This window comes from Stegostoma tigrinum, chromosome 7 (assembly GCF_030684315.1).
Source record: "Stegostoma tigrinum isolate sSteTig4 chromosome 7, sSteTig4.hap1, whole genome shotgun sequence".
Taxonomy (NCBI): domain Eukaryota; kingdom Metazoa; phylum Chordata; class Chondrichthyes; order Orectolobiformes; family Stegostomatidae; genus Stegostoma; species Stegostoma tigrinum.
Window position 1 is genome coordinate 39371008 of NC_081360.1, and position 72089 is coordinate 39443096.

The following is a 72089-nucleotide window of genomic DNA, read 5'->3' on the forward strand; positions in this document are numbered from 1 at the left end:
AAGTTAAACAACGCACTTCATTGGTAAAATCGTAAATATGGCATGTGCAAGATTTGCACAATTTGAACATGTATTAGGCTACCAAGCAGGCAGAGTGTTCCTCAAAAACCATTTTTTAAAATCTAAAAAAGTCTGTTTAACATCAAAAAAGACGTTTACATGACAGCCAGTAATGTAAATGAGACCACTAGAGAATGATTCAAATGTGCTGGTATGCAGAGTTGGAGAATTCTTCAATTAGTTTAAAAGGACATATGGTCACATCATAACATTTTCAGACCTAGACTGAGTTGCTACAGAAGTGCCTTTAAGCAAAGAATCCATTAACTGAAGTAATGCACACCACTCCTGGAAAAACTGACAAGCAAAGGCTTAAAACCGCATCATAAACTCATAAGCCTTATAATAAAAACAAGACTTGGAATATTCCTGTGACACACAAAATTGTCCCTGATCTCCTTCTTGAGTTCCATTGAAAATTTTTGTACCTCAATGCCTGCAGAAGCTCCAACTCAAATGTCCTTGTGATTTTAGAGAAAGTTATTTAAGCAGCAAACATGAAAATTGTGCAAATCAAAAATATGGGATTCCAGGGATGAACGAAAAAGGAAGACTTCTAATTGAAAAGTTCAGAAGGGGATAATAAACTCCAAAAAGCAACTGTTGTGTGAGTTATAACCAATTACCTGATTTCTTCACATAAGCCACAACTTTTAAAACATCCTTTAGGACCATATTAATTGTAAAGTATATCCATCAGATTCTGTGCATGCTGTTAGTTGGGAATGTTAGTCATGAGAAAAAGTAATGACATCATTGCAACTGAACAAGAAATGTAATACTTGGTCAATGCACCATGACAAATGATTGCTATTTTAAAGTATTTGATTTCATAACATCATCTAAACCCGTCAATTCTGTTACAGTCTTATACTGCATTAAGTGGTTGTTGTCTTATAGTAAGATGAAGGTTTTGATTTACAGAGTCATAGAGTCGTAGTGCTGCACAGCATGGAAACAGACCGTGTGGTCCAACTCATCCATGCCAGAAAATCCTAAATAAATCGAGTCCCGCTTGCCAACATTTGGCACATATCCCTCTAAGCCCGTCCTATTCATAAACTCATCCAAATGCCTTTCAAATGTTGTAATTTTACCAGCTTCCACCACTTCCTCTGGCAACTCATTCCACAAATGCATCATCCTCTGCTTGAAAAAGTTACCGCTTCGGTCCCTTTTGAATCTTACCCCTCTCACCTTAAACATGTGCTCTCTAGTTTTGACTCCCCCAGCCCAGGAAAAGATTTTGGCTGTTCAGCGTATCCATGCTCCTCATGATTTTATAAACCTTCATCAGGTCGCTCCCCATGCTGCAGGGAAAATAGATCCCACCTATTCAACCCCTCTCTACAATTCAAATCCACCAACCCTGCTAACATCCTTGTAAACCTTTTCTGAACCCTTTCAAGTTTCACAACATCCTTCCTGTAGCAGAAAGACCAGAATTGAATGCAGTATTCAAAAGGTGGCCTAACCAATGTCCTGTACAACCGTAACATGGCCTCCCAACTCCTAAACTCAATGCACCGACCTGGATCTTAAGATTTTTACAGGCCAAGGAAAAATTACCTGAGTTCCAACCTGAATATAACTTTTTACGATTTGTAAGAACTCTGCATCTCTTCTGACATAATTTATTGGATGTATAGATGTGGGATATTTTCAAGGCTGAATATTAATTCTGGAATATACTTTCAATTAAAAGCATGCTCAAGTAAACCTCTCTTCTAAAGTATGATCAATTTGTTGCTGTTCCCTTTTATATTAATATTCTTGCAAATACCCTCATCAATGTAAGACAAAAAGTTTTGACAATAAGGGTCCTTGTCAGCAAGAATCAGTTTTCCTCAAGTCCTTGGGTATTCTGCTCATAAATAAGAATGTAAGCGTTCTATTCCAAATCCATAGATTTGTCTTTTTGTTAGAGGATGTTGTGGGTTAAAAAAAATGAAACTGTTTCCTGACATCTATCTTCATGTAGGGAGTACTTAATTCTCAGAACACTGATGAACAAATCTCTTCATGATGGTTCTAATCAATGAAAGGAAACCACACCCTTTCAGCTTTTTGTGGCTACCTCTTAAAATCTGATTCAATGTGAATTTTTCCATTTTGTCCAGAATGATTGCATGAGAAAGCTCCAGTTAGTAGTTGTTTCAGGTTCTGATCATATGACGTGTTGGCTGGAAATGAACATTCAAAGTACAAGGAAATTAACTGTCAGAATCCGACAATTATAATAATTTTACAACATTAGCAGTTTCAAACAATAAACCTTTTAAAATATTGATGTACTCAATTGCAGTTTTGCAAAATTCAAACGGCAATTGGAATTTAAAACAAGCCTACATTAAAGTACAGGATAATAAAGTGTGAAGCTGGATGAACACAGCAGGCCCAGCAGCATCTCAGGAGCACAAAAGCTGACATTTCGGGCCTAGACACTTCATCAGAAAGGGGGATGGGGTGAGGGTTCTGGAATAAATAGGGAGAGAGGGGGAGACGGACCGAAGATGGAGAGAAAAGAAGATAGGTGGAGAGGAGAGTATAGGTGGGGAGGTGGGGAGATGGGGAGGGGATAGGTCAGTCCAGGGAAGACGGACAGGTCAAGGAGTTGGGATGAGGTTAGTAGGTAGGAGATGGAGGTGTGGCTTGGGGTGGGAGGAAGGGATGGGTGAGAGGAAGAACAGGTTAAGGAGGCAGAGACAGGCTGGACTGGTTTTGGGATGCATTGGGTGGAGGGGAAGAGCTGCGCTGGTTGTGTGGTGCAGTGGGGGGAGGGGACGATCTGGGCTGGTTCTGGGATGCGGTGGGGGAAGGGGAGATTTTCAAGCTGGTGAAGTCCACATTGATACCATTGGGCTGCAGGGTTCCCAAGCGGAATATGAGTTGCTGTTCCTGCAACCTTTGGGTGGCATCATTGTGGCACTGCAGGAGGCCCATGATGGACATGTCATCTAAAGAATGGGAGGGGGAGTGGAAATGGTTTGCGACTGGGAGGTGCAGTTGTTTATTGCGAACCGAGCGGAGGTGTTCTGCAAAGCGGTCCCCAAGCCTCCGCTTGGTTTCCCCAATGTAGAGGGAGCCACACCGGGTACAATGGATGCAGTATACCACATTGGCAAATGTGCAGGTGAACCTCTGCTTAATATGGAAAGTCATCTTGGGGCCTGGGATAGGGGTGAGGGAGGAGGTGTGGGGGCAAGTGTAGCATTTCCTGCGGTTGCAGGAGAAGGTGCCGGGTGTGGTGGGGTTGGAGGGCAGTGTGGAGCGAACAAGGGAGTCATGGAGAGAGTGGTCTCTCCGGAAAGCAGACAAGGGTGGGGATGGAAAAATGTCTTAGGTGGTGGGGTCGGATTGTAGATGGCGGAAGTGTCGGAGGATGATGCGTTGTATCCGGAGGTTGGTGGGGTGGTGTGTGAGAACGAGGGGGATCCTCTTTGGGCGGTTGTGGCAGGGGCGGGGTGTGAGGGATGTGTTGCGGGAAATGCGGGAGACGCGGTCAAGGGCATTCTCAACCACTGTGGGGGGAATGTTGCGGTCCTTGAAGAACTTGGACATCTGGGATGTGCGGGAGTGGAATGCCTCATCGTGGGAGCAGGTGTGGCGGAGGCGGAGGAATTGGGAATAGGGGATGGAATTTTTGCAGGAGGGTGGGTGGGAGGAGGAGGTGTATTCTAGGTAGCTGTGGGAGTCGGTGGGCTTGAAATGGACATCAGTTACAAGCTGGTTGCCTGAGAGTACAGATTGTGTTGTACATTATTGTAGAGCTACCTTACAGGGCATCAGAACAAAAGTCATAAGGACAGGTTAAACTGAATAGCTTTGTTTGGACACCACAGACCTGCAGGCATATAAGATTATGCTGTAAACGTTCTGCCTCTAAACTGGAGATCAACACTGTTCAATGGAATAGCACTCCTAGAGCAGCATCAAGCGTATGTAAAAGTGAAATGCCAATCCATCACAGCCGCCTATTGAAATGTCTGCTATCATAGATTTCAATTTTCAGCTAATTCAGTCACTTTACATGATATTCACATATAGCTAAGCACACTGGAAACAATGTGCCTTGTCAATATCCCAATGTAGTGCTGAAGACATGATCTCCAGAATTTGCAGGTTCTGTATTTTAAGAGAAAGTCCTACTTGCAGTACAAACACATTCAAGCACTTTTAAGCCAAAAAAGGTCTACATCCATAGAAACAAACACAGATGCTGCCAGACCCACTGAACTTTTCCAGCAATTTCTGTTTTTGATTATGTTGATATAGCCTAGTTTCATCACAACAGTTACCAAAGAGATGTTTTGCCAAATCATAATGACTTCATAACATTTAAACAAGTTATTTCCACCTATAGCATAGCAGATATAATGATGTGGGTATCTAGAGACGTGGCTGTAAGGGGATCGTGGCTGGGAAATAAATATCCAAGGATACACGTCCTATTGACAGGACGGATAGGTAATCACTGGCTGTGGGGTTGCTTTGTTAGTAAGAAATGAAATTAAATTGATAGCATGAAGTGATGTAGAGTCAGAAGGTAGGAATCTATATGGGTAGAGATGAGGAACTGCAAAGCAAAAAAGACTCTGATGGGAGTTGCATTCAAGTCTCCAAGCAGTAGTGAGGATTGGGGGAAGAAAATAAATCAGAAGATAGAAAAGGCATGTAAGAAAAGCCTATTATAATAATCATGAGGGACGTCAATGTATAGGTGGACTGGAAAAATCAGATTATTAGCGGATATCAAAAAATAGAATTCATGGAATGACTATGAGACTTTTCTTGGAGTAATATGTGGAAGAACTAAAGGACGGGTAATTCCAGATTTGGCAATAAGGCAGACTTGGTTAGGTAGCTTAAGGTAAAGGAACCCCTAAGGGGCAGTGACCATAATGTCATAGAACTCACCCTGAAGTTTGAGAGAGAGAAGCTGGAATCAGATGGAACAGTATTACTATTGAGTAGAAATAACTACAAAGACCAAGTGTGGGAGCAGCTAGCCACAGTTGATTCGAAGGGAAGCCTAGCAGGGAAGACGGCAGAGAAAACCCAGGAGGCAGAGCAGAAATTCATCCCAGGGAAGAAGTGCCTTAAGGGGAGGATGTGGCAAACATGGCTGACAAGGTAAGTCAGAAACAGCATAAGGCCAAAAGAAAATGCCTGCAAAGTGGTGAAGATCAGTCGGAAGCCAGAGGACATGGAAGTTTTAAAAACCAACAGAGGATAACTAAACAAGCAATAAGGGGAGATGAAATATGAAAGTAAGCTGACTAGTAATATAAAAGAAGATTGTAAGAGTTTTTTTTAGATATCTGAAAGGTAAGAGAGAGGCAAGAGTGGACTTTGGACCACTGGAAAATGAGGGCTGCAGAGTAGTAATGTGAAAAATGAAATGACAGTGGAACTAAACAGGTACATTGCAACAGTTTTCATAGTGGAAGTCACCAGCAGCACACCAGAACTTTAAGAAAGTCAGGAGCAGCGGTGTGTGTAGTGGCCATCACTAAGGAGAAGGTGCTGGGGAAGGTGAATGATCTGGAGGTGGATAAATCACCCAGACGAGATGACCTAGAGCCCAGCATTCTGAAGGAGATAGCTGAAGAGATTGTGGAGACACTGATGATGATGATGATTGAAAAACAGCCTTGAGAATGACTTTGTGGTGTGTATTCTGGCCAATTTCTTAAAACAATGCATTCCGAAAGCAACCAGTGAATAAGTTACTATAGAATTGCAATGAAAGTAAAATAATAAAAATAATGTATAATAAAACAGGCTTTATTAATGATCCCATAATAAAATATCCTTTAGGCAAGAGTGATCATAACACAATGAAATTCCACATTCAGTTTGAATTTGAGAAACTTGAGTCTGAAACTCGCAAATGAAACCCAAACAAAAGTAAGAAGGCAAGGGTTAACCAAAGTAGATTGACAAAGTAGGTAAAAAGATGACAGGTAGACAATTAAGGAGATATTTCTGATTCTCAACAAAAATAAGTTCCATTGTCTAGCAAGACCTCCACAAAAAAAAATTCCATTTGTGGTTGATGAGAGATCGCAATATTGTTACAGCACGTTAGGCGACCATTCAACTCATTATTTCTTCAGGTTCTACAATTGAAAGTGCCATTAGTATCTTCCTGCCTTCTCCCCTTAGCTCTGCATTTTGTTCCTTTGTACTTCTTTAGTTTTTGTTCCTTTTTAATTCTTTGAATACCTCAATTGAATCAGCCTGCATCACAACCTTACGCAGAAGATCATCATGGATAATTTCAAATTGCAAAGAACATACAATGCTATGAAAATTAATGGAGGACAAGATTGCTCATTTCTAAAGATTTCTCAGACCATGCCTTTAAAAAGGCATTAGAATGAAATTAATAAGAAATATAAAAACAGATAACAAGTGGTTCTCCAAACATATACAAAGATAATATCTTATGTCAACATTGGTTTCTGAAAGGATGAGACTGCAGAATTAAGGGGAAGTAAGAAATTGGTGGAGGCTTGGATTAAATATTTTGCCATCATGGTGGAATAGACCTCAAAAGAATAACAGTGGTAAGTGCAGGGAGATGAAAAGCTGATTACAAATATGTGTACACTTATGTGAAACTATGCAATTTTCTTTTGCTATTTTATGAGAAAATTCTGGAATGCATTCAATTAATTTTTAGTGATTTATTTTGACTGGAAACTCCTATTGTTCATCCACTAAATTTGAATCATTCCACATCAGGTTCTTCAATGATTGCATTTTGAAAACAGGATGAGATTTATCACAGATGTCTTAATATAGGTCTTGATATATATATATACACAAATATACAAATGTAGAATCCTTGAACTTCGTGTATCAAGTACCTAACTTGATCTTGAATGTATTCAATGTCCAACCAACACAGCATTCTGTGGTTAATAACTCCAAGGATTATTGACCCTAAGAAGAAATTCCTTTCCATCTCCATCTTAAAATGCAGAATCCTTATCCTGAAACGGTGTCTCAGTTTTAGACACTGCTACAAAGATGAGTACCCCCTCCTTCCAACCTAATATTTCAATGAAATTAAGTCTAACTCTTCTAAACGAATACAAGTTCAACCTTTCCTCAATTTAGGGAAGGGGTGGGAGTCAGTGCATCTTGTAGATAGTGCTGTTACTGAGTATGTGTGGTGGAGGTGCTGAATATTTGTAGATGTGGTGTCAATCTAATGGATTGCTTAATTCTGCATGGTATCAGGCTTCTTGAATGTTGATGGAGCTACACTCATCCAGGGAAACGGGGAGTATTCCATCACACTCCTGACTTATACCTTATAGATGATACGCAGGCTTTGGTGAATCAAGGATATTTTCTATTTGGACATGGATTGCTTTAACATCTTGTGTGTCACGAATTACTATTAACATCGTGCAGTTGTTGGCAACATCCCCACTTTTGACTTTGCAATTGAGGGGAAGTCATTAATAAAGCAGCCAAAGGTGGGCCTAGAACATTTTCCTGAGGAGCTCCTGCATCTGAGGTGACTGACCTCCAATAAATTTACTAACTTTCCTTTGTGCAAAGTATGACTCCAATCAGTGGAGCTCTTTTCTATCGATGAGTTTTGCTAGAGCTCCTTCATGCCACACTTTGTCAAATGCAGCCTTGATGTCACAGGCAACCATTTGCACCTCACCTCTGGAATTCAGCTGTTTCGTGCATGTCTAAACCAAGGCTGTTAAGAGGTCAGGAGCTAAGTGGTCCAGGCAGACAGCAGTTTATTGCTAAACAACTGCTGCTTCACAAGCATCACTGATGACATCTTTCATCTCTTTACCCACAATTGAGATGCATGATGGATGATAACTGGCTGGAATGCATTAGTCCTTTGTGCATAAAAGACATAGTTGGGTAATTTTCAACAGGTAGATGCCAATTTGCAACTGTACTGGAGTAGTTTTGCTTGGGATGTAGCAAGTTCTAGAGAATATCTTTAGTACTGTTGCAGGGTCCACAGCCTTTCCATTATCCAACACCCCCAATTATTTTTTGATAGCATGTACTGCAAACTAAATTGATTAAAGACTGGCAATGATGCTGGGGGCCTCAGGGGAAAGCAGTGATGGATCCAACAGTTGGTTATTCTGGCTGAAGACTATGGCAAATGCTTCAGCCTTATCTTCTGCACTAATGGAAAGGCTTGCAGAGACTCCACCTTCACAGAGTTACTGACTCACCACTATTCGTGACTATACGTGACAGACTGCAGAACTTCGATGGCTTGTAAGCAGTCCTGTTTTGTAGCTTCAGAGTGACAGCTCACTGTCAGATATGCCAGGTACTGCTCACGGCCAGCCTTCCTGCACTGCTCAGTGAACCAGGGTTGATCCTATTCCAGGTGATGGAATAATATGGTGGGCCACAAAGGTTGCAGACTGCAACAATTTGGTCGTGCTGACGGCCACAATGCCCTTATGGACATCTAGTGTTGAGTTCCTTGATTTGTTTCCAGTCTAATTTAGCACTTTGATAATGTCTCAAGATACAATGAAACACATTTACAATATGAAAATGGGACTTTATCTCCATGCGGTCTGTGCAGTGGCCAATTATTGGTAGGGTTATTGATAGACACTTTCACCAGTCTACCTGCTCCAGATGAGGTAAAAATTCCACCCACCACCCCCCACGCCCCAAATGTAGGCTCCTTCACCACTGTCACTGACTTTTATACCCGAGCTCTCTTGCAATGAGGTTCATTAGCTGGAGTGAAGTGCAAAGAATAAACCATAAAACCAATGAAACAGATGCTAACATTATTTTTTTAAAAATGCTGGAAATACAATAGGGGTCCTTCAACTGGGAAAAATCAAAGTTAACAGTTTGGATTTACTTAAAATGCTACAACAGAAATGACAGGATTAGTACACTGGAAGTGAAATCAATTGAGCTTAAAAACCTTCCTTGTTCACTGCTTCCATGAAAATGTTAATGTTTTGCATTTAATGCAACAAGTGCAAAAATCACACTGATCTAAACTTAAAATACTAAACTATTTTTTTTCGTACAAAGTAAACAATTATTTGCTGTCCTTTCAAAGAATTGAAGGAAACACTGAACTAAATTTTATTGCTGCGTTTGGAGAAAGGCACGTCATTTATATTCATAGGCCAGAAACCCCATACTTGACAAATTGCTACGTTTAAACCATGATAACATATTCAATGTTGTGGATCATATGCTTTTTCGGTGTACTATTATTTACAGTTTGTTTTTCTACTATTTTCTAAAATAAAATGCACTATAAAGCAAAGGTGCATGAAAACAACTGATTTATAGAAAAACTAGTTTTTTCAAATACACTTTATTTACAACTTGCACAGACATAAATGCTCATGAAAATTTCAAAAATTGGACAATTGCATCATTCATTTCAAGCAGTTCAATATGTAACAGTGCCAATTTATACTCTTCATTATGAACTCAAACCAGGGCTCAGCAGTGGTGCTTGATGCACTACTTAATGTGGCATTAGGCATTTCAAAACCTGGATCAACCCACTCTAAACATTCCACATAGAAATGATCTTCAGAATGATTGAGTTGAAATGATTAACTGTGTCGCTTTAAGTAAGCAATTCCATATCCTATGTTTTGGTGGTTCAAAACAGCTTTCTTGTCCAAAATTGAGTCCAAAGCATTATTTTTAAAAGAAATAGTTATTGTTCTTCAAAATAAAAATTTACATTTGAGCCATTTAAAATATTTGCTTCCCAAAAGAATAAATAACATTTTAATATTGAATTTCAAAGTTACAGTTGGCAATCCTTTTAAATACTTGCTTACTCACATTTTGGACAATTTTCTAAAGGCAGATCTCAACTATTGGTGGATTACAAGGCAAATGTGTGACCATGGCAAGGGTCAACATACCTTATTTCTGTATTATTTTTTAAAATAGCACAGGAAAGGTCTATGGGGTCAAACATTAAAGAAATCAGAGGGGTGTTTATTTAATGTGAAGTCTTTTGAACTTGAATCTCCAAGTTTGCACTAAACAAGGTTTGCTTCCAAGATTCCTTAATCTTCTAAATCCAAGTCATCTAACTCTTCTTCTAACTCATCAAGATCTTCTCCGGTGAAGAGATTCTCATCTACAGGGACACCATCGATATGACCATCTTCTAGTTCTCCGTCCAGTTTACCATCTTCACTTCCATTAGCAACTCCTCCTGAGGCCTCAGCTAATTTGTTTTCTATTACAGAAGAAACAAATCACAACGTACAAGTGTATCGATGGAGAAAAGCAGCAAATCTTTCGATAGGTGGTAAAGGCAAGAAATTAGTATTGCAACTGGTCATCTTCAAAGACAAATTTAATTATCTAAGTATTCAGAAAATTGGAGGGTTAAACCAACCATAAGGTCTTTTGGGGAAAAAAATACTATGTACATTGATGCATGACATTCTAAAATGCAGTTAAACAAATTTTGTGGTGAAAATTCAATTTCTTGCATAGTTTCTATTAAATCTAATTAAATTTAATAAATATCTTTGCTAATGGAATAAATGCACTCAGCCTAATTTGATTTCAACATTTCACGTTTTTTTTTAAAAGTTTACTTTCCAATAAAACAAAATTGATTTTACTAAAACCAAGAAAATGATTAAGTTATGTCAATTCAATTTAACCCAGCTGTTTCAAAGAATGAGGAATGTAGTACTCTATTTTTTTTCCTGCTCTTCAATTTAAAAGCAATCAAAGGCAGCAATTGCATTAAGAATTTCAAGTAGTTATGATAAGTGTTAAGGTATCTACTGCTTCAGTTGACAAACTGTGGTGAGGAAAAACAGTTCATTCAGTAGTGGGTTAATTTTACGATCCCCCTCTACTGGAACACAAGTTACATGCCCAATAAACATGGAATTCTGTGCCCGAAGCTGACTTGGACTCAAGTAACCTTTGGCAGACTAACAGATTTCTAGCTTATACAGCCAATGATCCTAACTCAGCCAATAATTCGGCACTTCAACAACTACCACCATCTGCCTACCCCAAAACCCCCACCCCTGCCCCCCACCACCACAATCAGTAAACCACAATTTATTCAGTAGGTTACCACGAACATTTTAAATCAAGCCATTAAACCGTAAAACCACAAAAACTTTAAATCGCAAGTTTATAAAATATTAAAGGTGATGTGGCAAAAGGATATTTAGCCCAGATGACTGCAGGACCAGTATAGGCCCAGTATTTGGCCCTTTGAGCTTGCTGCATTAAGATCTGATTCATCTGGTTGCCACCTCAGCTCCACCTTCCTGTCTGCACTCCAAAACACTCAAATCCTTTGACTCAAAAAGTCTAACTCAAGCTTGGATAAACTTAAGATCCAGCCTCCATTACCTTCTGGGGAACAGAATTCCAATTTTTAAACAAGCGTCATCTGCTGCATAAGAGATGCATCTCATTTTTAAGTGTGTCCTTTCGTTTCAGTCTCTTTCACAAGATGAAATATCAACCCGGTATCCACCCTATCCAATCTCCATAAGATCTTCAATATAATAAAAAAAAGAACTGAGAACACTGGAGATCTGAAAACAAAAACAAATGCTGCTGGACCTGCTTCAGCAATTTCTCTTTTCATTTGATTGACTTATTGCTGTCACATGCACCAAGATAGTGACCTTGTCTTGCATGCTATACAGGCAGATCATACTGTACAAAGTGCATCAGGGCAGCAGAACAGAGTGCAGAATATAGTGTTACAGCTACAGACAAGGTGCAGACACAGCAGTAGCAATGGGGCTTAACATTTGAAAGGTCTGTTCAAATGTCTGATAACAGCAAGGAGGAAGCTGTTCAAATCTGTTCATGTGTATTCAGATTTTGATATCCTCTACCTGACAGAAGAGGGCGGAAGAGTACAACCGAGATGGGATCTTTGCTAACGTTGGCTGCTTTCCCGAGGCAGCCGGAAGTATATACCGAAACTTCAATACACTTCAACGAGATCACCTTCTGTTTCCCAAACTCCAATAAATAAGCTTAGCCTGTTCAACCTTTCATCATAAAATTATTCCTTCTTCCCATGAATGAAGAGTGTAAATCCTCTGAACTGCTACTATTGAAACTGTATATTTTTCAAAAATAAAACCATAATTGTATAGAGTATTCTAGAAGTGGTCTCACCAAAACTCAAGCTGCAGTAAAACTTTTATATTTACATCTCCCTTTCAATAAATATTTTATTTACCAAATTATTTGATATAGCTACATAGTAACTTTGTGTTTGATGTATCAGTTCACTCAGATCCCTCTGTACCATAGCAAACTTACCTTCCAACCGATCTTGGTACCATTAGCAAATCTAGTTATCATATACATTTGGACCATTATCTAAACCATGGATAGATTGTAAATATCTGAAGGCCAAGCACTGATCCCTGTGGTACTTCACTGGTGTCAACTTACCAATTTGAATCAGATCTACTTATCCCTTCTGTCACCTGTTAGTTAAGCAGCCCTTTATCCACATTATATTACCAGCTATACCATCAATTCTTTGTGCAACATCTCAATGTGGCAACTTACTAATTGCCTTTTGGGAGTTCAAGTACACCATATCCACTATTACTCCTCTATTCATGTCAATGTTACTTTGTCAAAAATGTTCTGATTGTTTAAATTGTGATATTCTAAGCATTTTGCTCTAATCTCCTAAAAATGGATTCTGGAACATTCTCCACTACAGATGTTAGGCTCTCTCATTAATGTTGTCTTTCAAGTCAAAAGAAAATAAGCAAAGGCAATACTCTAGCAACTTTTATATTGATATCTTAGCACAATTCTATTAAACTGTAGTGGTGACAAATAACTGACTACACTACTAAATTATCTCCTGTATTTAGTAGATTGACCATGATTGCTCCTCTTCGTTTATTTCATATCAAACTTCATCACATCCGATTGCAATTCATACATCAAAACAGTGACTGCTCTTGCTACATTACACATGTGCATACACATACCTGCCTCGAGTTCAACAAATAATCCTGGGTTTGTACCTTTCTCATCTATATGGCAATCTATTGTGCACCCTTCATTAAAGTCAATCAAATTCAAAGCTCTGCTGCCTTGTTCTACCCAACTTTCCTACAACTCCCATCCTTACTGAACTCCACTATCAAACCATATCACATGAATCCTCTCCGAAATTTTTAAATGTGCCCATCATCTTACCCTATTTAATGAATGAAAATTACTTCACTTCTGGGTGTGTGTTAACTTGTGCAACATTGTGTTTTCACTGGTGCTTTTTTTGGCCACACAAACTCAGTTCATACTCTTAGAATTAAACATATCAACTTATTTTTCATTTAATACTTCTAACTCTACAACTTTAATCAATTATTTAATCTTTTCTTTTTCCACATTCCACCATATCCCTTAACTCCTGAATCTCAAGAATTAAAATTTGTGTTTTCTGTGCCAAAAGCCTGACAGTCAAACTACTGATTTGGGTTTGAGAAAATGCAATTTTCTGACAGTATGAGATAGCTAGTGACCTTTGACAGCTAAGATAAACAGGATTGTGCTATTCTAACATTTCTTCATCTGCTTTTAACCTTGTTTAAGTGTACAATGAACACTCAGTAATGTAGAGAAGTAATGCATCATTTAGTCGAAAAATCAATCATACAGAGAACCTCCTGGTTAATACCTGGGAACTTCCCACTGATCTACCTTGTGTATAATTTACATAGGATTGCTTTTAATGCAAAACAAACAATGTTGCTACTTCCAAGTATATTTTACCTTAATCTACTTACTTTTGAAGCACAATCATTAAAACACTCCTTCACGGTTATGGGGCAGAATGAGTTCTAAATCCCGAAATTGCGGGCTGAATAGCCTACATCTGTGCCTATCCATTCTATGATTAGAATTGTATTATGTATGTTTCTTTAAAATCTACCCCTACAAGCTATCCAGCCAAAAGCAAGATGGTATATTAATTATCAGTGTCTTATGAAATAGTTTCATAACAATACAATTATTCATAGTTTCAGATCAATATTCTTAAGAAGAAAAGTTGGCATTGGTACTATATCACCCCTGGCTCAGTTGATAGAATTCAAGAGTTACAAGGTTCCAGATTCAAAACCACTTCAGATCTTGTGCACAAATCCAAAAGCACAAAACCTGTCACGCTGGTGCAGTACTGCATTGACAGAGGTGCTTTTTTGTTGGATAAGATGTTAAAGTCCCCATCTACCCATTTAAGTAAATGTCAAAGGTTCTTAGAACACCAACGGAGTTACTGGTGTTACACTGGCCAATATTTATCCTTCAATCAATATCTCAAAAGTTTAATTGATCATAATCACCCTGCTGCCTGTGAGCATACTGACTGTTTGTCTTCACTGAGCACATATCATTGGCTCCAAAACACTAAGTGGTCAAATGCTCATGCAAAATGTTATAAATGTAAGTCTTTTACAGGAAGTCAATTATATGGAACAAAAAGATATACCCAATTCAATATAAATGATGAAGAAACTAAAGGTTAAACTACTTCATATGAATTATCATAACATATAATTCAAATTACCATGAAATTCCAGAATTTCAGCTAGGAAAAGTTATGATAAGCTAACTCTGCTCATTTTCACTTGTTTTTCCAGGTGCTCTCCAAATAAGTCATTTAAAACACAAAAATACTCTGGACTCCACTTACCATCAGTATCATTGGAAATTTCTTTAGGTAAATTTGCAGAGTGTGTTGCACCCATCCGTTCATTTCCAGTTGACACTGTAATACCAGTATTATTTATCTCTATTGGCACAAATCGGGAAACGTCAATGTCATTGACTTGTACTGTTTCTTCAACCTGAAATTGAGAGAGTCAGTCAAAAAATTTATAATGACAGTAAAACAGAAATAGCTATTTTGTGCATTTGGAATTACCTCTTCGCCTTGTTCTTGTAGGTACTGTGTTTCATCTGCTTCTTCGTCATCAGCACTAATCAAATCAGGTCTGAATTCAAAGACTTCTCGACCACTCACCTACAAAAGGACAGTAGGTTGATAACTAAGCACCTTTTGTATTTACCATTTCACTAAATGATAAAGAACAAAAAGATTACATACACCAAAGGCTTTGCCAGCATTAAAATCTGCTTTTCTCTTTTCTAGTTCTTGCAGCTTTTTTTCAGACTTTTCCTGTCTCTTCCTTTTCTTCCACTCCAAGAAGGTTTCTAGGGTAATTCTGGTTACATCCGGTCCCAAGGCAGCTCGCTTAAAATTTAAAGACAACAATCATTTACTCTTTTGTTAGTGAGTAAGAGGTGTAGTTTGGCCTTGTTACGAAGCCAAGAATTCAAAACTCAATATAACAGAACCTACTGCAATTCAATGAACATACCCAGTAGATTTTTAAACATCCAGCGTCACCATGTGGTCACAACATGTAGTGCAATTGTGCTTTGAACGGGAATAATAAAAGCTCAAGGTACGTACAGATCATTGTATTTTTAATTTATCTTGATATTTAGGTTTTCTGAGCATAAAGTAAAAACAAAATATACCTCGTAACAAATTGAAACTTTAAGTACTGAAAAATGTTTGTGCATGTGTCACTGGCAATTTAGGCAAGGACATATCTATTGTGACATCCTAGTTAGTTTAGGCATTTTGGGCTCCCAAGCTTCTTGTGCTTCTAGGATGCTCTTTGAGGGATTCTCTCTTGTTGGGGAAAAAGCACGAGTGGCAATATATGTGCAATTCAGTATGCTCTGTGGCTAGGAGGAAACTTGGAGCTGATGGCGTTCCATGATGTCACTTCTAATGGTATTTCAGGTTGGTAAGGGAGGCACTGGCAAAGTAATCTTTGAAAGTCACTGTAGTGCATTGTGCAATATCCATACACAACTACATACTTCTCTTGCCAATGCAGAGTCTGCTGCCAGCAGTATCAAAAAATCATTGTCCCGGAAGGTGGCTGGCTTGCCGAGTGTTATTCTGGCAGCATTAATACCATCGTACTCCTTTCTTAGGCTTTCTAAATGGTGGGAGATTCCAAAGAGCACTGGCTCAAAACCTTTATGGAATATTAACGATAAGAAATATCACAGATACTGAAGAGAGAGGATACGCCACAGATAAATATACATCCAAATATACATAAATAAGTGAAGTCTTCATGAGTGTCAAAAAGGTAATGACAAGTATAAGTAATAGACAAAGCTCTTCCATTACCTCTTTTTCTATTAAATCTTCGAGTGAAATTTCTTCCTTTACTTCTTTTTTCTGGTCTTTTTTCAATACAAAGCCTGGTGGTAAGGCATGGCGGTACATACACGTGTCTCCTCCTCCAGGACAGACCCAGAACCAGCCGTATTTGTTATTCTCTATGGCTTCAAGGAAATGTTTACATACCTAGCAATCGAAAAGACAAAGATCTAATCAAATCTTATGATACAAGCCAACTTGCTGAAGACTAACTCTATTCCTTTCCAAAATATGATAAAGTACATAATCTTTCCCAACTTGAGTTGCATATAAAAATTTCTACTCCAAGACAATTAAAATGTGTTTGCTGTATTAAGCATTGATAAATTCTCCCTCCTTTGGAATGGAACCAGTACTGAAGTGGAAGAGAAGAGAGACTGGGGACAAATAGAAGCAACTTACTCACGATGGTGGCACTCAACACTAAGCTTTACTGAAATGTTAAGTCGTCAGTTTTCTTATTTTCCTTCCCAAGGAAGGGATTACCACCAGATCCTTCTACAGTATCTGCAAAAATAGTAATTATTTTAATTCTTCAAAGTTTATGCAGCTTTGAAGTTATACAACCAATCCAAGCCTGAAACTGTTAAGACTAACCATATATGTACAGACACTCATTTCCAGGAGGGTTGATGTTCTTCAAAGTAGGAACATGTGGGCAAACGTAACAAGTAGCTCTGCATAGCTAAGACGAGCTAACTTTGGTCACAACAAGCATGAGACACCTCCTGGTTTGATACCAATACTACTCACTGAATGTTCACCAAATCACTCGCTTTTCTGTCGGGAGCTTCCAATCATCACTAGTGTGATAGGGATAAGAGTCTGTATCATGACATGTCAGGGGTGCTCTGCCCACAGGCAAATCCTTGACGCACTGTTCTCTGAAGCTTCATACTGAGCAATTTTCATCAGCAATAGTTCGCCACACTGCTTCCCACACTCAGGTAAGTGAGGGATCACATCTCAAGTCTAACTCAACCAAACTGGAATGGAAACCCTGCTGTTACTATAATCTGAAACACTTGCCAGCCATTTAGCCAAATGAGCCAACTGAGCCTGAAAGTCCTCAGATGGTTCAAAAGAAGTGGACGTTGGTACCTAAAAACAGGATGCCTGTTTGTCATTGAACTCCAGTGATCAAGACAGGTAACATCAAACCTGATGCATTGACCTCATCTACGTGATTGTTTAGCAGAGTTGGTCCACTTTGGCTGCTATCCACTCCAAACATCACTGCAACCAGCTAGGACAGTCAGCACTGTTCACAGGCCAGGCAAACGCCGCTAGTCTGCTCTTTCAAAAGACACAGTAAACAAGATCTCCATGCAGTTAAATCATAGCAAATTGAACACTAAAGCAGAGAGGATTCCGAGGTGACAAGATGTGGCATTTTTATTTGGCTGTGTGGGGGAGAAAAGGGAGGAGGGGGATAAGAGAAAAAAAGAAAGAGGTGAAGAAAAAGAAAGGAAGAGGAGTTCATTTATGGATTTGAACAAGTGACCAAGACAGTAAACACCTTGTTCCTGGATCTAAGGATCTGCCAGCACGGTCACATGAAGACCAACAATTCTTGTTGGTGTTCAACAACAGTTACTGCAACTTAACATGGTATTTTCTCACCAGACCACCGTCGTCACCTACTTTGCAGTGCGCCTCAGACCCAATCAGCATCCTCCTACCTGCACCATTAGCATTCTTTCTCACTCTCCCTATCAAGCGCTCTTCCATTAGCACTCAGAACTTGCAGTGACAGTCAATCTAACCTGTCTACTAACAATCCACCTGGCACTGCTCCCATATACTTCTAGCTACCCAGCTTTGCTGGCACATTAACCGAATAAAATGTAAAAACCACTGACCATCATACAACACTAACTATCACCCTTCCTTCTAGTGACATAAGTTCATCGCTACCTCAAGGGAAATAAATGACAGCTCAGCAAATGAACCTCACATCATATAGATGAAAAACAAATAGAAAAGCAGAACTGGCAGCAGACACAAAGTCATATGTATTTCCTGAGGGGCGAGGAGATATGCTTCCAAACCATAGAACTGTAATAATTGGGACACCACATCCTGCATGTTCAAAGCAATCTTGAATGCTCACAGTATGATCTGCTTTATGTCCCTTCTCCACAGCCAGGGCCTCATCCTACTATTTGATATGATGAGAAAATTGCTGATTGTATGACCTGGAGTTCCAGTTTCATGGCAATGAAGAACTGCTGACAACCCAAGCACAGTCCAGGCAGCAGAATGAGGGGGAACAGCACAGTACTAATGAAAATGCCTTGAAATGGATCTGATCCCTCGCTACCAGTTGGATATTGGCACCATGCATATCTTGGTTGAGTGTGCAGCTCTGTCACCATTAAGTATTGTTCTTTAGCCAGCCCATTGGTGAAAACAATTGTAGGTGAATATTGCTGCACAGAACTGATTTAAAGATTTCAACGGGGCAGTGCACACTAAGATGTTGGTGTATGAGTTGGCCTGCAGACTACAGAACGGATTCCAATTTGACAAAGGCTACAGCAGACAGCGTGTTCTCTTCAAAACGCCTGCTCCATCTGCCTACATCCTTCAGATTTAAAGACATATCCACCACTGTCCCCATATTTGTTGCAGCCTGGGCACTGACTGGTTACTTAACCTTTTAACCACCTGATTGTTACAATATCCTTTTCATCCTCAAAACAGAATTCAGTAACACTGGTAAAACTAGAAAATCTTCATATCTTCAAAACAGCTCAAAGTACTTCAGCATTGCAATAAAATTTCTAACAAATCTTCTGCAGTTTGGATGCATTATCCTTTAATTAAAATGGCAATGTTGCAGTAGAACAAATACTGTCTATGCTGGCTGCACTTGTACAAAAATTTAAATTGTGTCACAACAGTAAATTAGACTGTGCAGCATTACAATGATTCAAAATCTGCCAGCACACAGGGATACAATATTGAGTGCCTCTGAAATCAGTAATAGGCCTCTACATCAGTGCACAAAAGGCTTCCTTATAATGTACTTACTATGACAGTTTTCTTCTGTTCTGAATCACCATGCTTTTTTTGTACAACTTCTTCCAGCTTTCTCACATCCCAATTTTCCATTGTGTCTGAGAAAGAATATCAATATTCTATTTCAATTAGATAAACTGTTAATTGCACAGTGCACTTCAAATAGTGATGGAGCACTGTTCAAAACTTGATTTCAGTGAAATGTAGAAAATGGAAAATCAAGTACCTTCTTTGGAATTTGATGCAGCAAGACTCTAACTACACAACAGAAAGTCATTTTGGGTTTTAAAAAACCCCTGCATGCTTGGGAATGTGATTGTCACTGGCTAGGCCAGAGATTATTGCCCATCACTAACTGCTCTGGAAACTGGGTGATATATTTCATTAGCAATGGGGGGGGGTGGGGGAGGTAGATAGAAGATGGATAAAGGAGAAGATAGACAGGTCAAAGAGGCAGGGATGGAGCCAGTAAAAGGAGAGTGTAGGTGGGGAGTTAGGGAGGGGATATGTCAGTCCAGAGAGGACAGACAGGTCAAGGAGGTGGGATGAGATTGGTGGGTAGGAGATGGGGATGGGGCTTGAAGTGGGAGGAATGGTGAGGGAGGTGGGGACTGGCTGGGCTGGTTTTGGGGATGTGGTTATGGGAGGGGAAGTTTGAAGCTTGTGAAGTCCACATTGATACCCTTGGGCTGCAGGGTCCCCATGCAAAATATGAGATGCTGTTCCTGCAGCTTTCAGGTGGCATTACTGTGGCAATGCAAGAGGCCCAGGATGGACATGCTCTGAGAAGTGGGAGGGGGAGTTGAAATGGTTCGCGACTGGGAGGTGCAGTTGTTTGTTGTGAACTGAGTGTAGGTGTTCCGCAAATCGGTCCCCAAATCTCTGCTTGGTTTCCCCGATGTTGAGGAGGCCACATTAGCAGATATGCAGGTGAACATCTGTTTGATGTGGAAGGTCTTAGTGCCTGGGATTGGGGGTGGGGGCGGGTGGGGAGAGGAGATGTAGGGACAGCTGTAGCACTTGCTTTGGTTGCAGGGAAAAGTGCCGGGGGTGGATGGCTGAGTGGTCAAGAGTGTCACGGAGAGTGTGGTCCCTCCGGAAAGCAGATAAAGATGGGGAAGAAAAAAAAATGCCCGTGGTAGTGGGGTCAGATTGCAGATGGCGGAAACGTCAGAAGATGATGAGTTGGATCTGGAGGTTGGTGGGGTGGTACTTGATGACGAGGGGGATTCGGTTTTCGGGGAGGGGATGTGAGGGATGAGTTGTGGGAAATGTGGGAGACAGCGTCGAAGGCATTTTCGACCACTGTGAGGGGAAGATGCAGTCCTTGACAAAAAAAAAGGACTTCGGGGATGTCCGGGAGTGGGATGCCTCATCTCGGGACCAGATGCAGCGGAGGCGAAGGAATTGGGAATAGGAGATGGCCTTTTTGCAGGAGGGTGGGTGAAAGGTGATGTATTCTAGGTAATTGTGGGAATCGGTAGGTTTGAAATGGATAATCGGTTTCCAGGTGGATGCCAGAGATGGAAGACAGAGAGGTATCAGATGGTCCAGGTGAACTTAAGGTTGGGGTGGAAGGTGTTAGAGAAGTGGATGAACTGTTCGGGCTCCTCATGAGAGCACGTGAACATCTGTTTGATGTGGAAGGTCTTCTTAGGGCCTGGGATGGAGGGGAGGTGTAGGGATATGCACATCTGCTAATGCAGTATACTGTATCCGCTGTTCCCGTTGTGGCCTCCTCTACATTGGGGAAACCAAGCAGAGGCTTGGGGACCGCTTTGCGGAACACCTATGCTCGGTTCGCAGCAAACAACTGCACCTCCCAGTCGCGAACCATTTCAACACCCCCTCCCACTCCTTGGATGATATGTCCATCCTGGGCCTCCTGCACTGCCACAATGATGCTGGATCTCAAGTCAAACGTCAGTTAGACTGGAGAAGCAAGGCAGACTTTGTTTCTTGAGAACATTTGGGGTTCAGACTGCATTTTATAAAAATGAATATAGTTTTTAAAAAAATTCAGACCAACTGCTTCAAGTTATATTACCCTTGTCCCGTAACATTACTACTCTGCTATTGTTTTTAGTCATTGAGTTAAAATCAAGTATTCCATTACTGCAGGCCATAAACAATTTGAAATCAAGTACTTCACTAAATATTCATGCTACAAACAAGGAGTACTGCAATAACTTAACTATAAGAAACTGAAAGAAAGCACTGCTCTTGCTGTTATTAGAAATATAAAATTTAAAAAGTGTGGAGTCTTATTTAGGGTAAGAATCAAATAATAGTGGTCAACATGAACTGATCCTAAATCAGGTTCGATAAACCAGAGGAAGCTTGCCCACCATGAGATCAGTAAGGCCCAGGCTGATGTATTAGGAAGAACCTGTAAGACATTCAAACTAGTAAACAATGGCCAGAGCAGTTGTACGAAGCAGGATTGATTGTGTGTGTTCAGGTGATTTTAGGAATGAAAAACTTAATGAACAGTTGTAACTGTCTGGTTAATTCTAAGGTGCAACAGAAGGGGGACTCAGCAGACAGTTAATAAACATTCCTGTCCGAGTACAAGGCAAGTTGCTGTGAGTGGCTCTGAAGGGAAACTGGCCAGATAAAGCCATTATGGTGATACAATGTGAGGCTGGATGAACACAGCAGTCCAAGCAGCATCTCAGGAGCACAAAAACTGACGTTTCGGGCCTAGACCCTTCATCAGAGAGGGGGATGGGGAGGGGATTCTGGAATAAATAGGGAGAGAGGGGGAGGTGGACCGAAGATGGAGAGGCAAGAGGATAGGTGGAGAGAGCATAGGTGGGGAGGTAGGGAGGGGATAGGTCAGTCCAGGGAAGACGGACAGGTCAAGGAGGTGGGATGAGGTTAGTAGGTGGATGGGGGTGCGGCTTGGGGTGGGAGGAAGGGATGGGTGAAAGGAAGAACAGGTTAGGGAGGCAGAGACAGGTTGGACTGGTTTTGGGATGCAGTGGGTGGAGGGGAAGAGCTGGGCTGGTTGTGTGGTGAAGTGGGGGGAGGGGACGAACTGGGCTGGTTTAGGGATGCGGTGGGGGAAGGGGAGATTTTGAAACTGGTGAAGTCCACATTGATACCATTGGGCTGCAGGGTTCCCAGGTGGAATATGAGTTGCTGTTCCTGCAACCTTCAGGTGGCATCAGTGTGGCACTGCAGGAGGCCCATGATGGACATGTCATCTAAAGAATGGGAGGGGGAGTGGAAATGGTTTGCGACTGGGAGGTGCAGTTGTTTGTTGCGAACTGAGCGGAGGTGTTCTGCAAAGCGGTCCCCAAGCCTCCGCTTGGTTTCCCCAATGTAGAGGAAGCCACACCGGGTACAATGGATGCAGTATACCACATTGGCAGATGTTCAGGTGAACCTCTGCTTAATGTGGAATGTCATCTTGGGGCCTGGGATAGGGGTGAGGGAGGTGGTGTGGGGGCAAGTGTAGCATTTCCTGCGGGTGCAGGGGAGGGTGCCGGGTGTGGTGGGGTTGGAGGGCAGTGTGGAGCGAACAAGGGAGTCACGGAGAGAGTGGTCTCTCCGGAAGGCAGACAGGGGTGGGGATGGAAAAATGTGTTGGGTGGTGGGGTCGGATTGTAGATGGCTGAAGTGTCGGAGGATGATGCATTGTATCCGGAGGTTGGTGGGATGGTGTGTGAGAACGAGGGGGATCCTCTTGGGGCGGATGTGGCGGGGGCGGGGTGTGAGGGATGTGTTGCGGGAAATACGGGAGACGCGGTCAAGGGCGTTCTCGATCACTGTGGGGGGAAAGTTGCGGTCCTTGAAGAACTTGGGCATCTGGGATGTGCGGGAGTGGAATGTCTTATCGTGGGAGCAGATGCGGCGGCGGCGGAGGAATTGGGAATAGGGGGATGGAATTTTTGCAGGAGGGTGGGTGGGACGAGGTGTATTCTAGGTAGCTGTGGGAGTCGGTGGGCTTGAAATGGACATCAGTTACAAGCTGGTTGCCTGAGATGGAGACTGAGAGGTCCAGGAAGGTGAGGGATGTGCTGGAGATGGCCCAGGTGAACTGAAGGTTGGGGTGGAAGGTGTTGGTGAAGTGGATGAACTGTTTGAGCTCCTCTGGGGAGCAAGAGGCGGCGCCGATACAGTCATCAATGTACCGGAGGAAGAGGTGGGGTTTGGGGCCTGTGTAGGTGCGGAAGAGGGGCTGTTCCACATTACCTACAACGAGGCAGGCATAGCTGGGGCCCATGCGGGTGCCCATGGCCACCCCCTTAGTCTGTAGGAAGTGGGATGCCATTATGGTATTGGCTGACAACGTTAAGCTGTCTAAGAATCCGCAGGGCAGGAGAGCGAACAAAAATGAGCAGCTCGTTTTTATTGTTCACCAAACAGAACATGGGTGGGCCTGGGGCAGAAAGGAACACTAGTCTCTCTGGTTCACCATGCAGAATGTGGACTGGAGCTTGCACTGAGAATGAAAAAAAAAATTGATGAGAACCTAGAAGATTCACCTGGCTTTGACTAGGATAACAGACACCATGAAAGTCAGTAAGGAAGTTTAGAAGTTTTCTGGCTGGAAAGAGAAACAAAAACCATCAAGATTTGAAAATAGCTTTGGACCAGCTCCTGGAGAATTGAGTAAAATATAACTGGACCGGACCACTTTTTGGGTCATTTCACAATTAAGACAAGACATTTTCTGAAGTTCAGCATATAAATGATCTAAAGTACGTGAAATCTTGTCAAGTGAGCCTTCCAGTCAGTCAGTCATTAAAAGGTCATACACTTGAGTTATCAATTCATCGAAATTGTACTGTGCAACTTAACTTTAAATTGCCTTATGGCTGCAATTATGAGGCTAAACTTTGGTGGTGAGTGATAAAAATACCAAAGGATTAAGTTCTTTACAGAACATTGTGCATAGATACTAACTATGATGTTAGTCAACTCCCTCAACCAATAGAATCAAACATTAAGCAGTCACACAAATCACTCCTGCTGACATCACCTCCCTATCATTCCAATATGAGTGTAGTGGCTCTTAAATACAGCGCATACAAAATACGCAAATCAATTCCAATTTGTATTATAACAGTATATAGAATTATACAGAAGTTAATGAATGACAATTATTGCCATAAAACATTGTCTTGAAAATACTGCATTTTGATCCAATATAAATAAAACATTTCCAAAATATAAGCAGAACTACTTCCTTGCAAAACAATTTTTTTTGAGAGAATCTGTGACTTGTTCTGGTCATATGCATTACCAGAATACATCTACTTATTGAAACAGTTTGGATAAGAGTGGCTTTCCGCTATATTTTGGAAAGGCCCAAACACTATCATGCTATAGTATCCAATCATATTCAATAAACACAAGTTCAGAGTCTATTCTTAACTTATTAAAACTGCTATTGCTTTAGTGCAACAAATGCAAAGTAGTTTCTGTAGATAATGAAGTTATAATTCACTCAATTCAAAGTTGCTTCTTTCAAATGATCTATTGATTCAATTCTAGAGCAAAAGGCAGAACATAAGTGAGTTAACTTGCACTACTGCGGGTATTTTGAATCTTTTTTGAACAAACGATGACAAATTAACTAGGGCATATGTATTATCAGTACCCTACGTAATTGCACATATTCTCAAGGGTAACAAATTTTTCAGCTAGTAATAAATCCAAGCCCCATCCACGCAGAAAGACTGGACAAAGCTTCTAGACATACTAGGCCAAAGAAACAAAACATTCCCTGAAATAGTAAAACAAAGTAGAACGAATTAAAGTATTGACTACAATGTTAAAAATGGATCCAGAGGTATATCATGATATATGAACTGCTATCTACTCCTTCAACTTGAGGGGTTTTTTTTTTAAACAAAGCATCTACTTTTAGAAATCATGTGTCTTTCACTGGAACTTTCAATCACACTCACATCACGCAGTAACTGATGTGGGAAGGTATAAGTGATTTCAGCATGAAAAAAGTGCTCTTCACTTGGTTGCTTCATATATTGCACAATCTGCTAGAATGCTCATAACTGAAAATGAATAGTACTTAATGAATGCTGCATGTAATACATCTGGGCAGTGGTGCAAAGAAGGTAAAAGATTACTTGTTTGGGAAAGCAAACATTTGTAGTACTTAAGTAAGAGATGTAAAATTAAAGATTAAGCACAAGTGACAAACAGGGTCTGGGAAATTACAAAATGTAATTATTTATCTCCATGGCTGTCATACATGGGCAAACAATGCAAACTTGTAAATAAATTGCTTATAAATAACATATGCTGTTGATTTTGATATTAAGAATACAAAGTGCAAGAGGGCAAGTCATTACATTATATTACAGTACAGTACCAGAATAGAACCACAGTAATCTCTCATGCATGTTAGCAGCGGTAATGCTACTTTGCTAATAGTCATGTAGGTTCAGAATTAAATAGTATATTGATCAGCAGTGAGGCAGGAGTTATCCAAATAAATCCAATTTCTATATTTAGGGGTTTTCTTAAACGTATTGCTCGATACATTCAGCCACAGAGATTAGTCAGTTTGGTTGATCTGAGAACCTTTTTAAAGATTACTGTATTCTTTACAAGTCTTACTGTATCTACAATATAACAAGCTTTGTATGGAAACTCAGGAGTGGTGAAGTATGCTCAAAGGCTAGATGAAATCATAAAGGCTAAACAAGTATTGGCAAATTAATCATGTTTGCCACCTAAAAGTATTTTGGACTACGCTTAGTTACGAACACTGGCAAAATGTTTCACAAATATTTTGTTTTAAAAGTGAGAACTACGAGAAGATCAATTGAAAGATACTCTTAAAGCTTCTATTAAACCTCTGCTTTGACAACATACCTTTTACAAGCTCTTCATCCCGTGCATCTACATACATACTGCGTTTTTCACTCTTCCTTTCCAGGGATAGGTCATGTGAAAACTTGCATTTGTCACCCTTGGTACATTGGCCTTGCTTGAAAAAAGCACAGACGACAGATTTGGGATCTGCTCCTAGAAGGGAAAGCAAACAAGTTACAGTCGCAACTCTACCTTGTTTTTAATGTTTTTATCCATTTATATTAAGTTGGAATTGCAACAGTAATGTCACTGGGGATGTGAGACCAAGCACAAGGGATTTGTTGAAAATGAGCTGCTTGAATTTACAGCTGAGAATTTCATGCACTTTACAACAAAGTAAATACATCAGAAAATTAAAAGCTGAGGTTATGCAATAAAATTGGCTACAAATTGAAAGGGGAACTCGGTGGTAAGTACTATAGAGGAGACAAACATAATGGAAACTGGGGGCCCTTTGTTCAAATTTTTGTTCGTTGTTGAATGAAGAAATTGTACAGCATAAGTTTCTGACTCTTTGTAAAAGTAACAGGGTAAGGAGTTCTCAATTAGGAATACCTTTCTTTCTACGTGGTTTCAATAAGAAACCCAAATGATGCAAATAAGGAGTGTGATTGTAAATCAACACAAGGATTGCTCCTTTGCTATCAATCCCACGAAAGAGACTCTACAAAAAGGTCTCCTGAGCTGTAATAAAATCAGATATTTTATATGGATTTATTCTAACCAAACTATCCCATTAAAGACAGGAACAATTTCAACTCAATGCAAATATATTTTACTTAATATTGCAACAGGGAGGCCTGTACTATTTTTGGAATGTACAGCTGAAATCTTCAACTACCTGGTATAAATCATCAGAAATTAAGTTAGTCAGGAATAGAATCTTATTCATTGTCCTCCTCACATCTTGTTTTTGACCTTCTTTTCTTCCTTCTAAAAGTTTCCCTTCTTAATTTTCATCAAAAGGTTCATACCTGGCAATGATTTCTGTAGTTCCTCATTGAGTCACTATAGCAGGGTATTTCCTAAACTGCAACATAATGTGCGATCTCTGTCCAAACATTTGCAAACTGAGATCTTCAGAATCAATAACAGAAACATGCACAGGAAGAGACAGACTAATGCAAGTAAAATAAGTTGCAACGTAGTCAGTTGTAAAACTCTGGTACTATAGCAGTTGCTTATCAAGATATTTGACAGATTGTTTCTGTTAAAGTTATTTCTGCGATAAAACCGTCCAGAATTCTCAGCATTATCAAATACAGTTTATATGCTTTTCTTAGGGCTTAGGCTGGAGTTTGATTGGGAAGGGGGAGGGGGGCAGCAGGGCATACTGGATGTTAGTACATCCTTTATATTAAATGCAGTTAATGTCACCATGTTTCTGAAATATCTCTCTCCCTACCAAAGTCTGTGCAGGTCTATGAAGAATTGAAGAATCAGACTGATATGATGCACTATTCCTGCTGGCCCAATGTCCTGCGATGCTGTATTGAAGTTGCTGCTGAAATAGGAGAAAAAAAAACAATGTAGGAAACAGACAGTGAAAGATAGTGTAATAATTGGGAAAGATTCAGGGAATGTCAGAGACAGCGAGCCCGAGGGAAAACGCTGCAAGAGGCTAAACAGGTAAAAGTAGCGGCTTGGACTACAGATGACAGAATGAGAACAAATCAATAAAGGAATTGAGTGAAATCACAGGACATCAGGGAGGTGATAGCTTGCTTGGAAAGCCTGGAGGGCAAGTGCATACTTGGAGTTCTGGGCTGAGCAGCAGGTTGGAATGAAAGGTAAGTGTCAGGGAGAAAAGAACAAAAACCAGAAGTGACGTTAGAGAGTTGGTACCGATTGGCAAGGGTTTTTAGTTTTAAGATACAATAGCTATTTAGTTTATGACTAACTTTAATTTAGTCAAACAGAGAAAGATGTGGCAGGGCACCCCAGATCACACTACACATTCTGCTCCACATGAGTATTCCAGGATGCTTTTGTCCTGGACAGCCTAAATGCAGGGAATGGTATCAGCTACAGCACCAAGGTTTCTTCAGCATGTGGAACTGGAGTCACTGCAGTCAAGCTGCAAGATTGAGTATTTTGTAGATAGTATGATTTTTGGATGTGCCAGGCAGCCAAGGGTGACCAGCCAAATAGTGCACAAGCTCCCCCCGTCCATCTTGCTCCACAAACTGCATTCAGTTCTGAATATTGGTGGGAGTTCAGTCAGAGCCAAATGCATAACACCACAAAACATCAAGGAATTTGACATGGTGTCACGTAACTGTCCTGCCAGCACACTTCAATCTGTGGGGCAACAACGGTGGTGGTCGTGCACATAGATGCCAAGTTGTCAGGTCGTACTGAATGAACAGTTGTCTTTCAGGCTGAAGAAGCAATGAGGTTACCTAGGAGTTCACAGGACTGCTTTGCTTGATAAACATTAATGACTTTGACATGCAGGAAAATTCAAAAGGGTTTGTTCCATCTGCAAAATATTGTTAATTGTGAGCAGGACAACAGTTGACTTCAGGTGGACAAAGATTGATGAGATGGGTGGACATGGAGATTAAAGCTAATGGGGAGTGAGAGGTGGTACATTTTGTTAGGAAGAACGAGGAAACAATACAAAACCAAGGGCACAATTTTAAACAGGAGGTAGAGAACTAGACAGGTCTGCACAAACTAGTTTGTGGTGTGTTTAAAAAACATAACAAGAATCTCAACTCTTATAAATAAAGGAGTCAAAAGCAAAAAACCATGAGGTTATGATGATCCTTTATCAAGTTGTGGTTTAATCCCAACTGGAAGATTGTCTAATTTGGGACAGGCATTTTAGGAAGAATCTGACGACAACAGAGAGGGTGCAGGGAAGATTTATGAGACCTAGTCCAAGGGCCAGGGACTTCGATTCTGTGGTTGGATTAGAGAAGCTTGAGAAGACTGGCAGGCAACAAAAATTTCCTTCCAACTTCTTTTAAGCAGATGGATCATAATTATCCCAATCTAACCAGATAAACAAAGTCCATCTTTGAAACCAATCCCTTATTCTTATCTGCACTTGCCCCAATTCTCTCATATCCTTGCTAAAATGCACTGATGTGCCTTCTGAAAATGAAGGATCTGGACAAAGTGGAGAGATAAACTGATGGTACTGGCAAAAAGGACATAAATTTAAGCTGCCTGCAAAGAATCAATAGTCATGAAATCAAATTTTTTTTTTACACAATAAGCAGTTAGGACCTGTAAAATCATGGCTGAAAGCCTGCTGGAGGAAGATATGTTTAAGGCTTTCAAAAGGGGTATTGCTTGAGTATCCAAAACAGAAAATAAATTCAGTACTACGGAACAATGGAGTGGGGTAGAAAGGAAGTGGTAGGATGAGTGTCAGAATATTTCAACACAGAAACAGATTTTTCAGGCCACTTTACCTGAACTAGTCATCAAGCACAATACAGTGGCTCAGGTTACCATGAAAATCCTGCCTTCTTAACCTTGTCCCTCATCCGAAGCACGACAGCCTTCAGGTTAAACTCATCATTAGTCATCTTGCTCTAATGAGAGCGCAGCCCTATAGTTCTCTGGGCTATGGACGTTAATTTTATTCTAGCCCCATTTCTCAGCCCTTGGTCCATAACCTTGTATGCTACAGTATTTAAAGTGTACATCTAAACACTTCTTAGATATTATAATTGCTCTGCATCTACCATCCTGTCAGGGAGTACCAGATACCTGTCATCCTTTGGGTGAAAAATTGATCCGCAAGTCCCCTTTAATCCTACTGCTCCATTCCTTAAAATCAATGCCTCCTGATAGGGGCATGTTTATTGATATCAGTCTTATCTATATCTCAATTTTGCAGACTGCAACCACGTTCTCTCAGCTTTCTCTGCTTGAAGGAAAACAACTCTAGCTTGTGTAATCTCTTTACAGTTCGAATGCGCCAGCCCAAGCAATATCAAGGTGAACCTCCTCTGCACCATCTCCAGAGAAATCATGTACTTCGTATAGTATGGCAAACAGAAAAATGGTGATTTCCTAATGGGAAGCAACCAGAACTGCATGCACAGCTCCAGCTGTGGCCTAACCAAAGTCCTTTACAGTACCACCATAATCACCCAGTTTTTGTTTTCTATACCTCGACTAATAAAAAGGTAAGCATTTAATATACTTTCTTAACCATCTTATCCATCAGGGTTTTTCCTTCAAGGATTACATTAACACCAGTGTCTTACTGATCATCAGTACTACCCAGGCCCTTACATTTATTATACGTTCCCTTGTGTTGTTAGCCCCCCAAAATACATCATTTCACTCTTTTTATGATTAAATTTCATCTGCCATTATTCTGTTCATCCACCAGCGTGACTATATCACCCTGCAGTTTAAAGCTTTCTTCCTCAATGTTTAACCACACCCCCATATTTCGTGTCAACTGTAAACTTATTAATAAAATCTCCTGTGTACCCAAATCATTCACGTAGGCTATAAACAGCAAGGAAACTAGCAACGAACTCAATGGTATGCCAACAGACACAGGCTTCCAGATAAAAACAAAAACAAACCCTCAACCAACACTGACTAGCTGAGTCACTCTCGCAAATACTAACAGAAAGAGCAGCTTGCACAGTTTCACGATTTTTAAACATTCTGTGCTTTTGATTCTAGGTCAGAAATCACACGGCACAAGGTTATAGTCCAAGAGGTTTATTTGAAAACACAAGCTTTCGAAGCCTCAGTCCTCCTTCAGTTGTTAGTAAGAGAAGTATCAGACACAGAATTTAAGTAAAGATCAAAGGTTCACACCACTGATGAGGATGCATTAGACAAACCTAAGATGCAATTAAATCTTTAATCAGTAAAAAGTTTTTTAATTGATTAATATGTACACGCAAGTCCATGAATTCCTTTCAAGTCATGGTCCTGAGAGAACTAAAAGTTTTACGAGCATAAAGAAGAAGTTTCATTTTAGGTCAGACAATGCATGTTAGGTGTGAGGCCTTGTTTAGAATTTGTTTGTGATTTAGTTTGGAGTCAAAATGGTTTTATTTCTAAAGTAAGAATTTATAAAACTCCACATTAACTATCTGACTGACTGTCTATAAACTATGTGCTTGTTGAAGAAAATAAAATGCATTTGCAAATACAAATTCCCCTTAGATGCGTGCGCGCACGAGAGAGAGTAAGAGTGTGAGTGCACCTCAGCTTGTGGAGTGAGTGCGTATGTATGTGTGTGTGAGAGAGAGAGTGTATAGTGTGGTGTATCATCTGACCCAAGATCCTGGTTGAAGCCATCCTCAGGGTACCAAACTTGCTACCAGCCTCTGCTCGGCACCTGTGCGTTGTTGTGCATCCCGAATTTCGCCTTGGAGGACGTTTACCCGAAGATTGAGGCCGAATGTCCTTTACCACTGAAGCAGTTCCCCACTGGGAGGGATTGGTGCACAGTGGCCTTTCACTTAAAGCCTTCAAACTGATTAAAGATTTAATAGCACCTTAGGTTTGTTTAGTACAGCCTCATCAACAGTGTGAACCTTTGATCTTTTACTTATAAATTCTGTGTTTGATCCTACCTCTCACTAACACCTAAAGGAGGAGTGAGGCTTCGAAAACTTGTTTCCAAATGAACCTCTTGGACTACAACCTTGTGCTGTGTGATTTCTGACCTTGTCTGCCCCAGTCCAACACCAGCACCTCCACATCATGGCTTATGATTCTAAGCTAAAAGCCAGGCTAAGGGAGTCAGGAGGGGGTTGGGAAAGAAGCCAATGAGTAGCTTTGAAGTAACAGTAAAGGCATGTTCAGAAATAGAAACAGGCAATGTCAGTTCACAGTGTGATCCTGCGTGCTTTAAAGGAAAGTAGCAAGTTAAAAAAATGCACTGTTTTGAGATAATGTTGAGAATTGCAGATCAAAGCTCACCAATCTTGTGTATTTGCAATACTGTGATAATACAATAGCAGCACTAAGACAGCTGGATTAATGAGTCCTACCAGCGGTAAACTTACTCAGCCAAAATGTCCATCAAGCTGCGTAGTTCTGACTACAAGCAGAATCAGTATAGCCATAACTATCGCCTGTGTCTAAAGTAGTGACATTAACATGAGTGAGGCAATATCATTGTCGTACACAATGAAGTGCAAACTATTTAAGGAAACTGAGATATTTTAAACTGACAGTGCTTTTTGTTATGACTACTGGAAATTCCATGGTGGTTATGGCTTATTCTGCCTGTAACTCCAAGTAATAATAAGTAGTGGAGAAGGCCTCATGACTTCATACAAAATCTACTCAGAGACAAGTGCACGTGACCTGGCTTGTCACTGAGACCGAGGTCCAGATCAGAACTTAATGAAAAGATGCACATATAACATCTGGATACAAAAGGAATAGCACTGTTTGCAGACTTTAAACAGCAGCCAGACTGATGGTTTTTGGGGGAGACAATCCAAAATAGCCACCTCTGTGCTAGGCAAAAGGATTGGCTGTGGGCTAATCACTAAATGTAGAGACATTGAAGTTAGAACCTATGGTTGAGAAAATAAGGATGTGACAAGTTCATAGATCCACCAGGGAACCATGCAATAAGAAGTCCATATGTTTATGTTCAAATGGTTGAGCAAAGGGACTTCACCGGAAGATGAGATCCTGTTAAAACTGGGAGAAGCATTAGACCTGAACCACAAGATTACAATTCTGTAGAGTCTGTAGTGTAAAACATACATGCGGTCTGGGTTTTTGGTTGTGTTAGGAAGTTACTAGGGAATACCTTTTGTGCAGTTTAGCGTACTAGACCAAACATTGCTTAGAAGGCAACTATGTTGATTTTACTGTGCTCATTACAGTAGAAGTTTTCAAACATGGATTTGGGAGGAACCCACACCACTTCTTAAAAAGTTCAGTATCGATAGGGTTTGTAGAATTATTCACTCTGTTTTGGTTTAATTGTGGATGACAAAGTTGCCCAACAGTGAAAATACCTTTGCTGATCTTCTGAGCAACTACTACAGGTTTAAAAAGTTCATTCAATTCTTGGAGCTCTTTCTTTTTATCATCTTTTTTTGACTTCTTTTCTTCACTGAAAGGTACCTAAAAGAAGAAAGCAAACAAGCTCAACATCAAATGCAGCACTCACCAACAATGCTTGGAAGCACGAATTTATATCAGTTCTCTCCTGTTCCATCATTTCACCGGAAGTTTTATGTTCTAATGGTATACCAACAAGATAGAAAAGAATTCACTTCTGTAACTGATAGGACTAGTTAACCTTGACCGGTAGAAACCTTTAATATTTATATATTTTCTGAAGCTGATTGAGAACAAACACTTTGATCAGCCCAAACCATTTAAAGCTTTTTTTCAGGTTTCCTAGAATTGCAACACAACAGAAAACTTTCCTCATCACAATCTTTTAACCTAACTTAAAATTGTCAGATTTGTCTGTCATGACTCAATGTACGAAAGGTAACTAAAATATTTCACAACTGACAGGCTCTCATCATTTAGCTTACTGTACCTGTTTTCCACCTGTCTGTCCATGCTTGACTTGATTAGTGACGGTTTTGATAAATTTCTGCTGTTTTGCTCCTTTCTTGTTCTTCAGGCCAAAGGTCTTATCCTAGAACAGCATGAAGGCAACTTAAGTTTAAGTAGATGAATGATATTCAGAAATAGAAGCTAGGTCCCCTTCAGTTTTGATAGATATGAAACCATGCTAGGGCGTTCCCATTCACAGTCTGCACAAATGGTGACCAAGTGCTGCCTTCACATCTTCTAGATTTCTAGCAAACAAAGTTGACTCAGCAGAGTAAAGCAGCTTCCTTACCTTAGGTAAAATATAGCTTCAGACTTTTTTTTCCAAAAAGTAACCTCATCCTGCATGGAAATGTCCCAGCTGCTTAACTAGTTAGTTACATTACTGGAATCAGTTTAAAACAGGAACTTTATGCAGAGACACTTGTGTCCCATTACCTCAAAGTAACAATCTTTAAGCGGATTGCATACAATTATGACACTGATAGAGGTACTTAAAGGTTCAAACATTTTTCTCTTTCAAATAATGTAAAAAGGTAATAAAATGTGAGGCTGGATGAACACAGCAGGCCCAGCAGCATCTCAGGAGCACAAAAGCTGACGTTTCGGGCCTACACCCTTCATCAGAGAGACCGAAACGTCAGTTTTTGTGCTCCTGAGATGCTGCTTGGCCTGCTGTGTTCATCCAGCCTCACATTTTATTATCTTGGAATTCTCCAGCATCTGCAGTTCCCATTATCTCCAATGTAAAAAGGTAGGTTTGTTAACTTGATTTGATTTTGACATGGTAGGTAGCAAAAAAAATGCAAATGCATATTACATCATTGATGATTTTTCCATCCCAGTGCTTCAAAACTGTAGGAATATAAAATAATTAAGTGCTCAAATTTACACTCATCTAATTTGGTCATTTGCCTTTGCTTAAAATTTTGAGAGCTAAGTTATGTTTTCACTAGCAGATAAATTAAATCTCATCAAGATTTTAATGGAACAAAAACAGAAATGTTCCATCTTCCGGTAATTTAGTTGTGGTTAAAATGGGAAAGTATTTGATTCTGATCTTAATCGAGCCGGGAAACAAGTAGTGCCTGCAAATTATTTCATCAAATGTGATACTCAGGAAAAATGTTTTAATTGCTCACTCCACAATGGAAAGCAAGGTTTTTAATCACTGTGCATTTTCCCTAGCTGAAAATGCTGGAAAGGTTCTTCCAGGAGTAATGTTTAATTGCTTCAACAACTTAAATGCTTGTTAGAGCCTTTTGTTAAAGGCATGAGTATAAGGGACATGATGTTCATTGTTAGACAGCTCCTTGGGGGGGGGGGGGCGCAAAATACAGAACTCATTGTGTTCTGATTGAGATAGGATTCAGGACTGTGGAGAGGATGTTCAGAAGAACTTTAAGTTTGGAAGATGACAAGATGCCAAATTGTTGGGAAATTGCATAAACTCCACTTACTTCCTAGCTATTCATGGCACTGCACAAGCATCTTTGCAATATTTTGCATGCTGTGATCCTTTGAATACTCAACATCAGATTAGATTCAGGAAAAATAGCAAGTTCTTTAAAGCCTTAGAGAACAATCTGACATGACTTGTTCATGATTTTTTTTCCCTCTTGATTCCCATTAAACTGCCCTACTTAAGGGAGGATGTTCTGCCAATAAGCATGAACCACTTCTAAATACTTGCCTGCAATTTAACAAACAGTTAACTTTAAGATGACAGCAATATACTTTTAACTGGTCCCAAATGAAGATTGAACACAACTATCACAAAAAATACACCACAGTTCAGACTACAGATCTAATGAATTTACTTACCTAGGTTTCACCTACCGCAAGTCTCTTAAGGAACAACCAAAGCCAACTTAAAGCTGGCTTGGCTGCAAAGCCTATGTGCATGAAACTTATGCATACCACAAAAGAAAAGCACTTTCACATAAGCAATCTGAGATGACTAAAGATGTCAAGAAGCTCTGAAAAGGCTAACTTTTAAAAAAATATTTCATGCTTTGCTAAGACCTCCTAATCTTGTTTAAATGGAGTTTTGGTCACACGTAGGACAGACAACGAAGGTACTGAATTTCTTTCCTTTAGAAAGGAAACAGATAGGGTTTTTACAACAATTGATTATATTGGTTTATAGTGTAATGCTATTAGGCTATTGTTTTTCAATTCCAGATTTAAATTCCTCCAGCTGCCTTGGTGAGGTTTGAACTCATGTCTCCAGAGAATTAGTCTTACAGTTACCATTACAGTAACAGTGATATCACTATCACTCCACTGCATAGAATAGGTACTCAGGTGATGAAAGCCAAGAATACACTGGTCAGTTGGAAAAAAGTTGGACAAATTGCAAAGATCTTTGATAGGGCACCAATAACTGATGCGCGTTCACAGCACAGAGAGATAAAAGGATTGCTTAAAATACAGCCGTGAGAAAAAAAGTCCCAACATCAGAAAGATTTCCCAAAGATAAAGCACATGAAAAAAATCATGTAGGAAGATGCCTCCAGCTGCAGCCCATCGCATTACCAGTATACAATGTAAATGCCAGCTAAGGAGGTCTTGTCGGAAAAATCAAAAATCACAAGGCAATTCAAACTGAAATTAATTAGTATGTAGGTATGGTGGAAAATCTCCAATATTACAGAGCAGAGGGAGGCCATTCAGCACGTTTGACTCTCCGAATGAGCATGATCTTGCATCATTCTCCTGCCCTTTACTCATAACTCTGTGCATTATTTCTATTTGATCACTGAATGCCTCAAAACCTGCCTCCATCATACATCCAGACAATGCATTCTAGACCTGAAGTGCTCACTGTGTGGAAATGTTTTTTTTTCCCCTCTGTCACTTAGTTCTTTTGCAAATTAGTTCAAATCTGCGTCATCTTGCTCTCGAGCTTTTTAAGAATAGGAAAAAAAGTGTCTCCCCAACTGTTCTGTCCAGATCTCATGATTTTGAATACTTCAATCTTAGCTTTCTCTTCTCCAAGCACACAGTCCCATATTTTCCAAACAATCTTCAGAAGTGAGGTTTCTCACCCCTGGAATGATTCACAAAAACCTCTTCTGCACTATTGTCAAATGTATCATTTCTAAAGTGTGACGCCCAGAGCCATATACAAATGCTCCAGTTGAGGTCCTACTAGTGTGTTGTACACATTCAGCATAACCTCCCTGTTCTTGTATGTCACCAAGAAAGCCTAGGATAACGTCTTCTTTATCAACTGCACTCTCTACCTGTCACCTTTAACAACTTGTGCATAAGTCTCTGCTCTCGTACACTCTTTAAAGGAATACCCTTTGTTTTATATGAGCTCTTCATGTTTTTTCTGCCCAGATGTGCCATCTTACATGGAATTCCATAAGCCGCATATCCACCCACTCCACCAACCTGTTAACGTTCTTTTGAAAACCCAAACTGTCCTCAGTTTACAGTTCTTCCAAGTTTTGTACTATCTACTTTGAAATTGTTCCTGGACACCGAGATTCAGATCATTAAAATAGATTATGAGAATAAATCGGAAAAAGCAATGATCCCAATATCAACGCAATGGGGAATTCCACCACAAGGCCTCCGCCACCTTGATAAATATCCACTGTTATTCTTCTCCTTACTCCTCACATAATTTTGTATTCCCTTTATTACTGTTCCTTTTATTCCAATAGCCAACTCTTTTCAGGTTGGATGTGTGGCTCTGTATCAAACGCCTTTGGAATATCCATGTACACCACACCAACAGTATTATTCTCATCTACTCAAAGAACTCTAGAAAGTTAAACATGATTTTCCCTTACAATTGTCTATGCTGACTCTCCTAAATTAAAAAAAATCATTAATTATATGTGGGTCTTGTTGTTCAGTTCAGCATTTACTGCCCACCTCCAAGAGCCCCTGAGCTGCCTTCTTGAATCACTGCAGTAAGTATCCACAATACTGTCAAGGAAATAGTTCTAACATTTTGATCGGGTGACACTGAACAAAGTGATTTATTTTCAAGTTAGGATTGAGATTGGCTTGGCGGGGAACTGGCAGGCAATGGTGTCTCCATGTATCTCGTAGCCTTGTCTTTCTAGGTTTGTGTTTGAAAGGTCCTCTCTAAGGATAATTGAATTTCTGCAGGGCATCATGCACGTGGCACATATGCTACTAAATGTTGGTGGTAGAGGGAGTGGATGTGATGCCAATTAAGTAGGTTGCTTTGAGCTGGATGGTGTCAAGCTTCAAGTGCTGCTGCACTCACCCAGGTATTTGGGGGGCATTTCATTGTACTCCTGACTTGAGACTTTTGGGTGGAAGACAGACTTCGGGGAGGCAGACAGAAAGTTAGTCGCTGCAGGATTCCTAGCCTCTGACCTGTTCTTGATGCCACCAGTTCAATTTCCAATTATTGGTAACACTTAGACTATTGACAATGGATGATTTAGTGATGACATCACGATTGTAAGTCAAGAGAAGACAGTTAGATTCATTGGATAATACCATCACTTAGCCCACGCAGACAAATCCTGTGGATCAATTTACAATTATTACTCCTAGAATTTTTCCCATTACTAAAGTTCAACTGGCTAGTCTGAACTTTGCAATTTTTGTTGTAAAAGGCATATTGTTTGTAATTCTCCAGTTCTCTGGCACCACACCCAAGTCCAGGGAAGGCAAAGATTACGGCTAGTCCTTCTGCTATTTGCGCACTCACTTCCCTGGATGCACACTGTCAGGTTCTGTCACCTTGCCAACTCTAGTAGCTTACTCAATACCACCAAGTGAATTAAGAGTTATGGGGAAAAGGCAGGAAAGTGGAGTTAGCGGTTATCAGATCACCTATGATCTTGTTGAACAGCAGAGCAGATGATGGGCTGAATAGCCTACTTCTGCTCCAAAATCTTGCTATCTTAATAGCAACAGCTACAAGATCGTACAATCCCTATAGTGTGGAAGGAGGCCAGTCTAACCCTAACACTAAAACTATCACAGTTAGTGCATCAAATCAACACAACCATCTAACAGCATCTGACTCAGACCACCTCCGCCACCTTATCTCAGTAACCCTGCATGGCGAAGGCACCTAGACTGCACATCCCTGGACACTATGGGCAATTTAGCATGGCCCCAATCCACTTAGCCTGCACATCTTTGGAGTGTGGGAGGAAACCAGGGCACCCGGAGGTAACCTATGCAGATGTCTGGAGAACATGTAAACTCCACAGACAGTCGCTCAAGGCTGAAATCAAACCTGTATTCCTGGCCCTGTGATGCAGCAGAACTAACCACCGGGCCACCGATTTTTTGCTCTGAATATTCAGAGCTAATATCTTAGCTTTAAATACTTTTTCCTCCAATGCCATTTCAGTCATTAATGCATTATCACATTTGCTAAGTTCTGTTTCTTCCCAATTCATTCACCAGTTTTTTTCCACATCACTTTCTCAACAGCCTTAGCTTTTCTCTTCCATTCTCAAGAGTCACATCAAACTCGAACCATTAACGATTTCTCTCCCCCCAGTTGTTGTCAGACCTGAGCTACTCTTGTACTTGGTTTTTATTTTAGCTTTCCTCTCATCGCTTTTGAATTGACACATCCTATATCTCTACATTACCATCTGAAAAGTCACTATATAACAAAGAACGTCTGCCCAATCATTGTAGATAGATAATAGTACCAAACTGATGCATTGTTTTTATTTAGCAGCTGTTAGAATCTAACAATTGCCATGGATCAATTTGTAGTGATCTCACCTGAGTTAGAAAGTTGTGAGTTCAAGTCCCACTCCAGAGGTTTGAGCTCAAATCTAGATGCACACTCCAGTGCAGTACTGAAGGGGTGCTGCACTGTCAGAGGTACCGTCATTCAGACGGGATGTTAAACCGTGGTTCCAAGTGTTCTTTCAGAAGGATGTAAAGATCCAATGGCACTATTCTGAAGAAGAGCAGGGGAGTTATCCCCAATGTCCAGTCTAATACACATCTCTCAATCAATATTACTACAGATTACATCTTCATAATGTTATTGGAGGGAGTTTGTATGCACAAATTGGAGTGATTTTTCCTATATTAGTGACTAATTAAAATTACTTAATTGGTGATAAAACATTGCGATTGTGAAAGCCACTAAGTATTATTTAGATGCAAACAGGGAGTAAACAATTGTGGAGCACAGACAGAAGAGAGATTCAATTAAAGTCTGATCTACCATGATTCCACCGAATGGTGGATCATGCTCAAAGGACCAAATAGCAGACACCTGCTCCTTTGTTTCTCAACTGATTTATACTGCCTACAAGGTGCAGAATTAATGTTTGCAAGTAGCAGGCCATTCAGCACATCTGGTGCAGGATAGCATTCGTGCTCAAGTTAAACATGTTACCATCTACTCTGACCTAAAACCATAACTATCCTTTCTCCGTAATGTGCTTGCCTTTTTTCCCTTAAATATATCAATACTATTTCCTTCACTCACTGTGGTAGTTGGTTCTGCATTTAAATACCCATTAGGAAAAGTAGTTCCTCCTGAAGCCTCTACTGGATTTCTTGAAGAATCTTGTATATTGCTGGCCTCTTGTTACGCTCTTCCCATGAGGTAACATTCTCTCTATACGCAGTATCCAAATTTTATGTTTTGAAAAGTATTTACCCAGTCTTCATTTTCATGAGGAGATATACTGCCAAAAATGTCTTGATTTAGTCTGATAGTTATTTTAGATCACACCTTACATTAGACCATAATACTAAAGTAGCTACAATTTTTAATACAGAAATTGTAACAGTGTTAATTCTACAATCAAACAGAGATATAATACAGGGTTAGCATTTCAAGTCAATGATGAAAGGTCAATAAATTGAAACATTAGCTGTCCAGTTTTCCTCAAACTGCCAAATCTGAACATTTCCAGCATTTTCTATTTCTTCAGGTGCTCAGCACTTCCAGGATCTTGCTTTTGAAATTAATGACATAATACTGTCTTTCGCAAACTACCCCAAGTGTTTTGAATTATACAACCTTAAAACCACATGACCCCAGGAAAAAGACCACCCCCCCCCGAAGCCATCGTTAACAGGTACTGTGAACTGACACGAAAGCAGGTCGAAATAGGAAAAAAAAAACAGAAAACGCTGCAAATATGCGGTGGGTCGGACAACATCCGTGGAGATGGAGGAAGGAAATCAAGAGTTAACATTTACGGCCAGTGGGCTGTCATCAGAATTGTAAACCGACAGGTGGGTTTTTGCTAAAAGAGGCAGCTCACTGTAGCCTGTGGTGGGAGGAACAGTATTTCAATCTCCAACACATGCCTCCTTGCCATACCTACAGAGCCATCACTCACTCGCACTCTCTCTCTCTCACACACACACACACACACACACACACAGGACCCACAACACACGAGTTAACAGGGTCATTAAACTCCGCACAGAACAGCCAGACTGGAGAAGAGAGAAAAAACGGAAACAGGAATATATACACAACTTGAAACTCAAATCGGGGCCTTCTCCTCCCAGAACCCCTCCGTTCCCCACTGCGGCCGAGGGGGTGGCCACACGCTCGGCCCGGCCCGGCCTGGCCTGTCCCTGTCGGCGCCGCGGGAGCAGAGGTCGGATCGCGCAATGCCGATGCCTCCCCAACTCACCTCGATGACCTTCTCTTTTTTCTTCTGCTCAGTCTTTTTGCTGGGTTGACTCGAGGATTTCTTGGGCGGCATCGCAGCCTGAATCAGTGTCCGCTCGCCCTGCTCCCACAGCCGGCCTCAGAATTGGGCCCCGGTCCCCACAACGCCGACGGCGCCCCCGCACTGAATTGTGGGTGATCTCAGCTGACCACCTCCGCGCACGCGCGGACACCACGGCAACCACAATGGGAGAGGGCGGGGCCTCGCTGATCATCCCGCGCCGGAACTCCGACCGCTCCGATGACAGCCCGCGCATGTTTGGGGGGTATCCGGCATCTGGGGGCGAACAATCCCGCACGTGGGGGCGTATCCCGCACCTGGGTGGTATTCTGGAACTAGGGCGTAGCCCTCTCCTGTGGTTGGGGGTATCCCGCACAAGGTGAGATTCCTGTACCTGGGGGAATTCTGTACCTGGGGGAATCCCGCACCAGGTGAGAATTCTGTACCTGGGGGAATCCCGCACCAGGTGAGAATTCTGTACCTGGGGGAATTCTGTACCTGGGGGAATCCCGCACCAGGTGAGAATTCTGTACCTGGGGGAATCCCGCACCAGGTGAGAATTCTGTACCTGGGGGAATCCCGCACCAGGTGAGAATTCTGTACCTGGGGGAATTCTGTACCTGGGGGAATCCCGCACCAGGTGAGAATTCTGTACCTGGGGGAATCCTGCACCAGGTGAGAATCCTGCACCTGGGGGAATTCTGTACCTGGGGGAATCCCGCACCAGGTGAGAATTCTGTACCTGGGGGAATCCCGCACCAGGTGAGAATCCTGCACCTGGGGGAATTCTGTACCTGGGGGAATCCCGCACCAGGTGAGAATTCTGTACCTGGGGGAATCCGGCACCAGGTGAGAATCCTGTACCTGGGGGAATCCCGCACCAGGTGAGAATCCTGCACTTGGGGGAATTCTGTACCTGGGGAAACCTGCACCAGGTGAGAATCCTGCACTTGGGGGAATTCTGTACCTGGGGGAATCCCGCACCCGGTGAGAATCCTGCACTTGGGAGAATTCTGTACCTGGGGGAACCCCGCACCGGGGGTGGGAGGGGAATTCTGTACCTGGGGGAAATCCCGCACCAGGTGAGAATCCTGCACCTGGGGGAATCCTGCATCTGGGGGAATCCTGCACCCGGTGAGAATCCTGCACTTGGGAGAATTCTGTACCTGGGGGAACTCCGCACCGGGGGTGGGGGGGGAATTCTGTACCTGGGGGAAATCCCGCACCAGGTGAGAATCCTGCACCTGGGGGAATCCTGCACCTGGGGGAATTCTGTACCGGGGGAAATCCCGCACCAGGTGAGAATCCTGCACCTGGGGGAACTCCGCACCGGGGGTGGGGGGTGGAATTCTGTACCTGGGGGAAATCCCGCACCAGGTGAGAATCCTGCACCTGGGGGAATCCTGCACCTGGGGGAATTCTGTACCGGGGGAAATCCCGCACCAGGTGAGAATCCTGCACCTGGGGGAATCCCGCACGAGGTGAAAATCTTGCACCTGGGGGAATCCGCACCAGGTGGGAAATCTGCACCTGGGGCAATCCTGTACCTGGGACAATCCAGCACCAGATGAAAATCCTCCACCTGGGGGAATCCTGTACCTGGGGGAATCTGCACCAGGTGAGAATTCTGCACCTGGGGCAATCCTGTACCTGGGGGAATCCTGCACCAGGTGAGAATCCTGTACCTGGGGGAATCCTACACTGTGTGAGAATCCTGCGTCCGGGTGGAATCCCGTACCCAGGGGAATCCCACACCTGGGGTATCCTGCACTGGGTGGAAATCCTGTTCATTGGAGATTCACACGCTTTGTGGTATTCCACCCCTGTTTGTGAGTCCTATACCCGGGCGTATCCCATCCTGAATAAGGAACCAGCACGACAACAATCCTGTGCCAGGTGAGAATCCCACCATGGATAAGAATCCATCACCTTGGGGAGTCTCACCGGTGTAAGTATCACATATTACAAATTCCACCTGGTATAAAGCCCTCCTAATGTGTATACTGTCTGGGTTAAATACTGTCATGTGTGAGTCTGACCTGGGGAAATTACTGCCTTCGTTAATACCACCAGGTATAAATCTCTGGTGTTAATGTACCAGGTGTAAATATGATCCACTGTATAAATATTTCACATCATAAATGTACCTAGTGTAAAACCTCTTCATTGTGAATACTGCCCAGTGAAAATCCCAGGACATCTAAATCCTGCCCGGTAATAAATCCTGCCCAATGTAAATATCGCTGAGTGTAAATACAATCAACTCTAAATACAGTACCACTAAGTTGGAGTGTAGCCCACAGTAAATACCATGTGCTAAAAATACTTCCTGATGTGATACCTGGTGTAAACTTCTCCAGCTTCATTGCTGTTCGTGTGTAAGTACAGCAGAGGACAAATATCACTTGGTGTATATCCTACCAGCAATAAACATCTCATGCTGTAAATTCTGCACAGTGTAAATCCACCATGTAAGCATTTCACCTGCTGTGAATATGACCTGGTATTAATGCTGCCCAGTGTAAATCTCACCTGACATATATCACTCCCAGTGTAAATATCACCTGGAGTAAATACAGCCTGGAGTCAGTCATATCTGAAGTAAGTACCACTTGGTGTACTTCACTGTTCGTGCAAAGGCTGTCTTGTGTAAATACTACCCAGCATAATTACTACCCAACGTCAGTGCCGCTAGATGCAAATACTGTCAGTTGTAAATTCTGCCTAGTTTAAATACCATTTGACATAATAATACCTAATGTTAATACTGAGAGATATGAATACCATCCCACCAGATGTAAACACCACTTAGTGCGATTATGAGCATGTTTGACTAAGCACAAGGTAAACATGTTCAGTATCGATACCGCTCAGTGTAAATACCACTTGGTGTAAATACTCTCTGTCACAAGTGTTCCAGGTATAAATACCAACAGATGCATATACTGCCTTGTGTAAATATGGCAGCAAAAATACCACCCACTGTAAACCCCACTCAGTTTAAATATGAGCCTATATAAGTACTGCCTGGTGAAAATGCTGCTTGGTGTAAAGATGGCCCACTGTAAATCCTGCCGGGTGTAAAACACATTGAAGTAAATCTCACTCTGTGTAAAACTTGGTGGAGTAAATCCCACGCAGTGTAAATACCACCCAGTGTATATGTGGTCTGCTGTAACTCTAGCCCAGTGTAAAACCTAGTGGAATAAATCATACCCACTGTCGATCTCATCCTGTGTAAAACCTTTTGAAGTCAGTCCCACCCATTGTAAGTGTCACACAGTCTAAGCCTTGCCCAGTATAAAATATGGTGGAGTAAATCCTATAGTGTAAATACAATCCAGAGTAAATACCAGCCAATGTAAACCTGCCAGTTAAACTCCAGTGAAGTAAAGATAATAAAGTGTGGAGCTGGATGAACACAGCAGGCCAAGCAGCATCTCAGGAGCACAAAAGCTGACGTTTCGGGCCTAAACCCTTCATCAGAGAGGGGGATGGGGAGAGGGTTCTGGAATAAATAGGGAGAGAGGGGGAGGGGGACCGAAGATGGAGAGAAAAGAAGATAGTTGGAGAGAGTATAGGTGGGGAGGTAGGGAGGGGATAGGTCAGTCCAGGGAAGACGGACAAGTCAAGGAGGTGGGATGAGGTTAGTAGGCAGGAAATGGAGGTGCAGCTTGGGGTGGGAGGAAGGGATGGGTGAGAGGAAGAACAGGTTAGGGAGGCAGAGACAGGTTGGACTGGTTTTGGGATGCAGTGTGGGGGGGGCAAGAGCTGGGCTGGTTGTGTGGTGCAGTGGGGGGAGGGGACGAACCGGGCTGATTTTGGGATGCGGTGGGGGAAGGGGAGATTTTGAAGCTGGTGAAGTCCACATTGATACCATTGGGCTGCAGGGTTCCCAAGTGGAATATGAGTTGCTGTTCCTGCAACCTTCAGGTGGCATCATTGTGGCACTGCAGGAGGCCCATGATGGACATGTCATCTAAAGAATGGGAGGGGGAGTGGAAATGGTTCGCCACTGGGAGGGGCAGTTGTTTATTGCAAACCGAGTGGAGGTGTTCTGCAAAGCGGTCCCCAAGCCTCCGCTTGGCTTCCCCAATGTAGAGGAAGCCACACCGGGTACAATGGATACAGTATACCACATTGGCAGATGCGCAGCTGAACCTCTGCTTAATATGGAAAGTCGTCTTGGGGCCTGATAGGGGTGAGGGAGGAGGTGTGGGGGCAAGTGTAGCATTTCCTGAGGTTGCAGGGGCAGGTGCCGGGTGTGGTGGAGTTGGAGGGCAGTGTGGAGTGAACAAGGGAGTCACGGAGAGAGTGGTCTCTCTGGAAAGCAGACAAGGGTGGGGATGGAAAAATGTCTTAGGTGGTGGGGTCGGATTGTAGATGGCGGAAGTGTCGGAGGATGATGCGTTGTATCCGGAGGTTGGTGGGGTGCGGTGTGAGAACGAGGGGGATCCTCTTCGAACAGTTGTGGCGGGGGCGGGGTGTGTGGGATGTGTTGCGGGAAATGCGGCAGACGCGGTCAAGGGCGTTCCCGACCACTGCGGGGAGAAAGGTGCGGTCCTTGAAGAACTTGGACATCTGGGATGTGCGGGAGTGGAATGCCTCATCGTGGGAGCAGATGCGGCGGAGGAATTGGGAATAGAGGATGGAATTTTTGCAGGAGGGTGGGTGGGAGGAGGTGTATTCTAGGTAGCTGTGGGAGTTGGTGGGCTTGAAATGGACATCAGTTCCAAGCTGGTTGCCTGAGATGGAGACTGAGAGGTCCAGGAAGGTGAGAGATGTGCTGGAGATGGCCCAGGTGAACTCAAGGCTGGGGTGGAAGGTGTTAGTGAAGTGGATGAACTGTTCGAGCTCCTCTGGGGAGCAAGCGGTGGCGCCGATACAGTCATCAATGTAACGGAGGAAGAGGTGGGGTTTGGGGCCTTGGTGCAAATCCTGTCTCATGTTAATCCTCCGACAGCGTATTCTGCCCAAAATCAATACAGCTGGGTGTAAATACTCCAGTGTAAATGCTGTCCAGTGTAAACATTGCCCAGCATAAATACTGTCAAGTGAAAATAGTGCCTGTGGTAAATACCACCAAGTGTAAATACTGCATGGAGTGAATATGTCCATGAGTAAATATTACCGGACATATATAGCGCCTAGTAAAACGACAGTGTCATGCAAATATCACCCTGCATAAATCCTGTAAGGAGTAAATACCATCTGGCATAATTAACACTCAGCATAAATCCCACCTGGTACAAATACTGCCAGCTGCACAGACCTCCAGAAGCAATTAGAGCTTGGCCCAAATACTGCTCAATGTAAGGATGACCCAGTATAAATGCCGTCTTGTCTTTTGAAGCAATTATTTATGTAAACACAATTTGTCATATTCTGTAAGATAACTCCTTTTTTTTCCTCTAACTTCATGAATAGCGTCACAGAAAGAAATAAGCTCAGTGATGATATCCAATACATAATAATGCTTACTTTTTGCTACCCATAGCCCTAATAAAATATGGCTACGTAACTAATCCTGTCTGAGAGGATGCTTAAAGCAGTGTAAACAGTGCTGCCATTGTTTAGCATTTGCAAACCTCCAACTACCCAGTCATGACGCAGAGCTGCAGAAGGCAAGTAAAGTGGCTGCAATTTGGATAACAGATCTTTACATCCATAATGACATTTCTGTGACTAGTGACACCACTTAAGTGACACTCTTTGCTAAACTTAAACCACTTAATTATTAATGGAGTAGTAGCTCCTTGAGGTTGCAGGTATCATACAATGGAGATCCTAGCTCCCACATGGCCTCTGCAGTACCTGTACTCTAGGGAAACCAACCGAAAGGTTCACATAGCTTAATGTGCAGAATTGACCGAGCTGTATTTTCTGTTGTCATTAACAGCGCCTGTGTCAATGCCATGGTGAGCTGGCCAGTTTCGTTCCTTTCTTTAGATTTTGTAGAAGTTTGATATAATTGAATGGTTTATTAGGCTATTTCAGAATGCAGATAAGCATCAACCATATTAATGCGGGCCTAGGGTGCAAGGCATGGTAGATTTTCTTTCCTAAAGGGTGTTTGTTAGTGAACCAGATGCGTTTATGCAAGAATTGGCAATGCTAGATTATATTGGATTCCAATTTCACCATTTGCCATGGTGGGATTTAACTAGATATCCCCAGAACATTACCTTGGGACTCTTAGATTACTAAGCTAGTGACGCTACCCCATGTCATATTATGTCTTTCAAATTACTCATCCTCAATGATGGGGGAGCCTACCACATCATGTATTTACTGCCTTTATCTGTGCAAGTGGTAAAGTTTGGACAGCACTGTCAAAGGAGCCTTGGTAAATTGCTGCAGTGTATGTTACGTATAGTACACACTGCTGCCACTGTATGTCACTGGTGGAGGAATTGAACATTTAATTGAACATTGGATGGACTACTGATTAAACAAACTGTTTTGCATTGATAATGTTGAGCTTGAGAGTTGTTGAAGCGATACTCATCCAGGGAAATGGAATGTGTTCCTTCACACTACTGACTTGTGCCTTAATAATGATAGAAGGGCTACAATTCCATTAATGTTTAACTTCTGTCCACCAGAAAAAAAACCATTTTTTTAACATGTGACTAGATGATAGACAGGAAGAATCAGGAGATTGGTTGTTCGCCACAGCAATCCTGATCTCAAGTACAATTTTACATGTAGCCACAGCATGAATGTGCCTTGACCAATTCAGTTCTGATCAATGATAATCTCTAAGCCGTTGATGGTAGAGGATTCTGCACCATATTTGGCAATAGTATTGTCATGAATGTCAAGAAATATCATTAGAGTCTTTGTTGTTGGAGTTGGTCTTTATTGTCACTCATCTCAAACAGGTGGCAATGTATAAAGAGGAAAAGAGAGGTGAAAGTGAAACTTAAGCCTCTTAGAAAATGATCTGGAGACACAGTTTTGGGGAACAAGGAGAAGGCAGAGGAGTTAAGCAGATATTTTGTGTTAGTCTTTACTGTGGAAGACATTTCAAACATTCTATTAATATTAAAAGAATTAAGTACTGTCACCATCACTAAAGAAGTAGTATTAGACAAACTAATGGAGCTAAAGGCAGAAAAGTCCTTTGGCCGTAATGACTTGCACCCAAGGATCTTATAAGAGGTGGCTGCAGAGATATTAGATGCATTAGTTCTACTTTTCCAAAAATCATTGGATTCTGGAGAAGAATCGGAGATTTTGGAAAAGCCTAATGTGACATCCCAGTTCAAAAAGGGAGCGGTCCTGCTCCTCTGATGCTGCTTGGCCTGCTATGTTCATCCACCTCTACATCTTGTCATCTCAGATTCTCCAGCATCTGCGGCTCCTACTATCTCTGAAATAACTTTTAGTTGAGCCTAACATCTATAGTGAGAAAAGTACTGGAATCAATTATTGAGAAAATAATAGCAGGACATTTGGAAAATAATAATCTAATCAAGCAGAGTTAAATAGGCTTTACAAAAGGGAAATCATATCTGACTAATTAGACTTTTTGAGGAAGTCTCAACCAAAGAGAATGGAGTGGAAACCAGTTGATGAGTTGTATTTGGACTTCCAGGAGCTGTCCGCCAAGTCATAAGTTAAAACCCCAGAGTATTGGAGACAGTATAGGTAGGGAATTAGCTCTTGGCCAGGAAATAGCTAGTGGGGATAAGTGGTTCATTTTCAATGGTTTACAGAGATATTAATAGGTTAAGTACAGTTTGCAAATGGAATATAAGGTCGAGAAATTTGAAGTTGTTCATTTTAGAAAGGAGAACAAAAGAACAAAATATTTGTTTAAACGTAGAAAAACTGCTAAAAGCTCGAACGCAAAGGGACATCGCCCAAGTTGTTCAGCATAGTGGAGAACTGATCAGCAGAAGGAGGATGGTTCATGGTAATCAGCAGAAAGTTTCCTTCTCCATGCTTAACCTGAAAAAATAAGACTTTGTGTGGTCCAGAGGAAATGTTAAGGACTCTAAGGGCAGCTCCCTCTTGACTGTATATTGCCGCAGCACCACCTCTGCTGTGTCTTTCTTGTAATGGGACAGGGCATATCCAGGAATGATGAAGGTAACATTTAGGATATTGTCTGTAAGGCAACAATACTGTTGCTTGACTAGTTGGTAAGACAGTTCTCCCAATTTTGGCACTATTTCCAGAAGTTAGTAAGGTGGACTTTGCAGGTTTTAAGGGCTGTTTTTGCCATTGTCTTTTCCAGAGCCTGTGCCAATACGAGGTGGCCCACCTAGTTTCTTTTTTTTTTGTTGAGCCTTCATAATGATTGAAACGCAGGGTGACATGCTAGGCCATTTAAGAGTGTACTTGAGAATCAACCACATTGCTGTAGGTCTAGAATCACATGTATGCCAGATCAGCTGAGGATGGCAGATTTGCTTCCCTAACAGACATTAATGAACCAGATGGGTTTTTCCAACAGTAAACAATGGTTTCATGGTCACCAGTAGATTCTTTAATTCCAGATTTATTTTATTGAATTTTTGTTCCACCATCTGCCATGGTAGAATTTGAATCCGGGTCCCCAGAATATTAGCTGAGTTTCTGGATTAATAGTTGCACTGGGCCATCATCTTGATGGGATCTTAGTGTTATTGTTAATATTTTCTGTTATTAGTAGACAGCACAGTATGTTTTGTAATAGTAAGCAAAGTCAAGATAATACTGTTCAGTGAAGCATCGGTTAAAAACACCTGGCTTACTCCTTTGTGGTCTCAGGTTCAAATCTTATTACATTTGTATTGAATATCTAGTGATGTGTGTTATCAGCTTGTCAGTTCTCTGTCAACTATTTCCCAAAATGGTCCATTGGTATCAAACTGACTGTTTCAGCTTTGTAGGCTCACAATTCAGAATCTATAAAGCTGGAGAGGTGCAACAGGATCTGCAAAACTGAGTCTATAGCACTGACTGGATGAGTGCTGACAAGAAAATTTGCTTATTTAAGTTATGATATTCATGGTTAACAGTGTTTATAATCTAGTTAACCAAAGACATTTGGGGTTCTTATAATGTATTTGTCTAGAGACATCTTATTACATTCTGAAACATTAAAAATCATGGACTTAACATGCTGTTATTTTAACAGAAGTACACTTTTCATCCTGTGGCAGAAAACTCAAAAATACATGTTTTTAAATCAGATTTCACAACTGAGACCAAATGCCATGAGACATAGGTTTTAAAATCCTGGAAGATCCCTACTGCTTATGTTCTCGTGAATTAATGGCAGCTAATTTCAAAACTGTAATTGATCACACATAGCTGAATTTTATGTTCGGAGATAATGGAAACTGCAGATGCTGGAGAATCCAAGATAACAAAGTGTGAAGCTGGATGAACACAGCAGGCCAAGCAGCATCTCAGGAGCACAAAAGCTGACGTTTCGGGCCTAGACCCTTCATCAGAGAGGGGGATGGGGAGAGGGTTCTGGAATAAATAGGGAGAGAGGGGGAGGCAGACCGAAGATGGAGAGAAAAGAAGATAAGTGGAGAGGAGAGTGTGGGGGGAGGTAGGGAGGGGATAGGTCAGTCCAGGGAAGACGGACAGGTCAAGGAGGTGGTATGAGGTTCGTAGGTAGGAAATGGAGGTGCAGCTAGAGGTGGGAGGAAGGGATAGGTGAGAGGAAGAACAGGTTAGGGAGGCGGGGACAAGCTGGGTTGGTTTTGGGATGCACCTCCCCACCTATACTCTCCTCTCCACCTATCTTCTTTTCTCTCCATCTTCGGTCCGCCTCCCCCTCTCCCCCTATTTATTCCAGAACCCTCTCCCCATCCCCCTCTCTGATGAAGGGTCTAGGCCCAAAACGTCGGCTTTTGTGCTCGTGAGTTGCTGTTTGGCCTGCTGTGTTCATCCAGCTTCACACTTTGAATTTTATGTTCCTCTGCTAGTGAGGAAGGGTGGGGAACATCTAAAATCTAATGGGTAGCTCTCTGGCTCTACCTGCCCACTTCTAGCCTGTCTGAAATTTATAGGTGGTTGGAGGAGATGTCAAGTAGTCTACTTATCCTGGGACATATTGAGGTCCTGAAATATGCCTCAAGCAAATGGCCCTGCCTGAATATTCAAGGGTCATTAGTGGGTCAAAGGTACTGGATATTGATAGTCAGGGATACTGTCACAGCCATTCAAAAGGCTCCTCTGATCAGAGACGCAGTCAGTCAGGTGCACAGTCTTACAGGATTCTTGGAAATTTTTGTCCTTGCAGCCTGGGAATTGGACCACAGTCCTGCAGATCAAGTGCAACCAGCGTGGGGATTATAGATAGGTCACTTAGAACAGTCAAGGCTGTTGCTTTGGAGATTGATGTATTAGGCTGAGCTGTTCTCAGTCGCAGTTGTCCTGCCAAGTCAATCTGAGGAGCAGTCATGGTTAGTCCAGTTAATCCGGTTGTTAATGATCAGGGATTATCATGGCAAAGATTGTGGATTTCAGGCATAATGAGAAGGTCAAGTCTGGTGTCTGTGTTCATTGGACTGAGCTGCAGAAGGAATGATTATAGTGAGAAAGGGCAATTCAAAACAGAAAAGTGGAGTCTCATAGAGCAAAGGAGAAGAGGAGAACCTCTGGGTTGAGGGGTCTACACATGTGAATATCACTCTGACCCCAACATGAGGAGAATGAATAGATGTTGATGGTTATATAGAGGGGATGAACAGAAACAATTGGAAGTGGAACGATCATCAAGGATGAAAGACATCAACAACAAAGGCTATATGAAGGATGAACATGTTAGCCCGTGTCTCAGATGGACAGACAGCTGAAATATTGCTATTAATCCAAAGTGCAATAACAAGACAAAATGGCTACCACCCCACACAGAGTAATACCATTCATCTGGCAACTAATTATAACTCATTGGCTGATCATTCTTTTAGTGAGAGTGAACATTAAGAATTATGAACTCAATCAATCAAGACCATGACACAATTTGCATTAATTGCCTCTGTCATATCAGATAAGCAGAGCAGTTTAGGTACTAACTCATTTGGATTTACCATTTTGTATCACACATCATACCTGATGCTAAAGGACAATGCTTTGAAGCTGCCACATTCGCACATCAAACTATATGTGTACAGCATCTGTGATGTTCAAGAGTGGCTTTTGTTTGGAAGTGAGTGCTATGATGGTGAATTAAGGACAGAATTTCAGTCCCCCAACTTAACATAAGCACTTTGGTTCTGCAACATACTTCTGGGTAAGGTTTCAATACCTCAGAGCCCCTGACTAAAATATGATTTTATTCGTTGTGAAGTCTGCCTGCCATACTGTGTCATGGTACAACATGATGCTTCATAGTGATTGATGTGCGGGCACAGGAGCGCCATTACTGAAACACAGTTCTCTTTTTAACATTCCACACAGGTTATTAGCTCATGGATCTCATGGTTGGTGGATTCCTGTGGCCTCGTTGCACAAGCAAAGACAGTATTGAAGGACAGAGCAATTGCAACATTGTCAGAAAGCCAAGCACGAACGGCAATCTCCAGAAGATGCCATGCAGTCTCCAGAGTGAGAAGTCACAAGTGAAGATCCCACAAGAAGCTGGAAGGGAAGGAATGGACCTTGCTTTTAATAACATTGCTCTGATATTCTACAGCTTTTGTAAACACAGTGAAGGGTCAGATTAAAGATGTCCTGAGCCATCATCACTGAAATGCTCCATCTGCTGAAGGAGGACTTGTGCAAGAATGAATATGTGAGCATCACATCCTGGTGACAATCAAGGTTATGTCTGCCTGGGATTTTTTTGCTGGTGACTTGTTTCAAGTAATAATGGGGGCCTGTGAAGGATCTCATAATCCTTAATGCACAGTTGAATCTGGGATTGACATGCAATAATGTCAATTTTTGCAAGATTACACAAGTTCACATCTTTCCTCCATGACAAGGCGAGCCCATGCAGTGGAGAATCGTCACTAACGCTGCCTTCCCCTAGGAGCAATGAGATTCAGATTTGAAACTGCCCTGCTTTGAGAGTGCCCTATTACCAGTCTGCAGAGCCTGTCAATCAAGAAGGCTTCCATTCCAGAAGTATTTAAATTGTCTGTGACTGTTGATGCCAGATATTGGAGGTCTGCACTGAACATGCTCAGAGCTGCCCTGATATTTACATACTGTACTAAAGAACTCACAGGTTCTTGCCTGCTTCCAAGGTTCTTTGGCTACACAAGGATTGTTGCAGGGACCCAAAGATTATCCTTCCACATATGGTGAATGACTCCTTTACCAAACCCTCAGACACACACTGAATGAAGTTATAATACTGCCCATGCATCCACCAGGGCAATAGTAGAACAAACTATAGGCCTCCTTAAAATGAGGTTTTGACATCTGGACAATTCAGGCACAGCCTTACAATATAACCCAGGAAGGGTGTACCATATCATTGTCGCTTTTGTGCCCTTTACAACTTGTACCAACAAATGGGGAAAGTACTGGATGCAGAGGAAATTGGGCTGGGGTGGGGGAAGAGGTGTCGACAGCTGATTAGAACCATGACATCGACTGGGAGGGACTTCACAAGAGTCATGCAATGTTGAGCATGAGAAACCAGACAGAACCAAATTGAAACCCATTTCCAGGATGAATGAACTGGATTTGGATGTCCTTTTGTTGTGTAATTTTCTTTATATGACAAGCAGCCCTTGAACAGTCAGCACTATAGGTAGACCTGGTTATTTCTACACTCCTTGAACCTTTCTGACAATGAATACATTTTCTCAATTTGTATGATTGTGTGTTATCTTCAGCTAATTCTAAGTTAAATTATTTGCACAAGTCATTTCACAGTTGTGAGAAAACCACAATTGGTGAGGCAGGCTAGTAAGTTGTGAGCAGCCATTGTACACCTCGCAGCCTTGAATGGCAGTGCACTCATTTGAAAAATAGAATGAAACATTGCCTGTAGGGATGTGTGAAATCATCAATGATTTTATAGCCTCACCCACAAGATTGGTGTAAGTGTGGATGATTTATGCAGGGTTGGTCCCACAACAATCCCAGTACACTTGATTGTAGCCTTTGTATGTTGTCTGCATTAAAGTGAACAGTTTGGTGAGGCCACATCTGGAGTAATATGTATAGTTTTAGTGCCTGCATTATGAAGGGATGTATTGGCATTTGAGGCTGTTCAAAAGAGATTCACTAGCCTAACTCCAATGGTGAAGTGGTTGACTTATCAAGAATGGCTGAACAGGTTAGGCCTTTATTCAGTAATATTGGCAAGCCTGCCTCCTGTATGTTCCACCAGCTCAGGTACTGACAGCTCAGTGGGTATTTTGTCTGGTTAGAATTGGGAACCTAGATTCGAGTTGGGACTCTAATCTCTGCAACTGCTTGAGGAAGAGATGCCCCATTTCACTGGCATTTGGAGGACTTATGGAGGTAGTCGTCACTCAAAATCTCTTGCAATTCTCCCAGATTATTCACCAGGGCTCATGTCATTAGGGCCTGAGAAGATTTTGTCCAAAGTGTTAGAAATAGGCTTGGGAACCGCTTTACAGAACACCTCGGTTCGCACGAAACAACTGCACCTCCCAATTGCGAACCATTTCAACTCCCTCTCCCATTTCATGTCCATCCTGGGCCTCCTGCAGTGCCACAACGATGCTACCCGAAGGTTGCAGGAACAGCAACTCATATTCCGCTTGGGAACCCTGCAGCCCAATGGTATCAATGTGGACTTCACAAGCTTCAAAATCTTCCCTACCCCAACTGCATCCCAGAACCAGCCTACCTCATCCCTGCTTCCCTAACCTGTCCTTCCTCACACCTATCCCCTACTCTCACCTCAAAAGTCCCACACCCATCTCCTACCTACTAACCTCATCCCACCCCCTTGACCTGTCTGTCCTCCCTGGACTGACCTATCTCCTCCCTACCTGCCCACCTACACTCACCTTTACTGGCTCCATCCCCGCCGCTTTGACCTGTCTGTCTCCTCTCCACCTATCTTCTCCTCTATCCGCCTCCCCCTCCCTATTTATTTCAGAACCTGCCTTCCCTTCCCCCATTTCTGAAGAAGGGTCCACGCCTGAAACGTCAGCCTTCCTGCTCCTCTGATGCTGCTTGGCCTGCTGTGTTCCTCCAGCTCCACACTTTTATTATCTCTTATGTTAGAAATAGTTGTTTTATTTAGATCCTCAATTGCCAATATGGCTTGATCCAGATTAAAAAATGGTAATGTTGGGTATTCCTGTCAGTGCACAAAACTTAAATAAATTTTCACGTGTTAAATCCATATTTGCAATATTACAATCCAGAGGGATTACTTGATTCATAATATTAGTAATGGGCACAGTTGCAAAATTTTCATTTTCTGTGTAGGAGATTGAATGCTGGTTTTTCTGGGCCTGACATACGAGTAATTAAGTTTTTGGGAAAAAAAATATGATTTCATAAGCTGTTACATGTAGCCGGGTAAGTTTATTCTATAATTTAAATTTTATCTTTGGGAATAGAGAATGGTAACTCATCATTCTGGTCCATTAATGATTAGCTTTAAGTAGTAGATTACACAAGCCCAGAGCTATTTGTTCAAATTCCATCAATTCACAAAATGAACATTAATTTTCATTAAAGGACAATAGCGATATGCCACTAATTGAAAATATGATCAGTTTTTCATGAAATAATATTGCCAGTTGAATTTGTCAAACAAGCTTAATAAAATCTACATACAACTGGAAAAGATAACTGCATTTGAATAGTTACTCCAGACTGGTATTTAGTTGTAGAATTCTCTCTACCAGTACAGATAAAACTGTAGATGGATACTATAAATCCAATGTAAATGGCAAGTGCTAGGGAATACTCAGGAATGAAGAGAGAAAACAGAGTTAATGTTTCAGGTTCATGTTGGTTTAATAAAAGATCATTGACTCGAACATGAATTGTTTCTGTCTCTGTAAATGCTGTCTGACCCTTTGAATATTTTGAACCTTTTCTGTTTCTGTTTAAGATAAAGTGCGAAGCTATGTTTTAGCCCAATAAAGTCATGTCCCTTGATAATTTTATTTAACTTCACAATCTTCATCTATGGCTTTGACCTCACTTTTGCTGTTTATTTGTGCATTTTCCTTAAAAATTTTTCTGCAATTTTTTGTGCATAAGTTAAGATTTAAACATCAAAGGAAGTTTGGAGAAATAATTGTTCTTGTGGTTTTCTTGATATACTATTATGTTAAATGTTAAAACATATTTTTCAGATTATATTTAGGACTGAATCCTGCATATTTTTGGATAAACATGAATTGCATTGATTATTTTGAAGGGATTCTCACTGTGCTGCTGAGTGAGATTTTTCGTTATATGTGGGAAAACTCACTTCATTTATTATCACCTCACCTTATGGCCAATAAATATGGATCTGGAAAAGCACAGCAGGTTAAACAACATCTGAGGAGCAGGAAAGTCAAAGTTTCAGGCTGAAACTCTTCATCAGGACTGTGGAAGGGAGAGGGGTGGCCCAGAGTGAGGGGTGTGGGGCTGGGGAGAGGATAGGTGGGTTGGAGATACATGGATGCTGGTAGAGGGTTATTGTGGTTGGTCAGCAGGAACAGTGGAACGGATAGGTGAGTAGGAAGATGGACGGATTGGGGGTGGAGAGATTTTGAAGCTGGCGAAGTCAATATTGAGGCCATTGGGCTGTAAGCTCCCAAGGCAAACACCTCCCAAGGTGTTGTTCCTCCAGTTTACGTTTGGCCTCACTCTTACAGTGGAGGGGGCCAAGGATGGACATGTCAACAGGGGAGTGGGAGGAGGAGTTTAAGTGGATGGCAACTGGAAATTTGGGTTGGTTAGTGTGAGCAGAGCACAGATACTCAGCGAACCAATCCCCAAGATGGTGTTTGGCCTCCCTGATATAGAGGTGACCACATCTGGAGCAATTGAAACAGTAAATGAGGTTGGATGATTTGCAGGTGAATCTCTGCCAGATTTGGTAGGATTTTTTGGGACCTTGGACAGAGGTGAGAGGGGAGGTGTGGTGGCAGGTGTAGCATCACTTGTGGTTACAGGGAAAGGTACTGGGTGTGGTGGAGGGATTTATGTGAAATGTGGAGCTGACGAGGGAGTTTTGGAGTGAATAGTCCCTGTGGAAAGCGATGGGATGTGGAGGGATATATCTTTTTGGTGGCGGGGGGTCTCATTGTAGGTGGCAGAAATGTCAGAGGATGGCACATTGGATTCGGAGGTTGGTGGGGTGATATGATATTTTGCCTTGGGACCTTACAGCCCCACCCCCTTCCTCTAATTATTTCAAAGATCTCCTCCCCCTCCCCAGTCCTGATGAAGAGATTTGATCCGAAACATTGACTTTCCTGCTCCCCTCGGATGCTGTCTGACCTGCTGAGCTCCATACTTATTGACTCTAGCTTCCAGCATCTGCAGTCCTTATTGTCTCCACTTCACCCTATGGTGTTGCTCATGTCTGATTCTCACCACATTTTACCATGCACTTTCCCCAGAAGAATTTGCCACTGCAGATATCCTCCAAAAGTCAGAACCCCTTGCATTGGCTTCCCTTTGAGAAGCTGCTGTGCACCCAGATGAGCATAGACAACAGTGCTGCCCTCACTGGCAGCTTAATGGTACAGCAGCCACAAAGCCACACTGTTTATGGCCAATGCTCCTTCACACATGCAACTCCATTCATAGAATCACAAAATCGTACACTGCAGAAGAGGCCCTTTGGTCCTTTGAGTCTGCACTGACAAGATCTACTCTAAATCTACTCCAGTCCCACTTTCTAGTACTTGGCCTGTAGTCTTGAATGTTACGATATTTCAAATGCTCATCTAGGTGTTTCTTAAAGGCCGTTAGGTTTTCCGCCTCAATTACCTTCCCAGGCAGTGCATTTCAGATTCCCACCCTCCTCCGGGTGAAAAGAATTCTCAAATTCTCTTAAACCTCTGACTCTTCATTTTAAAATGATGCCACCTTGTTACTGACCCTCCAACTAAGGGAATGGCTGCTTTCCATTCACCCTCCATACACGCCCCTCATAATCTTCGCCTTGATCAGGTCCCCCAAGTCTTCTCTGCTCCGAAGAAAACAACCCAAGGCTATCCAGCTTCTTGTCATAGCTAAACTGCTCCACCCCAGGAAACATCCTTGTGAATTTCTACTGCATCCCCTTCAGTGTAAAATGTTGTTCCTATAGTATGCCTGGCCAGAACTGTACACAGCTTTGTACAGTTCCTGTATGACCCCCTGCTCTTATAATCTGTACCAATACTGATAAAGGCTAGTGTGCCATTTGTCTTCTTCACCTATCCTGCCACCTTCAGGGATTTATGGACCACCACCCCAAGATCCCTCTGTTACTCTGAACTTCCGAGTGTTCGGCCATTCATTGGGTACACCTTTGTGCTAGCCACTATTTAACCAGCAGGCCACACACTTTACTTGTCCTTCAATACATCCCGTCTGAAGAACACTTTGGGTCTCCGTTACTTTTTTCCCAAGGTCCAGTGGTCACCTGCATCTTGACATTTTCGATTAAGGCAACATCATATACAGCACGTAGTGGGACAAGTCCTAACTTGAACTTTTATTAAGAGGCAGCAAAATGGAATGTAAGGGAAATTAATGAAGGCCACAGTTTTCTCCCACAATGTAAAGCAAATGATGGCATCTTGCCCTTGATAGCCCATAATGGAGTGCTGCACCAGCTAGCATCTACTGGAACTGAATGTCAATCAGGTCCTGTGTGAGTTGTACTGCCTCATGCACCTGAGCTTTGTCATGGTCAAAGATATCTTCAATTTTCTTTAAAGTGAAGCACAATGCAAGTTGGGAGAGCAATACCTCATTTTCCATTAGGCACTTTCCAGCCACTGGGATCAGTATTGAAGCTGACAACAGCATGACCTCTGTCTTCTATTTTTCATACATTTCCTCCGCCACCACCAGCTGTGTCATGTTTGTGTCTTGTTGACTCCACTCCCAGAGAACAGGCCCATTTTCTCCTTTTCACGCCTTCATTTACACCCGTTTCACATCCCTAACTTTCCTTTACCATCATGACCAATATCTTTATTTTTTTCTCTGGGAACCTTCAAAGTCTGGTTCATTTGTTTGTCCTTCCTTCTGTTAACAGCATAAATCTCACCATTTTCTGGCTCCTCTCTGTTCTGAGGAAGAGTCATACCAGGCTCAAAACCTTAACTGTGTTCCTCTCTACACAGACACTGCGAGAACTGTTGAGTTTCTCCAGCATTACCAGTGCTTGTTTCAGATTTCCAGCATCCACAGTATTTTGCATTTATTCTTTTTTTAGTCAGCTTTCTCCAACTCAATGTCCTCATCTTTCTCCTCAGATGACTGCTCCTGTTCACTGGCTCCTCAGTATTTATCAAATCATCTTGCTGTCTGTTCCAATTATGTTGAACACAGCACTTCAGGCTGGTGTGGCACATTGTATATGGACTACACTGAGAGATCTTCCAGGCCATTCCAAGCTATGGAATTAGGCCTTTAGCAGATCCCAAGGCACTGGTCAACACCAACTTGGTGAAGATGCCATGTCAGCTGGGTGACCAACACATTACATCAATAAAGGAGAGTTCGCTGCTCTCTGATCACCTTCCTGTCCCAGACCCAACTCAACCATTCCGCTTTCTATTGAATTCACTCGAGTCTATCAACATACTGATGTGACGTATGAAGTAGTGACTTTCCCTCACCCCTTAGCACCCCTGTAAGTTCCATAAGTGAATAGCATGCTTTTGCCAGCATTTGACTCCTTTTAAGTTATTGCTGCAAACCTCAGCATAACCGAGATGACAATGTTAGTTTAGCCGATATAACGGCATAGTCTGCCTTTGATGAATAATGACTCATAAGCACATTCACTGGTGTTATCATCTCTGAATCCCCACACTGACAACATCCTGAGGCTACCAGTGACTAGAAACTGAACAGGGCTAGCTATGTAAGTATTGTAGTCCCAAGAGATAAGCTCTCAGTTGTGTGATTTTTCAAGGAAAAGATGTTTTGGCTCACAGGATTGGTACTGAGAAGTGAAAGATTACCACAATAAATTACAAACAAAAGGGTCTATTAAGTCAGATTCGCTTCTGGGATTTGACTTGCTCAAGAGTGACACAAACTGGGATCATAACATCCGATGTCAATGTATTTTAATACTGATATATTATCCATAATGACTAGAAACTGGGGATGTGCTGGCCTAATGGCATTATTACTCGACTTATTAACCCAGAGACTCAGGTAATGTTCTCGGGACCTGGGTTTGAATCCTGCCTCAACAGATGATTGAATTTTAATCCAATAAAAATCTGGAATTAAGAGTCTAATGATGGCCATGAATCCATTGTCAATTGTTTTGAAAATCCCAACTGATTCACCATAGTCCTTTAGAAAAGAAAACATGCCATCCTTACCTGGTCTGTACAACTTGTGACTCCAGACTAAGCAATGCGATTGACTCTTAACTGCCTTCTGAGATGGGTAATAAATGCTGGCCTAGCCAGTAATGCCATCATTTTGTGAATGAATAAAAAAGAATAATATCTGTCTACAGGAAATTTGATTGAGCTGTAACATATCAGTAAAAATCAAGCAAGAAATTGAATAATCAAAATGCATCTTGTGTGTGAACGTTTCCTACATTTTGCCAATTTAATTCCTGTACATACTTTTGGTAACTTAAACTACCTCATATAACAAAGTGATGTAGTTAACATTAACTGCTGGAATTCACAATGTGCTTTAGTCTACGCAATGTGCAATATTAAAGTTATTGATTTTGATTACGTTAATCTGTAAAGTCTGCTTGCAAAGTGCTTGCTTGAAAGGTTTGATGCACGTTGAATTTATATTGCAACCATAGGGGACATTGGTGAGACCACAATTAGAACAATAGTTTCTTCTTACTTAAAGAGTCATGTGCTTACTTTGGAGGCAGTTCAGCGATGGCTCCAAAGATGGAAGATGTGGTTGGCTGATCAAGAAAGTTTGAAGAATGAGAAGTGATCTCACTGGAACAAAGAATTCTGAAGGGGCTTGATAGGGAGATGCTTGGAGGTTGTTTCTCTTCATGAGGAATTTCGAGCTAGCAGCCACAGTTTCTCTCAGCAGGTTATTACTCTTTAGAATTGTCTATCCTCATCGGGCAGTGGCTACTGTGTTGTTGAACACATTCAAAGCTGCGTTAGATAGATTCCCTTCAAGGCCAGATGAGCCACCCATGCCTTCCCCACCCCACCCCACCTAAAATTTCAGACTGGTCAGGGTGTACCAATGTGTGGTGGAAAGGACTGGTTGCAGGCCATAAAAGTTGCTTGTGATGGAGTGTAAAATCTTGCCCAGAAACACATGGTAAAATGAAGAACTAGAGGATAAAGGGATGTCTTGTGTATCAATATGCTCTAGCAGTTGATAGTGCAGGTCATAGAGTAACTTCCAGCATGTGATAACATAAAAACAAAATTAACGGTATGTCAAGTATGGACTGATAGACAGCCGAAGAAAAGAAAACTGATACCCAGAAAACAAAGTGGTAAGTGACACCCTGTACAATGGGGAAGCCTGTTCTCCTCACAGAGCCAAATAAATGTTGACTGGATAGGGTGAATCGCCAAGGTCTAGGGGAGCCTAAAACTAGGGGGTATAGGTTTAAGTTGAGAGGGGACAGATTTAAAAGGGACCTGAGGGGCAACTTTTTCACGTGGAGGGTGGTGCGTGTATGGAACGAGCTGCCAGATGAAGTGGTGGAGGCGGTTACAATGGCAACATTTAAAAGGCGTCTGTTTGGATACATGAATAGGAAGGGTTTAGAAGCATACAGGCCAAATGTAGGCAGACGGGATTAGATCGGTTTAGGATATCTGGCCAGTGGGGACGAGTTGGACCGAAGAGACTTTTTCCATGCCGTATAATTGTATGACTCTATGACTCTAAGACACCTCTAAAACGCACTTTAAAAGAAAAGAGACAAGATTGGCAATTAAAATCAGGGAGAATAAAGAGTAAGAATACACCATGTATTTTCATCATAAAAATATAATTCTAAAAAAGATAGAGAAAGTCAACCACAAGAGTGCACTGTTGCATTACTAATTGTTTCCAGCTCTACCTAGCTCCATCTGGTAAAAGCGAAAGGAACTGCAATCATTTTTATCATAACCAGGCTTTTGGCACAAGTCAATATTAATGGAATTTTTTTTTAAGTCAAACATTTCCCATTACATTACATAAAAAGATTTTTATAGTGATTGGAAGGATTCAGGTGGACCTCATAGAATATGGCCACATTTGGTGTATTGTGTGCAGTTTTGGGCCCCATATCTCAGGAAAGATGTACTGACCCTGGAGCGGGTCAGAGGAAGTTCATGAGAATGGTCCTGGGAATGAAAAGCTTAACATTGAGGAATTTTTGAGGACTCTGGGTCTTAGCAAGGATGAGGGGTGATCAAATTGAAACTTAAATAATACTTAAATAATAAGAATTGCCTGGACAGAGTGTATGTTGGGAAAATGTTTCTATTGATAGGAGAGACTAGGACCCGAAGGCGGTGCCTTAGAACAGAGATAAGGAGAAACTTCTTCAGCCAGAGAGTAGTGAATCTTTGGAATTCACTGTCACAGAAGGCTGCAGAGGTCAGGTCATTGAGTATATTTAAGACAGAGACAAGTTCTTGATTGCCAAGGAAATCAAGGGTTACGGGGAGAGAGTGGGAGAATGGCATTGAGGAACTTATCAGCCATGATTGAGTGGCCTATCTTCTGCTCCTATGTCTTACGGTCTATAATATGAGTTCCCTGATTGGGGCTGTTAATCCGGTACAATCAGGGTGTTCTGGCTGGCAGATATGAACAGGAGTGCCAGGGGTTCTGCTCACTCTAGGAGCTGACATTGAGCTAGCTGTGTCAGTGTCATGTACTCTTAACGTTTAAATAAAGCGTAACTTGGTAACAGCCTTCAGTGAGTTATTTCAGTTTTCCTTATGATAGAATCCTTACAGTGTGGAAGAAGGCCTTTTGGCCCAACAAGTCCACGTTGCCCCTCCGAAGAGCATCTCATCCAGACCCATTCCCCTAACCCTGCAGCTCCCATGTCTAACCCACCTAATGTAAACATCCCTGGGTGGTGTGGGCAGTAGTGCTAACCACTGAGCCACCATGCTGCCCTGAGTATATGTTATATATTATATGTTATTAACATATTCTTATATGTTAATAGAACTTGTAAAGAGCTGAAGTGAATCAATGTATTTAAAAGTCCGCGGGTGAACTTTTGTAGAGAAGGAGATCTGGCCTGCCAACTAGACAGCTAGTGAGAGACTTGCATTGCCTCCCTTAGGGAAGGCCTACCAAAGCACAAGTCCAAACAGGCAATATAGAAGTCAGCTATGGGCCTTTCTTGAGATCAGAGACATGGCTTTGGAGATCCTACCCACTAAGAAGTGCTGGCCAATTAGAGGTTAGTAACTTTTCATTACCAGGCCTATGGGGAAGTGATGCCTGGTGCTGGAAAGATACCCATTAATTGTCCACTTAACAGCCTCAACTGGCAGTAAGTCCTTCCACCCTGTATTTGATGAGGGTGGAGATTGAAAGGTAACAGGCTGCTTAGCTATCTCTGTACAAACAAGTCACTGAAGCAGGTAGGACATCTTGTCCTTCTAATTTTGCGAACCAAGAGAAAAGAACAAATAGATGACAGATTTTTAATTATCATGTTTAATAGAATCCAATACTGAGAATTTTTTTCTCTGAGTGGTCTTCTTTTAATATATTTTTCAAACAAATCATTGTTTAAAATTCAATTGTTGCAGAGCAGTTTCAGAATAAACGTCAGAAATACATCCTTAGTCATGAAAGGATGAAATATTGTTTGCTTGTTTGTTGAAATCTTGTTGTGGTTTTTCAAAAAGGGCAAGATGACATCTTTGTGATGGTTAGTTCCTTCCACCCACTCCCATGAGTTCTTCCTCTCACCCAATCTTTTTTTCAGTGAAATGCATTGAATTGAAAAATGTACTCTGTCTTTTGGAAGAAAATTAACGCAAACTGAAGGGCTAATCAATTTGAATGGCTCTCCTACCTATCTTACCAGTCAATTATAGACCCCTTGTCATTTTGCTAGTTTGGCCAGGAATTGATAGCTGATAAAGTTGCTGAAGGTAAGCATGCAGATGCAGCAGATAGTAAAGAAGGTGAATGGTATGTTGACCTTCATTGTGAAAGGCTTTGAATACAGGGACAGGGATGTGTTGCTGCAGTTATTCAGGACGTTGGTGAGGCCATACCGAGAATATTGTGTGCAACTTTTGATGCCTTTTCTGAGGGAGGATGCTCTTGCTCTCAAAGGAGTGCAGCAAAGGTTTACCAGGCTGATTCTGGGGGTGGAGGTCTGACGCATGAGGAGACATTGACTGGGTTAGCCATATTTTTGCTGAAGTTCAGATGAATGAGGGGGGAATCTCATAGAAACATATAACTGTACTAGGCAGGGTAGATGCAGGGAGGATGTTCCTGATGGTGGATGTATCCAGAACCAGGGGTCATAGAATGAGGATTCAGGGTAGGCAATTTAGGGCAGAGATGAGGAGACATTTCTTCACCCAAAGAGAGATGAGCCTTTTTTTTTCTTATTTATTCATGGGATGTGGGTGGCACTGGTTAGATCTGCATTTATTGCCCATCCCTGATTGCCAAAAGGGCAGGTTGGAATCATTCACATTGCTAAGGTTCTTGAGTCACATGTAGGGCCAGACTAGGTAAGGATGGCAGTTTCTATCCCTAAAGGACATTAAAGGCCCATGTAAGTTTTTACAACAATTGGCAAAGGATTCATGGTCATCATCAGAATTTTAATACTAAATATTTTTATTTCTTATTACTTTTTATTACTACAAGAAGTGGTTGATGCCAAAACATTGATTGTATTCAAGATGTAACTAGATATAACACTTGGGGCAAATGGGATCAAAGGTTCTGGGGAGAAAACAGGATTAGGCTATTGAATTGGACGATCAACCATGATCATGATAAATGGCAGAGTAGGTTTGAAGGGCCGACTGGCCTCATCCTGCTCCTATCTTCTGTATCTCTATTTTTCTATGTGTCCTTTTGTATTATTCCTGACGGTAATCCTTTTTCACTCAAACTGAGTTGTGCAAGCACCTTTTGCAGCAATTTCTCCGAAACATCAGCTCTTTTTCTTTTCTCCACACAACACGTAACATCAAACATCAGCAGCTTTTCATTGAATTGCTTCTTAGGACAGACCTATAAGGACTAATCTTCCTTTGAAAATACTCCCAGTTGGCTATTCTAATTATGGTTTTGTTTCAAGTACATTAACATTTAATTACTGTTTTTGCTGATTGGAAGATGGAGGCTTTTTATCTTTGGTAGATATTTATAGATATCCTCACATACATTTGGCTGGAAAACAGGGTTCTTAAAAGGAAAGCAGTGCATGGTGGTCAGCAACAAAAAACACATTTTTCAGCAGTTGCGCGCACACACGCGCGCGCGCACACACACACACATAGTACTTGGTCAGAATTTTTCATTCTGTGTACACTTCACAATATGAATTATTCACTATTCCATTACAGAATTGACTCTGTCTATTTTCACTATTAAAGTAGGTAGGGTCACTAGAAAAATATAGAAATACGGACAAACAATGGACCTGCCAGCTGTGATAATCAATGACACCTCAGTTGATTGATTTATTTACTCTCTCAAGTGCTATTTGTTGTATTGTTTCTAGTTGAGCATTTTGCTTCACTTTAACATTTTAGACTCACAGTATCTTGTTTTTTTTCATGACCAGCAGATGCTTGTCATCCTTCACCTGTAATTCTCTTTGCCTGTCTATGCACATTGTCAAAACTGTAAACCCATCACATTCTCACAGCCCAGGAGCAGTGGGGCATTTTTATTCTCTGTCACTTATTGCTGTTCTCACTCGCCTCAAGTGCAAGAAGGTGGGTATGTGGAAAGAACCTATTCTTCAAAGCTGTCAAATCCTATTGAGAAAAGATAAGAATAATTCAAAAGCAATTTTCCATGCTTTTCTCGATTGTAGCAAGGAGACATGCATCATACTGCTGGGAAAAATCGGGGCATGTGACAATGAGTTTTAATGGCTTTGTGAAATCTCTTTTTCGGCATGATGCTAAGATTTAAAATGAAGTGCTGAATTTTTACATTACAGATTCAATTGCTTTGTGGTTGTCAGGGTTGTGGGGTAAGTGTTGCTGATGACAGAATGGGAATGTGACTCTTTTCTTAGCCTTGGCTTTGCTGCAGCTGTTTAACTCAGCTACAACAATAGCACCACACTCCATAGTTTCCTGACTACTCACAGACAAAGCCCACCTTTTTGGAGTTCTACTGCAGGGGCAATTAGCTCAATTTGCTGGATGGCTGGTTTGCAATGCAGAGTGACATCAAATTGAATAACACAATTTATGTGGCTTCAATTCCCACACTGGCTGAGGTCACCATAAGCGTCCTGCCTTTTCAACCTCGTCCCTTGCCTGAGATGTGGTGACCCTCAGATTAAATTCACCATCCGTTGCCGGTCTCTAATGAAAAAGTAGCCCTATGATCTTCTGGGAATGTGGTGACTTTATCTAGTCTGAGAGCTCCATGCCAGAGTTCAGAATGACAATATTCTCCACAGATTTCAGAAAATTGAAGTGAGATGTAGGATGGCTGTACCCCCGCCACCTCACCCTGGATTTCTGGTTCTTGACTTCATTGGATGTCCTGCTGCAACCTGTGGCAGTCAGAAATAAGTGCTGTTTCCTGAAAACAAGAAGAAGAGACCTGCCTCTCAAGTCTAGCAGGTGTGGATGGAAGTGACGAGGACAAATGACAATGACAGCAGACGTTGGTCCGTTGAACTAGATTTCATGTGCTAAGTGGTTCAATGATCTCATGAGGGAAGGTGAGTGATGCCCCACTTTACCTGACAATTGCCACACTCTGACTTCACAAATATTCTCCTCTACAGAATTCCTTAAACCATCATCTCTGCAGCTTCCTTTATTCTTTTCTCTCGGCACTGCCTCACACCCTGATCTAAGTGACCAATATTACCAATCAACCTCATCTTATCAAAATCTCACACCTATCCCTTCATTGTCCACAAATGATATCATTTACTATCCTCCAAATATGTTCTCTTTTTGTATTTAGCCTCGAAATGTGAGCATTTTTAGCAAGGCAAGTTTTTATCCCTAACTGGCCTTGAACTGAGTGGCCTGATGAAAAATTTTAGCAGGCAGTTCACAGACCAGGTAAGGACAGTAGATTTCACCCTTGAAGGTCATTAAGGAACAGTCGAGATTAAGGAATCTAGTAATTTGAAGATTATTGAGATTTGCAGTATATTCCAGATATATTGATAAATTGAATTTAAATCCCCTCAGCTGGCATGATGGGATTTGAATTCATGACTTCAGAACGTTAGTTTGGGTCTCTTGATTACTAGTCCAGTTGTAACCCAACAGCTATGTTATTATCTCACACTCAGATCTCTGCTACCTCTATTTTCAGAAGAAAAGAATGTGCAACTTCCAGGAAAGAGGTTGGGGAGGGTGTGTGCTGGAGAGCATGGTCCTCCAGGGTTAACCACTCTGATCACTGCAGAGGTATTGGAGATCACCAAGTGGCAACGTCCATGTTCATTGGTGAGAGACAGGAGACTCCCAGATTCCCGCAGTCAGATATTACACAGCCCCATGACACCTAAAGAATACTAATTTTGATTCGCTGTTGCTATAAATTGATTTGTGATTATATTAAAGTTTGTTGCCAACACAGCCAGTAACTTGTAACTGTTGGTTTCTTCTGAGATGCTTTGGGTAGATTTGCAATCACCAACCCTTCCAGCAGGTATCAGTCTAAGATACTACTACTGTGTGGGGAAGGATGCCCGCCCAAAATCTTTGGCAGAAGATAAGTTCTTTTTGATGACGGCTAAACAGATTTATTACATATTACTTCATAGCTAGTTATATTACATTTCAGATACATGATTGTTTCCAATCTCACAAAAAACAATCAGGCTTGATTTAAGATTAAGTACACTTTGCTCCTTTAACTAAGATGTTGTTAACGTGATAAATAATTACTGAAGCACTATCCAAATTCTGGTGAACACAACTCAAAAAATGTGCACACAACTCTGGTTAGTTTGTCCCAGGGATAAAAATCACATGACACCAGGTTATATCCAATAGGAAATACAAAAGATGCAGTCAACAGCATTTTTGACCCCTGAGAGGGGGAAATTGTAGTCCTTGAAATGAGAAGACATCTGGAGTTTGGGATTGGAACGCCCATGTTGGGAGCTGATGCAGCAGAGGTTGCAAAATTGGGAGTAGGGTGTCACATTTTTGCAGAAGGTGGGTGAGGTGAGGTGTATTCTATGTAGCTGTGGGAGTTGATTGGCTTGAAATAGATATGGGTCTCGAGGCGGTCACCAGAGATGGACACAGACAGATCCATGAAGGAGAGAGAGGTATCAGAGATGGCCCAGATGAACATGAGGTTGGGGTGGAAAGTGTTAGTAAAGTTGATGAACTGTTCAAGCTCCTTGTGGGAGCATGAGGCGGCACCGATACAGTCATCGATATAGTGGAGAAGAGGTGGGGGATAGGGCCAGTGTAGCTGCAGAAGAGGGACTGTTCCATGATTTCTACAAAGAGGCAGGCATAGCTTGGGCCCATGCAGGTTTCTACATCCACCCCCTTAGTCTGTAGGAAGTGGGAAGCGTTGTAGGAGAAGCTGTTAAGGGCAGGGATGAGTGTGATTAAGTGCATGAGGCTATCGGTGGAGGGGGATTGGTTGGGCTTGCAGGAGAGGAAGAAGCAGAGAGCTTTTAGGCCATCTATGTGGGGAATGCAAGTGTACAGGGATTGGATGTCCATTATGAAGATGAGATGTTGGGGGGGGGGCAGGAAAATGGAAATCTTGGAGGGGATGGAGGGTATGGCTGGTGTCCTGGATGTAGGTGGGGAGTTCCTGGATCCGGTGGGGGGGAGAAAACAGAATCAAGGTAAGTGGAGATAAGTTCAGTGGGGCTGGAGCAGGCAGAGACAGTGGGTTGGCCGAGACAGTCAGGTTTGTGGATTTTGGGAAGGAGATAGAAACGGGCGGTGAGGGGTTGGGGCACAATGAGGTTGGAAGCTGTGGGTGGGAGGTCATCTGAGGTGATGAGGTTGCGAATGGCTTGAGAGACGATGGTTTGGTGGTCAGGGTGGGGTCATGGTCGAGGGGACGGTAGGAGGAGGTGTCAGAGAGTTGGCACCTGGCCTCAGTTATGTAAAGGTCAGTGCACAATACCACAACTTTTCCTAAAGATATCCTTTGTTTCAGAGAGGGGACACTCGGCTGTTCCAGCTCCCCTCCCTCACCAGTGCCACCTACTGGTGGAGATCCTGGTACGACTGCTTGAGTTCTGTGGCTGTGTCCTCCATCACTGTTGCCATAAATTGCTGTAGGCTCCATTACTCACCTCCCTGTCTGAAAGTTGCCAATTTGAACACAACATTGAGTCACCATCTGCTAAGCAATTGTGTGATTAGTAAGTTCAATTCTGCCCTGACAATTAAATGTTGGAGTCCACATTCACGGCAGTATTCTCTTTTTACATCACCGACCTTGGCAAAATGGGAAGAGTTGGGGTAAATACCTAGCACTTGCTTTTGAAGATTTTCTTAGTCTTTTATATGTATTGGTATTTTCCAAGGGATCCAGGCTCTGTGGCAAATCAACCACATGAGGGTCAATGTCGGTCAGGTCTCCAGTACCCATACGATTGACAATATATGTAGCTTCAATTTCTGCCTCCCAACACGATTCTCCCAACACCATTTTCCAAACAGAGTGTGGCTTCCCACACTGGATTCATAAGATACAGGTCACTCCAGAATTCTGCATCAATATACAACCTCACTTGAGCCAATGCAAAATGACACTTGAAGTTCCACAACACCACTGAGTGAGCTGCTTACCTCCACATCATCCATCGGCCTAATCATCTCCACCAGAAATTGTGGTGAACCCAAAAAGATGACCCACAGGATGGATTGGTTTTATCCAAAGAACAGATAGTGCAGGAATAGCGCATGGATTAGTGTGGAGTCTGGCTGTGCAAAGTACTTAAGCCACTTTCATTTTATCCCAGGAGGCAATGTACCCAATGGTCATGCAGTGCACAGTTGAGTCATTTGCATTATCCATTAGGCTCTGGTTAATAGATGGTGATGCAGTTCTTGGTAGCATTGCTCCGAGTCCAAAGAAAGTACTCTTGGCTTCCAGTCTGTAAAGTAGTTGGAAATCTGGGAAACCAAGGATAGCAGCCGAGACAAACTTCTACTTGAGGGTCTCACTCAGGTTGTGTTTTAAAAAAATCACCACAGAAACAGAAATACTTACAATTTATTCATTAAATCTTTTTTATTAACATAGAACAAACCCAAATACCACTGGTTCAAAATCTAAACACTAAAATAAATGATATTAAAATAATTAGAAATCACACACTTTACAACACACCGGATTAATATTCTTTGAAGGTACTTTGGAGCACGTGAGAGTAACTTAAGTAAAATGTTTTGAAGTTGCTTCTGGCTGGACTCAACTGTCAATTTCTATCATTCTTTTGCCTATATATTTTGTCGGTATCAAATAAAGTATTTACAAACAAAAGAACTCTTTCTTGATTGGGGCACTGTGATGCTCCATTTGTGTTGACACCTGAATGCAAATGTAGCTGCTTATCTTTGCATCAGCGTTTCTTCAAGTACAGTCCTGCTAGTGTCAAACTGAACCATAACTTCATCTTTCTTTTAAATCAGACATGAGATATGGGTATCACTGGCTAGGCCAGTATTTATTATTATCCACTTTTAATTGCCCAGGGACCAGCTAAATGTAAACCACATTACTGTGGATCTGGAGTCGCCAGGTAATGGTGGCAGATTTCATTCATTAAAGGGTAGTAGTGAATTAGATTTTTTTTTACAACAATAATTGTTGTTACATGGTCTCTATTAGGCTAGTTTTTATTCCAGGTTCTCTTTATTGAATTCAAATTTCACCATCTACCATGCTGGGATTTGAACACATGCTTCTTGAAAATTAGTTTGGAGTTCTTGATTATTGCTTTAGCACTATGCTGCTGCCTCCCTGATTGTTCTAAGGGTAGTGAGCTTTCTTCATGCCTTTATTTAGATCCATTGTGTTGTTGCTTACTTTCATCTTCCCTGGTTGTTTCGCAGCTCCCATGCTGCTAATCCATTCTGTAGGTATTGCCACTTTCTTGATTGCTCCTTCTTTTCTAATTCTCCATCTTGTCTTTCAGGGAAGATTAGAGGGGAGGTGGAATTTTCCTTAGCAGATGCTCAATTGCTCTTGCATTCTCACCTGCTTCAAACTTATATTCTTCTGAAAGTTGTCCTACCTCTGTAAACATGTCTTTGTACTCCTCTGGGATGTATCCTCTAGTTAATGTATTTTGGCATGTTGAGGGTTTCCAGTCCAATCTTTAACTTGTTCCAGATGAGATGAGAGGCGTTTGCTTCCAATCTATCTCCTGGAGCACACCTTCATTCGTGTTATTC

General features: G+C 41.7%; 1 protein-coding gene across 1 annotated transcript; it reads right to left on the reverse strand.

The window, feature by feature from the left end:
- Nucleotides 1-9397: 9397 nt before the first annotated feature.
- On the reverse strand, nt 9398-41560 carry zc3h15 (zinc finger CCCH-type containing 15). The gene is made up of 10 exons (XM_048534936.2): nt 41383-41560; nt 33732-33833; nt 33196-33304; nt 26222-26374; nt 19382-19467; nt 16313-16492; nt 15206-15352; nt 15023-15121; nt 14792-14945; nt 9398-10309 (listed from the first exon to the last, which is right to left on the reverse strand). Exons 1-10 carry the CDS (start codon nt 41452-41454, stop codon nt 10134-10136), a joined length of 1278 nt encoding a protein of 425 aa, XP_048390893.1. The 5' UTR covers nt 41455-41560; the 3' UTR covers nt 9398-10133.
- Nucleotides 41561-72089: the final 30529 nt, after the last annotated feature.

Excerpts from the sequence above, each read along its gene's own strand:
- zc3h15 (XM_048534936.2), bottom strand. The coding sequence starts at position 41,454 with ATGCCGCCCAAGAAATCCTCGAGTCAACCCAGCAAAAAGACTGAGCAG. Across the intron at positions 15,122-15,205 it reads ATGCTGGCAAAGCCTTTGGT|GTGAGTGGTCGAGAAGTCTT; the intron begins GTATGTAATCTT and ends GTCCTTTTGTAG. Across the intron at positions 14,946-15,022 it reads TACAAGAACAAGGCGAAGAG|GTTGAAGAAACAGTACAAGT; the intron begins GTAATTCCAAAT and ends TCTCAATTTCAG.